General features: G+C 42.1%; 1 protein-coding gene across 1 annotated transcript; it reads left to right on the plus strand.

Annotated features, from left to right (window-relative positions):
- Positions 1-17,726: 17,726 nt before the first annotated feature.
- Positions 17,727-20,359, plus strand: LOC147431162 (uncharacterized). Its single transcript, XM_086493814.1, has 4 exons — positions 17,727-18,371; positions 18,960-19,061; positions 19,204-19,380; positions 20,137-20,359. The coding sequence occupies exons 1-4, from the start codon at positions 18,057-18,059 to the stop codon at positions 20,218-20,220; spliced, it is 678 nt and encodes a 225-aa protein (XP_086349940.1). The 5' UTR covers positions 17,727-18,056; the 3' UTR covers positions 20,221-20,359.
- The last annotated feature ends 51,730 nt before the right edge of the window (positions 20,360-72,089 follow it).

Below are 72,089 nucleotides of genomic sequence, written 5' to 3' on the forward strand. Positions count from 1 at the left end.
AGAATCATGAGGGTTCTTGTGGTGGTCACTTTGCTTCAAAGATCACTTTGCATAAAGTCTTGCAGGAGGGTTATGTGTGGCCAAGTGTTCAACGTGATGTTCATCATTGGTGCAAGTCTTGTAAAGAGTGTCAAAGCATGGAAAATAGGGTTCTCAAATCAAAAATTAGAAGCACCATTGTGGCTTATGATGTGTTTGAGAAGTGGGGTATTGATGAAATAGGTCCTCTACCTATGACAGCTAGAGGAAAATGTTACATACTTACTGTTGTTGACTATCTGTCCAGGTGGGCCGAAGCCAAAGCTGTTAAGCACATCACGAGTAAAGATGTTTCCTTATTTATATATGAAGATATTTGCTGCAAATTTGGCATGCCATTGGAGTTACTTTCTGACAAGGGTCCAAGTTTCAGGGGAGAGTTGGTGGATTATCTATGTCAAAAGCTTCATGTGCATCGCAGGTTTACTACTCCATATTATCCCCAATGCAATGGCATGAATGAAAGGTTTAATGGAGAGCTCATAAGAATGCTTACAAAGATGACAAGAAACAATGTGAAGACTTGGGATTTAGAGCTACCTTGTGCTCTATGGGCTTATAGGACTGCCATCAAATCAGGTAGTACTGGTTTTTCTCCCTTCCATCTAGTTTTTGGCAAAGAGGCTTTACTTCTTATTGAGGTGGAGATACCAGCCTTGAAGATGATGCTAAAGCTTGAAGAAGAGCCCAAGGATGCATTCAAGGAAAGACTTTTATATTTGCAATGTGTACAATTGGATAGGGTGTTAGCTTTTGAGCATTATGAGCAGGTCTTGAAGAAGAATCAAGCAAAGGCAAATGAGAAGGTAAAGAACAAGGACATCAAGAAGGGTGACATGGTGCTTCGTTACAATAGTAAGCTTGATAGCACTTTTCAAAATAAATTTCAAATCAAGTGTCAAGGTCCTTTCTTGGTCTTAAACAGGTTTCCAAATGGCACATATCAGCTTGCTGACTTGGATGGTACCCCGCATAAAGCACGTGTGAATGGCTACAGGTTGAAGAAATATATTGCAAGGTTGATGACTGTGATTGAGGATGAGCCTTCTTTTGAAGAATTTTTTGATCATGTTTCTAATGATGAAGATGAAGTGAAGACTCCCTCATGTGGTTTACAGGATCTCTTTTGTGCTGCTGATCATGAATGATCTAGCAGCCTGGGGTGTGGCAAACTATGTTGGGCGCATTTCTGACACCCTGTTTTTTGTAAATTTGTACATATGGACATGACGCCCGATGTCAAAATGGCGTGTGGGCTTTCTTTTTGTGGGTTTTTTAGCTTGCTTTAGCAAGCACATGTACATGCACTGCAAGTCGCTAGTCTAGTGACAACTGTCGGGCTAATGTAAGTGCCCATGAGTGAGTTTTTTGAAGTGATCCTTGTATATAACTTAAACTCATGTACAAACTTAGAAAAGTTCATCCAAACATAAAAAATTTGCAGGTTTTAGCTCGTTGTGTCTCCTTGGTGCTTTTGGATGCAGTTTTTTGCCCCGACTAGCCTTCTCTACATGTAGTCGTGCTGGAACAGCTTTCTATTCGTGTCAATTTTGCTCATGGCGGCGTATGGAATCGATTTTGGTCATCTTCATATTTCTCGCCAGTCATTTTTCAAGCTTTATCTCAAGCTTTAAAGTGCCCCAATTGGAGTTGTGCTCTTCAGGTTGCGACTAGTTCTCTGCAGGGTTATGGCTATGGCAGTCTAGTGGCAAATTATGTGTAGACAGATTCAGAGGGCATGTATCTATGAATTGTGGAATTGATGTTGAAGTTATGGGTTTGTGATGTTTGATTGTGAAAGGAGAGGCTCTTTCCTTCATCTGCATTGGTCGGCGTGTGCTATAAATCCATGCTTTGACAGAGTTTTGCTCCTATGTGACATAGTCTCTTGGGTAGGCGACGGCTAATAAATTCCCAAGGGTCTACTCCTATTGGAGTTGTGGTGTTTCAAAAGGATTTGGAAAAGATTTTTGTGTCTTGTAGTTCTCTTTCAACGCTCTTGGGTGACATCACTATAGAGGTGTTCCAGTTTGCTTGTTTCCCAACAACGTCAAATACACAAGCCGTAAGTCAAATCCGGTTGCATTTTTTTACGAAAAAACGCAAACGGACTTCGGAAATGGCTTCTATGCCTACTGAAACCATCCGTAGATGATTAGGTAGTCTTTAGGAAATTTCAAGAGCGCATATGGAAAGCCGTAGATCAAACGGATAGAAGAAACGCCAAATACACAAGCCGTAGGTCAAATCCGGTTGCGTTTTTCTACAGAAACGCAAACAGACTTCTGAAATGGCTTCTATGTCTTCTGAAACCATCCGTAGATGATTAGGTAGTCTTTAGGAAATTTCAAGAGCGCATATGGCAATCCGTAGGTCAAACGGATAGAAGAAACGCCAAATACACAAGCTGTAGGTCAAATCCGGTTGCGTTTTTCTACGGAAAAACGCAAACGGACTTCGAAAATGGCTTCTATGCCTACTGAAACCATCCGAAGACGATTAGGTAATGGTCTTTAGGCAATGTCAAGAGCGCGTATGGCATGCCGTAGATCAAACGGATAGAAGAAACACCAAATACACAAGCCGTAGGTCAAATTCGGTTGCGTTTTTCTACGGAAAAACGCAAACGGACTTCGGCAATGGCTTCTATGCCTTCTGAAACCATCCTTAGATGATTAGGTAGTCTTTAGGCAATGTCAAGAGCGCGTATGGCAAGCCGTAGGTCAAACGGATGGAAGAAACGCCAAATACACAAGCCGTAGGTCAAATCCGGTTGCATTTTTACGCAAATGTACTTCAGAAATGGCTTCTATGCCTACTGAAACCATCCGTAGACGATTAAGTAGTCTTTAGGTAATGTAAAGAGCGCATATGGCAACCCGTAGGTCAAACGGATAGAAGAAACGCCAAATACATAAGCCGTAGGTCAAATCCGGTTGCGTTTTTCTACGGAAAAACGCAAACGGACTTCGGAAATGGCTTCTATGCCTTCTGAAACCATCCGTAGACAATTAGTTAGTCTTTAGGCAATGTCAAGAGCGTGTTTGGCAAGCCATAGGTCAAACGGATAGAAGAAACGCCAAATACACAAGCCGTAGGTCAAATCCGGTTGCGTTTTTCTACGAAAAAACGCAAACGGACTTCGAAAATGGCTTCTATGCCTACTGAAACCATCCGTAGACGATTAGGTAGTCTTTAGGCAATTTCAAGAGCGCGTATGGCAAGCCGTAGGTCAAACGGATAGAAGAAACGCCAAATACACAAGCCGTAGGTCAAATCCAGTTGCGTTTTTCTATGAAAAAACGCAAACGGACTTCGGAAATGGCTTCTATGCCTACTGAAACCATCCGTAGACGATTATGTAGTCTTTAGGCAATTTCAAGAGCGCGTATGGCAAGCCGTAGGTCAAACGGATAGAAGAAACACCAAATACACAAGCCATAGGTCAAATCCGGTTGCGTTTCGCAAACGGACTTCGAAAATGGATTCTATGCCTTCTAACCATCCGTAGATGATTAGATAGTCTTTAGGCAATGTCAAGAGTGCGTATGGCAAGCCGTAGGTCAAACGGATAGAAGAAACGCCAAATACACAAGCCGTAGGTCAAATCCGATTGCGTTTTTCTACGAAAAAACGCAAACGGACTTCGAAAATGGCTTCTATGCCTACTGAAACCATCCGTAGATGATTAGGTAGTCTTTAGGCAATGTCAAGAGCGCGTATGGCAATCCGTAGGTCAAATGGATAGAAGAAACGCCAAATACACAAGCCGTAGGTCAAATCCGGTTGCGTTTTTCTACGGAAAAACGCAAACGGACTTCTGAAATTGCTTCTATGTCTTCTGAAACCATCCGTAGAGCATTAGGTAGTCTTTAGGCAATGTCAAGAGCGCGTATGGCAAGCCGTAGGTCAAACGGATGGAAGAAACGCCAAATACACAAGCCGTAGGTCAAATCCGGTTGCATTTTTACGCAAATGTACTTCAGAAATGGCTTCTATGCCTACTGAAACCATCCGTAGAAGATTAGGTAGTATTTAAGCAATGTCAAGAGTGCGTATGGCAAGCCGTAGGTCAAACGGATAGAAGAAATTCCATATACACAAGCCGTAGGTCAAATCCGGTTGCGTTTTTCTATGAAAAAATGCAAACGGACTTCGAAAATGGCTTCTATGCCTACTAAAACCATCCGTAGACAATTAGGTAGTCTTTAGGCAATGTCAAGAGCGTGTATGGAAAGCCGTAGGTCAAACGGATAGAAGAAACGCCAAATACACAAGCCGTAGATCAGATCCGGTTGCGTTTTTCTACGAAAAAACGCAAACGGACTTCGGAAATGGCTTCTATCCATACCGAAACCATTCGTAGTTCATTATGTACGAGAGCGTGTATGGCAAGCCGTAGGTCAATGGGTTTGAATTAACGTCAACTACACAAGCCGTAGGATGTTGAAGAAACTATGGAACTAAAAGAGGCAAAGGGGTTTTGCTCACTACATGCATTGCCATGTACACCTGGGAGTGCACGTATGTGTCTACCCATATAGGATTTGACCAATAAAGACGAGATTTTGACCTGGTGGTTCTGATCTCCGTACACCTCTGGACCGAGGTGTACAGAGAATTGGCAAGACTAGAGAATGAGAGGTAGTTTAGATTGTGAGGAGTATATATATTAAAACAACATTCATAATCATTGTAGATGGCAACGTCATCAACTAACATGCAGAAAAATATTGCATGCTCGTGCACGCTCTGCAAGTATCAAATCCTGCGCAAGCGTAGGATATGTAATGAGCATGTGCACAAGTACGGAGAGTTTGCTAAAGAAACTGTACAGAATCTACGATACGACTCTTACGGAACGGGCGTTGATTTTCGTGACATAGCACCTACATCTGAGAGAGAGAGAGAAAAAGGATTATGCGTGAAGGTCCAACCAATATAGAGCCAAGGATGGAAGCAGAAAAGGACTTATAGACAGAAGACGACGGCATGGAGGAGATGCTGGATGCCTTCTTCCAGACAAGCGAGGAGAACGCTAATGAAGCAGCACCAGAAGCCGTGCGCCTATCTCCTGAAGATATGTTGAGGAGGTTGGCACGTCAACCAATTTATGAAGGTGCCAAAATATCGACGCTTCTATGAGTGCAGATGCATTCATGGGCTTCGTTACACGGATAACGCCTGCTCAGATGGCAGAGGCTTCTCAGTACTGGGTAGCCAGAGGCACGGGTACTACGCCTCCGGGCTTCACACCCGAGGGTTCGACGCCTAGGGGGGGGACACCTATGGGTACGACGCCTGCTTCTCCCATCAAGGCTGCTTTGACACCTAGGGGTGGGGCAGAGGCGGGTACGTCCTCATCTTTGCAGCACAGGCGCACTCGCCGATCTCGGCGATCGTCAAGTGGAGGTGGTGGTTGCTGTGGAGGAGGGTCCACAGATGCTTCAACCCCTCCTCGCTCACGACCCCCGTCCTGTAAAGAATGAGGATGCAAGAGAGATACACAAGACAAGCACAAAGCACACAGAGATGGAAAGCTTCTTCTTCTTCTTTACAGAAAAGAGAGTACAAAATGACTAAGTGCTAAAGCTGAAAAGTAGCACATATGTACATGCGGTCACTAAGTGTGAACTCGCTAGAAGCGTACTAGACTGGCACTATAAGTGTAGTCCAATTGTAGAATCACTGGCAGAGATCCTCCGTGTAGGTCACCTAACGCGCCAGTGAGTAAATGCCGTAAGCGGCCAAGACCCGTAGTGGATGCCAGCTCAAGGTGTAGATCTCGACATCTCAACACTCCCCCTCGAGCTCTGCATGTTGCAGAGTCCAAGCATAGTCCGGAAACGTCGAAGCTTCTTAGCTCTGAGGGCCTTGGTATAGATATCCGCTATCTGCTCCTATGTGCTGACGTAGACCAAGTCGATGTCGCCCGCCAACACTCGCTCTCGAACGTAGTGGTAATGGACCTCTATGTGTTTGGTCCTAGCATGGAACACTGGGTTCCTAGCCAACTGCATGCTGCTGAGGTTGTCACAATGAATGACAATCTGCTGGTCCACCTGCACTCCCAAGTCCTCAAGTAATGTGCGTAACCAAGCTACCTCGCACGCCGCAACTGCTGCACCTCTGTACTCGGCCTCTGTGCTCGATAAATCAACCGTAGGCTGCTTTTTGCTGCTCCAAGTAACAGTAGCACTCCCAAAAGAGAACATGAAGCCACTCGTAGATCTCCTATCAATAATGCTACCTGCCCAATCTGCATCTGTATACCCATACAATGCTAATGGTGCATCTGCTGCATAGAACAATGCGTAGTCAAGAGTCCCTTGCACATACCTAAGTGTGCGTCGTACTCCATCCAAATGTGGCTTCCTCGGAAACTGCATGAACTGACTCTCCAAGCCTACTGTGTAGCTCAAGTATGGCCTCGTGATAGTCAAGTAGATTAGACTACCCACCATCTTCCTGTACATGTTGACATCCTCAACAACATCACCCTTCTCTGCACTCAGCTTTGCATTCACATACAAGGGAATAGAAATTGGCTTACAATCATCCATACCATACTTTGAAAACATGTCCAAAGCATACTGTCTCTGTGACAGCCATACACCCTCTGGAGTCCTGATCACCTCAATGCCAAAAAAGTAGCGCAACTCGCCCAAATCTTTCATTTCAAACTCCTGTTTGAGAAGACCCTTCACATGGTCAATCTCCATAGCATTGTCACCCACAATAATAAGGTCATCTACATATATGGTAATGACCACAATCCCCACATCACTCTCACGTACATAGAGTGAATGATCTGCATGAGCTCTCCTAAACCCAATACTGACAAGATACTTGGCAATCCTGTCATACCATGCTCTATAGCCCTGCTTCAAACCATACAAAGCTTTGAGAAGCGTGCATACATAATCTGGGTAACCTGGATCGACATAACCAGGTGGCTGATCCATATACACTTCCTCTTGCAACTCACCATTCAAGAAGGCATTCTTTACATCCATTTGATGCATAATCCATCCTCTAAATGCAGCCACTGCTATGACAGCTCTCACAGTCGTCATCTTTGCCACTGGAGCAAAGGTCTCCTCATAGTCTATGCCATACGTCTGTGCATAACCCTTTGCGACCAGCCTTGCCTTGTGACGCTCAATGTTACCATCAGCCTTATGCTTGGTTTTATACACCCATTTACAGCCAATAGCTTTCTTGCCACTTGGCAATGGCACCAACTCCCATGTGTCGTTTGCTTCCAATGCAGCCATCTCTTCATTCATTGCATCATCCCAATGCACATTCCCAACTGCATCCTCAAAACATGTGGGCTCCACATCCTGTATCACCTTAGCCATGTAGGCTTGGTGATGCGCTAGATACCCATCATAAGTCAATTTCTGAACTGGATTTTTGACTCTGTTAAATCAGCGCGGTCTTGGGTCACTCCTTTGCCCTCTAGCATCTTCTTGTACTTTCCTTACACCAGGTGTCCTGACAGCCGGAATTCCGAATTCCTCATCAAGACTTTGTTCAGAACCATCTGAATCCATGTTTACATGTGAAAAACCTGATGATGCATCAACCATAAGGGGAGGTTCATCAACCTTTTCCTTTCCTTTTCGTGATACATTCCCTGTACCTGCTGGTGGAGTAACCTGTGTACGTAGTCTACCATTCCATGGCTTCTCAATAGAGCCACGAGAAGAGGACTCTTGTGGTCCACTCAAAACCTGTGACTGTGGCCTCACATTTTATACAACCACATCATCTTTTACATCAGCCCCAATAGTGCCATGTGCATTACTGTACCAGCTGTTCATCTCATCAAAGACTACATCTCTGCTCACTCGTAATTCTCGTGTAGTAGGATTGTAGCACCTGTACCCCTTTTGTTCAAGGGAATATCCCACAAGAATACATTTCTCTGCTTTAGGATCCAATTTCCTACGCAACTCATCTGGTACATGCACGTAAGCTATGCAGCCAAACACTTTCAAGTGTGCCAAATCAGGCTTTGTACCTGTAAACTTTTCCTCAAGTGTTACATCATGCACCGCAGCTGTAGGTGTCCTCTTCATAATGTACACAGCTGTATTTACAGCTTCAGCCCAGAAATGATGAGGCATGTTCTTCTCATTCATTAATGCACGTGCAACCTCTGCAATGTGCCTGTTTTTCCTTTCTGCGACCCCATTCTGCTGTGGAGTATATCTGCATGTAAACTGCCTGCGTATACCATGCATTCGCAGAAAATCTGAAAAATCATTGGAGAGGTACTCTCCCCCTCCATCTCACCTCAATGTCTTGATTTGCATATTTGTCTCCTTCTCAATCATGACTTTGAAGTCCTGAAAGTGACCAAACACTTCACTTTTGTTACGCATGAAGTAGACCCATACTTTTCCTTGTATGGTCATCCATGAAAGAGACATAATACCTGCAGCCATGTATACTTCCAGTATCGGTTGGACCCCAAACATCTGTGTGCACCACCTCAAGTGGCTTTTTACATACATTGCGCTCATGTGGAAATGAGCCCTTTGACTGTTTTCCAAACTGGCATGCTGCACACACTTTATGCATACCATCCACCTTGAATTTGGGCAAACCTTTTATAATCTGTTTTGATTGCATGCTGCGCAATCTCTGCTCATTGACATGGCCAATGCGTTTGTGCCAAATGTCAACATCAGCCACAACACCTGTGCCCTGTGCAAATAATGCAGCTTTTACCTCAGGCATGTCTACATTCATCATAAACATTCTACCCACACATTTTCCCTCTGTGATCAGCTTACAGCCATTCTGGAAATCTTCTACATAACAGCCATTCGGATTGAAGCAAACCTACAAACCCTGCTCAACCATTTGTCCAATAGAAACAAGATTCTTTGTAATGTTTGGGACATGAAGTACATCTGCTAAGTACTTTGATTTTCCACTCTTTGTATTTAGAGGTATGTCCCCTGCATGAGCAATGGGGTGAGCTGTGTCATCTCCTGTCTGCACATAGCCTGACACATCTGGTTTGCGCATATCTCTAAACCACACGAGAGGTCATGTGATTAGAGGCACCTGAATCCACATACCAAACATCATCTTGGGTGGAATTCTCTGCAGTCATTGAATTCATTACATGCTGCATAACAAACATGCGCTTGTTTTTTCTGTCATCTGCATCTCTGCTAGTAGATGCATAGTTGCCCTGTTCTCTCTTTCCACTTGCTTTTCCCTTTGGACAGTCACGTGACATGTGACCTCTTTCACCACAAGTCCAACATTCTCTGCTATCTGGAGTATGTTGCTGCCTGCTTGATCCTGTACCACGACCTCTTTGACTCCCCCTGCCTTGAGACTGGTTTCCCCTGCCACCTGTATTGTTTTGATTTGATTGACCTTCCAAAAATTGGCCCTTGCAACCCCTTGGGCCTCCACCACGACCTCTACCTCTACCTCTATTGGAGTTAGAATAGAAGTCCTGTTCAGAATTATTTTTGCCATGAGAAGAAGATGTGTCAAGGTTCTTCTCCTCCAGAATAAGCATAGAAATCAAATCTTGGAACATGGGGATGTCGTCTCTTGTATTCATGGAAGACCTGAAATGTACATACTCATCTCCTAGACCATCCAAGCATGCACGGACAATGTCATCATCTTCCACTGAGACTTTAATAGATCCAAGAGCCTCAATGATACTCTTGATCTTCAAAGCATAATCATTGATGGAGAGGTTGTTCCTCTTAACCTGATTTAGCTCCGAATTTAGTTGAAGCTTCCTGGCCTTGGTGTTCACCTCGAACACTCTGCCTAAGTTTTTCCATGCAATGGAGGGGGTTTCAGCATCCTGTAGATAGCCCATCATGCCATCTGTGATGCTCATAGAAAGCCAATACATCACTTTGCTCTGGCCTTGTTGCCAGTCCCTCAAAGCTTTCCTTTGTTCTGTTGTAGCATTTGCCTCGGGAATCTCTGGTTCCTTTTCATTGTCTCCTTCTACATAGTCCCAATAACCTTTTCCTTTTAGGAAATTTGTTATTCTGAACTTCCATGCAGGGTAGTTATTTTTCTCAAGCTTCTCAGTAACAATCTGACTGAAACCGTCACACATCTTGAAGCACTAAGACAAAATAGCTGCAATCTGCAAAAACCTGCAAATCTGCTGAACCTGCTATCGTGGTACCTGTAACGCTTCCTACACTCAACGAGTGTCCACAATCAAACGTACATACAATCACTGTACTGGTACAGTAAATCTCTGTGTACTTCACTTTGGAGACCTGTTCAGAAACTTGGACGAAAAACCCCTAAAAAAAATTTCGCTGCGCAAGGCGCCTTCGGCATCTGCTCGTGGATTGCGAACGAAGGGATTGTGATGCTCTTGCTCTCTTAGCCTCTCTTGCCTGCACCAAGCTCTGATACCATGTAAAGAATGAGGATGCAAGAGAGATACACAAGACAAGCACAAAGCACACAGAGATGGAAATCTTCTTCTTCTTCTTTACAGAAAAGAGAGTACAAAATGACTAAGTGCTAAAGCTGAAAAGTAGCACATATGTACATGCGGTCACTAAGTGTGAACTTGCTAGAAGCGTACTAGGCTGGCACTATAAGTGTAGTCCAGCTGTAGAATCACTGGCAGAGATCCTCCGTGTCGGTCACCTAACGTGCCAGTGAGTAAATGCCGTAAGCGGCCAAGACCCGTAGTGGATGCCAGCTCAAGGTGTAGAGCTCGATATCTCAACACGTCCTACCCAGACACACCTCTCGACACACCTCAGACACCTTGGGGGGCACACGATCTTAGTGCCTCCAAGCTCTATATTGTATGGCCAGATGGTTCTGTTGACATGGATAGAGTCGAGACTGAGATGAGATAGCGGATTGCCAGCTCGCGGAGCTACAGTTTTCGACCAGCATTCTGACGTCTTGGGATCAGCAAGAAAAGGACAAAGTCACTTACAACCATCTTGAGAGAGTACCAGCCTGCTCCGGGTTCTGACGTTGTTCCGAGGAGCTGTATCAAGGGTGTTGCACGGGACACCGTGAAACATCGACGAGATGCAGCTCGGAAGGCTTTCAAGAACGGTTCGCCAAAGCCTTTGGGCATCCCACACAAGACGTGGCTTCAGATCAGGGAGGATGAGCGGACAGCGGCCACGCGGTTCAGATAGCAGCGTGAGGCTGCGCAGATACGACAGATGACCAGGGGGACATCTCATCTTGGCAGCGGAGGCTTCGACACCTTTCGCTATGAGTTTGAGAGTTTCTAATCCAATATTAACTATGACGTTTTTTAAAACGCGATGAATCATGTATTCTTATTACTCTGATTTTTGTATAAACACAGAATCTTGCGATGCATGGAGCCCCGACACGTCAAGAGGAGTCAGATGGATATCACAAAGGTATCTATGAAGTATTGAATGATCTTGATGCTTCAGGAGAGGCTGTAGACTGGGCGGCCTTATAGTCTCGCTGATCGCTTGAGGTGAGACGTTAATATGTGTGAGTTGATTTAATTAAGTAAGTATATGTGAATACTAATTTTGTGAGTTGTCCTATGTGCAGGTTGTGACGCCTAGTCATCAGTGGTCCGGATTTCATATATATGCTTTGTGAGACACAGACACGCTTCTGTGTCTCCTTTTGTATAGACATATATATATGGTTATGATTATTGTTCAGACAATTATTGTTTTCCTTATGGTTATGGTTATGGTTATGGTTATTGTCATTGTCATTGTATAGACATGGTTATTTCTCCTATTCTTGTATAGACATAGTTATGGTTCAGGTTTTGTTTATGGTTATGTTTAACTTTCTGGTTATGCTTATGGTTATTGTTAATTTTGTTTCTGGTTATGATCAAAGTGGTTATATTGGTCGGTTATGGTTTTAAGTTATGGTTATGGTTTTAAGTTATGGTTATGCTTTTAAGTTATGGTTATGCTTTTAAGTTATGGTTATGGTTCGTTATGGTTATGCTTTTAAGTTATGCTTATGGTTTGTTATGGTCATTGGCTTTAAATCTCATGTGAGATCCTACATGGATAGCATGTAGGAGGCGTATACATGATATATTTTTTTTGAAAAGTTTATGTAAAAACGAAGGGAACTCTGCCGAAATTTCTGCGAGAGTACGGTTGATTTTGGTGCTGCTCGCTTTCTTGGGCAGAGGGCAGGAAGTCTGGCTGTGGTGCTTGTGTCCATCTTTTCATTGGGCACAAGCCAGGCTACCTGCCCTCTGCCCAAGAATTTTTTTTACTGTTATGGTCGTCGATATACGCGTCGCTATACCCGTCTATACCAGCGTCGATATACGCGTCGCTATCGGCGTCGCTAATAAAGCCTTTCCACGCGTATATCGACGCTCTTTGCGACAGTTTCACAGGGACGCATATATCGACGCGTATAGCGACGTTCAGAGTCGCTATATACGTCGATAACCCTCTTTTTTGTTGTAGTGATTGTTTTTTATAGAACTTGCAAGACAAGGAGTATTGATCGAATATACAGATTCCAAACCAAATTTTTGAATAGTATCTGTAATAAACTTTTGACTATCAAAGTAACAAATTTTTTTTTGTGCAGTTTCTTTGAATTTGAATACCAAGATATGAAGAAGCTCTCCAAGATCTGTCATATCAAATGCTGAAGGCAACAACTTGTTGACTTGCTGAAGAAATCCCAAATCATTGGAAAATAAGGGTGGTATCATCCACATAAAGAGCAAGTACCACGTTCGTATTTTATATACAAGTTGGGGTCTTAAGAGCAAGAGATAAATATTTTGAAGGTGAGAAAAAGATCAAACTTTATATACCATGCCCGTAAAGCTTATTTGAGATCATATAATGCCTTATAAAGCTAAGCAATACAATCTTTCTTACCTGGAATAACAAACCCTTCGCGATGCTCCATATAAATTTCCTCATGCAAATCATCATTCAAAAAATCAGTTCGCACGTCCATTTTGTGAGTCTTTAAATCAAATTGAACAACAAATAAGACTTGGCTACTTGTAATACGAACAATTGGTGAAAAGGTCTCTTGATAATCAACAGCAACAACTTGAGAATAATCTTTGGCAATTAAACGTGCCTTGAATGTGTCAAAAGGTCCATCTACTTTTACCTTTTTCTTATGCACCCACTTATACTTGATAGTTGTACAACCAAGAGACAGTTCAATCAGTACCCATGTACCTTTAGAGATAAGAGAATCATACTCTACTTCCATATTCTCTTGCCATTGATCCTTTTGTGGAGAAGAGATAACAAGTCACTATATACCACATGATCTTCATAATTAGAGAAAACATTATCAATAATATTATCATCATAAATATGATACGAATCATGTCCAAAACAATAGACGGATCAACAAAAATATCAACATCATCATTAGTAACATTCAAAATTGATGGATGTGAAGAGGAAGCTGCTCTTTAGGAAGAGTTTCATCATCATAAAGAAATGAAAAAGCCTGAAGCAAAGATTTGGTTTCATCAACATCATCCAATATGGACCATGAGCCTCCCATAAGCTATTCATTGAAAGTAGCATCACGATTCATGATTACTTTCTTGGAGGAGGGGTCAAAGAATTTATAGCCTTTAAAAGTGTCAAAATATCCAATGAAGGTAACTTTAAAACCAGGAGCATCAAGCTTTGTTCGTGTCTCTTTGGAAACATGAATATAAGCAATACATCCAAAAGTTGAAAAATGAGATACAAAAGGAATTTCACCTATCCATATTGTGGTGGGTATCTTACGAGAAGGAGTAGTAGCAGGAAGATGATTCTAAACATATATTGCTATCAAAGTAGATTCAATCCAAAAAACACATGATAACCCAGAATGAGTCATCACATATCTTACAACATTGAGAATAATGTGATTCTTTTGTTCAACAATACCATTCTGTTGAGGTGAATATGAAATAGTGTATTCATGATTAATGCCACTGTCAACACAGTAACTTGCAAGCTCTCAAAAAACATATTTGCCTCCATTATCACTATGAAGTTTCTTGAGGGGATGACTAGTTTGAAGTTCTGTAACCTTGTGAAATTGTTTGAAAGCAGATAAGGCTTCATATTTTTGTATAAGTAGAAAAACAGTGGTATATATACCATGTGTAATCATTAATAAACGTAATGAAGCAACGATGCTGTGATCTTGATAAAGGTATAGGTCCACATATATCAGTATAAACATGCTCCAATATATCATGAGAATGAGCTGTATTTGAGAGAGGAAAGGGTTTGTGATTGTGTTTTCCAAGAGCACAAAACTCACAGATTCCCATCTAAGGAAGCGCTTTAAGATCCATGCCATGAACAAGATTGCAACTATGAAGACCAAGGAGTTTTGCGAAATCAATATGAACAAAGACATGGTGCCATACCTTGCAATTATGATCACCTGGAGCAATGCAATATTTGCTACAACATCATTGAGAGAAAGTTCAAATAGATTACCGTTTCAAAAAGCACTCGCAATAGTGTGTCCATATTTTTCAATATGGCATTTGGTATGATCAAATTTAATAAACAAACCAAGGTCAATAAGTCTGGCAACTGAAAGAAGATTACGTTGAAGATCTGAAACATCCCTTGCAAAACTCGAATGAAAGAAGATAAGGTTCCAAGATATAAATCTCGAATACCCTTTACTTGACAATTTGTATGAGCAGCAAGGTAAACAACACTGTGGTGGATGATAGTTATGTAACCACTTTGATTGATATATCATGTTTCTTGTAGCACTAGAGTTGACAATAAAAAGTGAACCATCACGTACATGAAGTATTATGTCTGGAGAAACCAAACATAAAACACAATATGTTTCTAGTACAATATTATTACGATGTTCAACAATATATACTCTATTATGATTTATGTCGAAAGGCACTAAAAGCACATGTAGGTGGGATGATCAGATCATCCACAATAATCACAACAAGAAGAATAATCTCTAGATAAACGTGGTTGTTTAGTTGTAGTATTGTTTTCTTCATGATATTGACATACCCCACAATCATCTTTAGTATGGTCATTTGTGTTATAGTAAGAAAAATACTTGCTAGAAAATTTGAGACGAGAGAAACTAAAATGGACGCCTTTGAACATAAAAAGCACGTTCCAATTGTTGTGACTTAGTCTCCTTTTGTGAAGTCATAGCTGCATCATGACCAGTATTATATCTTTCTTTATGTTGAGAGTATTCAATTAAGATATATAAGTTTGATCGAAATCCATACCGCCCTTGTTAGAAAGAATGCTAACAATATTATCATAGAAAGAGTCCTTCACCATATCAAGGAGAAGTGCAATCAATTGTTTTTGTGGAACAGGATCACCAACAACAACATGTTGACTAATAATAGATTTATAAGACTCAATATGTTCTGTCATAGCAGTACCAACTTCATATTGTAACTTGGAAAGCAAACCCCTCAAATAAAGTATTTCTGTAATAGATTTCTTCTAAAAGTTTGGAATAAGGTACTTCCATATGTAGTATGAAGTAGGAAGTTTATATACATAAAAAAAAGTGAATCAGTAAGAGCAGAAAGAATGAAAGAGCTGCTTTATCACGATATTTCCAATCTGTATATGCAAGATGCCAGTCTTCAAATACAGGTCCTTCAACGATAAGAACGTTGTCATGATTCCGATCAATAGGTTGAGATAAACATACATGATTTCCAAGAACAACGTCAGAGGGTTTATCACCTTCAAGAATTAATAGCATCTTTGCTTTGCAACCAAGAAATCCTGGTCTTTGAAAAGAAGGAACATAATGTTAGTCAAAAGGAAAAGAAGGAACATAATGTTAGTCAAAAGGAAAACCATTGATGAGAATAGTCATAGACATATTTGGTTGCAAGAAGACGTATAAGACAAGATCGCAAAATTTGCATACCATATATTATGAAGATCGCAATTGAGGACGAGAAATAAATATCGCCATCAGACTTTTTCAATAATAAACGGAAAAGGGATTCTCAACGAATGTTCAAAGTTGATGAGAGATGGCACCCAAAAAAGGAGGTAAAATGAGATGCCAATAATAAGAGAGTCCTCAAAATACATGATGTGAGACTCAAGATCGACGACCACAATATGAATAGTAAAAAGATAAATTTTGATCGAAAAAGTTGACGCTAAAAACAACAAACAATCGTGGACGCTTCACGAAGACGAAACTTGCGTCAAGCTCGATTGTACTAAAAACAACATAGCTTTCTGCTACAAACTCCATTTTCTGCAACCCTATACTCAAAACGAAGAGAGCAAGCAGACAAACAAGTTTCGTCCAAAAGCACCATGGAGCATATTGCTCCATGGTATTTTTCGTTTGTCCAAATTTTGAGCAGAAGACTCTCAAAAATTGTTTTGAAGTTGAGGGTGGTAAAATGCAAATCAACAAGTAAATGTAATCAACGATTTACTACATCAATTAGCAATAAATGCTACACAAATTACTAATTATATTCTTCTTATCACAAAACAATCACGAGGAACAAGAAACGATTCACAGAAATAAAATTTATAGTAATTATGAATCTTATAAGCGAACCGCATACATATACTTTGTTTCTTCACCATGAATTGAATCGTTACGTGATCGTTTCCGGTCTAATACCATATTGAGATGCAGAGAGAAAGGGAGAGAGGGGGGGGGGGGAAGAGACAAGACAAGATGCACACCATGTACGCTCCCAAAGATTGATTCATATTGAGGACAAGATACATATATATAGGTGATTTTTTACAGTATATAGTTTTGCGAAGTGCCACAAACAAACTCGCTGATCACTAGGCTTATTTAATGCAAGCTAGAAGTACCGTAGTTGATATTAACAAAACTGTTTTTGCAACATGTAAACCAATTTACATTAGAAAACATTCCCATCTTTGTGTGTCTATGTGTAGCTTGAGGATGAGACCCTATTTTGGTAAAATCTTGCAGCATTGTTGTCTTCGTGCATAGTGCAAAGAATGAAGGTGGTTATATAGGAAAAAAAAAGCCCGGGAAGTGGAACAACCAATGGTTTCGGTGTTGGGGTATGTGTGTTGCCATATGCTTTTTTGCAAGTATTCATGGAAAATTGCTTGTTGTTTTCTCTTGTTGCAAGGGCTGCATGTCGCCATGTTTTGTTGCCGATATTCACAAGAAATTGCTTGTTGTTGTTGAGGGATGCGTGTCACCATGCTTTTTTGTCAGTATTCACAAAAAGTTGCTTATTGTTGTTGAGGGCTGCATGTCGCCATGCTTTTTTTGCTAGTATTTACAAAAAATTGCTTGTTGTTTTCTTTGGTTGCAAGGGCGCTCCACCCCCAGCCTTGGAGCGAGGGTCGCAACTAGTGCACAATATATTCCTAAAATTTGCCATGGGAACTCCATAAATTCACAACATGTTGCCAACCAAAGCAGCGTGTGAACTAGCTTTTAGGAAGCAGGAATGATGATACTAGAGCGTTCTGGATAATGGGGCAGCCCCGACAGAGAGACACGGACGCAGCCGGACGCCAGACACGTGGTCCACTCGTCTGAGCGGTAAAAGTTATCATCAGCTCGCGACGCTATTTAAGTCTGCTTTTTACTGATTTTATACCCTCATCACGGCACTCATCCTCCCGAGATCCACGTTGAACTATCAACGCATTGTTCTCATTTCACACACGCACACACGCAACTCTCTCTCTCTCTCTCTCTCGTGAGTTGTCGACTGTCGTGATTCGTGAGCTTGTAACTTCAGTCTTCGATCCTCGAGGAATCCAGGATGATCACACACGCACAGACGCCGGAGGGACCCCGCACGCTGTCTCCCTCTACCCACAAGGATATCTAATCCATGGGCCATATGTACAGTCAACTCTGTTAAATAGCACCTCAGCCATGTGCAACTTCGTATAGTGGTGGTAGCACACTCCCGCGCACAATCTCTCTCTCTCTCTCTCTCTCTCTCTCTCTCACACACACACACACACACAGCCATGGCAATAAGCCAGAAGCTACCACCGCCCGAGCCCGCTACCATTGAGACGGAATGCGGCAGCGGCAGCAGCGAAAGCATCCCGTCTGCTTCAATTTCTGACGATCAAGACAATGCCTTTGAAATCAGCGAGAACGGGGCTGCCACGATGACAAGCAAATCAAGAACCCGAGTTCGCGTTCCTCCCAAATGCTGCAAAAGGGGTAGATCAATAACACGGCACAAGGGTTACGCCGCCTGCACGCGGCCGGATTCGATCGCGTGCCTTCGTCAGCATCTAGCCTCTCTAAGGTCCCTTCTGCCACACTCCGCAAGGGTAAGGGTTTGAATCCATCTTCCTGCATATTCCTCTGTATGCTTTCCATGGTAACTCTAAGGAGAGCAGGCTATACTGGTGTGCAAGCAATATTCAAGTACCCTCTAGTAGTATGCCTACCTGCTCGCCAGTGAGGTCCAAGGGGTCGGATCGAACCATTTCAACGCACATCCTGAAAGGATTCATCCGTCTCAGTCCGTCGCAAAGTATACTTTTGAAAAGGCAGGAAAAGGGTTTTGATGCAGACCTATTGTTTGCACATCCATCACCACATCAGCAAGTACTGCTGATCATCATCATATTGTTGGCATTCTGGGTGCCCTTTGATGTGCGAGATTGCAGAGTTCAATTAGTGACCTACCCATCTGCAAGAAAAGCTTGTTATGGGTGTGAAAATAAGCGCAGGCATCAAAGCTATTACCTCTGAGTTTCTTGTGGTATGGCGCGATCATAAGTGTTTCCATGTGATATCTTCCACATAGGATCACACACACACACACACACACACACACACACACACACACACACACACTCACACGTGCTATTAATGTATGCCCTTGTCTTAGCTTTCTTCTTTGCTTGTTTTAGTCCTCGAAGGCTAGAAATCTGGTCGCAGATGCATTGCGATACAAGAACATGCTCAGAAAACAAATCGAGACGCTGCAGAAAGCATTACCATATGCTCAACAGGTAGCCAAGAGTTTCTCATCTTTTCTTCAGCCTGCAGGTCACTCCTAGAGTTGTAATGTTGCTCTATCAATGTGTGTATCAGCGATTGTAATACATGATTTTTGACACTAAGTGCTGTGAGTGTATGTTGTTTTCAAAATAGGTGAATGTGAGGAGGTTAGGGCCGAGTGGAGGCTTAAAAATCGATGTTTCTTGCGACAAGGAACCTGGGTTGTTGGTAGCGCTAATGGAGGCTATAGAAAGCTTCGGCTTAGCTTTCACTAATATGAATGTGTCATGTCTAAACGAAAAAATCAGACTTGATGCCGTTGGAGACATGGTGAGCATCTTTGTTCTTGCATATTATGCTTCTGTTTATAGCATGTGTATGTATATATGGCTGCATATGAAAAGGAGAGGAATGCTATGCACTGGTTGCTTGCTTCATCATCCATGTAATGTTTGGTATGCATTCATGACCTTTCAATGGAGTTCTTGCCATATGATGGATTCTTATGCATGCCGGATGCTCTTGTGCTTGGTATAACCATGTAGCGGAGAATGCCAGCCGGCTAGAATTGCAAATTAATGGCTAAATTCTAAGATTTCCTTGAAAGAAACTGACAAGATTCTTTAGTGTAAATACCAGCAAATGCTTCAAATTTTGACCTAAAAACCGGAAGAGTTTTAGATCTGCCCTTGTTTTCTTTGGTAAGAACGCATGTTTTCGACAAGCATTGGGAGGCACCACATACCTAGCTAGACATAGTTGAGGGCAGGGGACCATCGTCGCCCAAACAAGCCGGCGATCTCCTACCCCAACCGTGCCTTCTAGGTATGGGGTGCCTCCCAATGCTTGTCGAAAACATGATGAAGCTCATGATGTGGCGGTAAGCTACAATATTGGGATTACTGTGGGAATTTGTCTAAACCTTCCTGTGATATATGCCAAGCTATTGACTTTAACCTAGGCATATTTTCGGTATCCTTGTTGGATAGATCTTTGAGGTCTCCTGAGATTGTTCCTACTTCATTAGAACTTCTCTGCTTCTTTTGCTCATACTCACACATTCATTATGTGTTGTGAATTTTGCAGGAAATTAGCGAGAGGATAGGCTCGTTGAAAGTTGCTCTCATGGCCACCATCATGCGCTTCAGTCAACCACCAATTAGCAGCTGAACTGGCACCAACATTGCATTCTCATCATTTGATGAATTTTATGTATAGGTCTATCATCACTTCATAATCCTTTAGTTTGTAAAGTTGTAGGCCTACCATATTGGTCATTTTTTTGAATGAAATATTGAATTAAACAGCTTGTGCAAGTACCCATCAATTTCTTTGAGATTCGGTTTTGTGGCCACATTGCTATTTTTATGCATTTTCTTGTAGGTGCTCACGGCATCTTATAATGGGGGTTTGAACCTCTCTCCTGTATATCATATACTCCTACAATCAACTAGCCTACCACAATTTGGTGTAGTTTGCCTAATTGGGCAGCAATGTCAACAAGAGAGGAGATATCAAGTTGTAGTGAATAAGGTACATGACTTCATTGTTGGTGGGTTTAGATGAGGCGAATTCCTTGTTTATTTTGTGGCATTTTGGTTTCCAAAACTCTTTCTGTAGCCTACTTTGTCTCCACATCTCTGCTTATATTTCTGACTAGCTCTTATTTGTCCTTTCTTTTTGGCTTTCTAGAAGAGCTTTGAGGAGAAGAGAATTTGGCATACGTTTGAAATTATATTATTCCCTACATTTTTTGTTCTTTGCAAACTGCCTTCAACTTTGAAATTACAGTAGAGACACACACCCAATCCGTGCAAGTGAAATTCTTGGTCGGATAAGGTTGGTCAACCCATCATATGAACTAGGGGAGCAAGACATACACCCAATCTCCGTAGGTGAAATTCTTGGTCGGATAAAGTTGGTCAACCGACCCATCATATGAACTAGGGGAACAAGACACACCCAATCCCCGCAGGTGAAATTTCTAGGTGGGTAAGGTTGGTCAACTTATCATATGAACTAGGGGAATAACCTCCCAAGGGATACATGTTACATGAGCTATCAAAGGGGTTGAACGCAAGACTTTAGACTCAAGGGGCTCTTGCTCTACCAACTGATTGGACCTACCTTTTCATGTGAACAATTGGAATCTTCTTCAGTATTTATGCTTGTTAATGGGGCCTTTGTATTCACAGCCTTGCACGGCTTGATGTCTCTTTCATTTCATTCTAAACTAACATAATATGGTGGAAGGGGGAGCCCTTTACCCATGTCTAAATCTCCGACATGAAGGCTAAACTCCAAAACTTAGAGAAGCCCTTGTGCACGCGATAAAGAGGGAGAAAGAAAGAGAGAGAGAGAGAGAGAGAGGCTCTCGAAGGCCATACTAGTGTTAAGAACGGTCGTGGCCATGTTTTAAGGGTACCGTTTTTGCAACAAGCTCTAACGTGAATAATGGTACATGATTTAAATTGCGCAACTTGAAAATCGAAAAAAGTACAAGTGTGCTTTTTCGTTTTTTTCTATTTAGATAAAACATCTCATATTGGATATGAAAGATGTTAGTACAAGAATAACAGTCATTAACAACATACGAATAGTCGTGTAAGGTTATTGTTGGCTGGTCATATCCCAATATGTTTTTGGCGTTCCTTTACACCTAGTGATTGTCCATTGCTAGCTATCTGCTACAATGCATGTAAATTGCATGGCCATAGACTTTTAGGTAGCTAGCCCTATAATGTGGTTATTTTGGGCCCCAAGTGCTACATGGTAGATGGTTGAAGCACGATTGGGTTAAATTTCGAGCGTTAATGCTTACATGGTACCAGCGGAAGTCGTTGATTTCAAGGATCTTGAAATTTTTGATGGTGATGGCTTTTGCCCACATAATGGAAGTGCTTGAAATTTATCAACACTTGACATAGTTAGTGGAGGAGGCACATCTATAGAGGCATGATAACAAACTTGCATGGGATTGAGTGTGCAAGGGCCCCATGTTGATGCACTCGTTGGAGATGACACATTTCCTTACCATGAGCCTCACATTGAAAAATTGGAGCCTTTGTAGATAGAAGAATATGCAGCTTATGCAAATTAGTTGGCAAGGGACTACATGTTATAGTCTGTGTTAATATTGTCCACCCACCCATCCCTTTCATGATCCTTGAATCTTGTCGGCCAAGCCAAGAGCAATGACGGATATAGAGTGGTGCATAATGTTACAAATTTGGGGTATTTTTGACGATTCGGAGGTAATACTGTAGTTTTGGGGTGTAGGTAAAAAAGACATTCTACGATGGGATGGTTATTTTTTTCAAAAGTAATTCTCTCTCTCTCTCTCTCTCTCTCTCTCTCTCTCTCTCTCTCTCTCTGGCTTCAAGGAATGAGAAGCAAACAACGTTAGCTTGCACTAGAATGTTAGCATCCACGTACATGAGGTAGAGCCGATGACCTCTCTCTCTCTCTCTCTCTCTCTCTCTCTCTCTTTGATAAATGTGAGATCGAACTTGGTCAATGAGATTGCTTACATCACTCGATGAGTTATGTGGATAAGAAATGTTACATGGACACCATGCATAGACGACCTTTCAACTCGAAACATGCAAGTGTGTCAAGGTATGTTGTCAAGGTGCTATGGCATCTGCATCATGTACACAATTACTTGTAGTGTAACTCGACGAGTTCTAGCATGGACTACAATAGTATCTCATTGAGTTCCGTGGCAAGTCCATCTTGATCACTCACGGTGACCATGTTGGAAACTCGACAAGTTTCATGGTGGACAACTAGGTAAATCATGGAGTTATTATGGCATGTCCACGTTGTCGTGCAGCTCCGCTCCCATGCTAAGAAAGATACCAAAAAGACGTACGTCGAGCTTAATTGAAGCTTACCTGATTAATGATCAATGTTCAAGGCTTGGTAACAAGCTATTTATACGATTAATGTATGCGAGATGTGGCTTTAAAGGACTAACATACGTCTTAATGATGCTAAACATGAGTATGCTTGAAGGGAACACAGATGGAAGTTTATGATCTAGAAGTGTAGTGCTTGAAGTGTCCTACGGGCTTGTCTTTACGGCTCGTCGATTGGAGCTACGATGAAAAAGTTATAGGAGTTTGAAGTCTGAGTCAATTGCAGATCTATATACCGGATTGGGCAACTGTAGATGTGGGATCATGAAAGAAGTGAATTCATGGGCCGGAAGTGCTCACTTTAAGGAGCGCGTCGATCTTCTTAGGTCAATGATCGAAGTTACGGTTACCAATATATCCCATATTAATTTTCCCCAAGGGTCAGTTCTGTGCCAAGTCGGTCATCTCGATCGGTGTGTCATCTGGTGCTTTTTGGAGCTTCACACGATTCGAGAGGGTAGTACCCAGTGTATGGGGTTAGCAGCAAGTGATTGTGCATCAATCGAAACCCAGGTAAAAAAGATGTAACAAGTTAGAGTGTGTGCCAGTTGTCGACTGCGTGCAAGCAGATGGTTTTATGCCAATCTGTTGCTCGTTGTTCCAAACCATGATAGTGTCCTTAACCGAACGCGAAGGCACTACAAGAGGTTATGTGCACTTGAGACGCTTTTAGCGACCCAAATACATTGGGTTTTTATACTCTTAGAGGTCGCTAGACTGTCTAAGAGCGTCGCTACGGGAATGTCGCTATAATCGTCGTTATATGCGTCGCTATATAGCGACGTATATAGCGACGATTATAGCTATGATTACAATCCTTCTGTAGCGACGTTCGAAATTAAATTTTTTTGGGTGGCAGGGCATTCACCCATCAATCATATTGAATGTTTCTAGAATAGAGTAAACCCAACTGAATCCAAGATAAGCCCAGATTCACCTTTGAAAGAAAGTGAAAGGTACAGAATCAAAGTAGTCACCCACAAGACAATATAACCATTAACTCCATCATGCATATAGTATTGTTTACAGAATAAAGATACAAAACTGACAAAAGTAATTGGACGAAAGTAAATTGACGAAAGTAAATCAATGACAATTCTACACATCATAGGCAAAATCACTTGATTGTTAAGCTTTGCAAATGTAATAGTTACAACACAATTGTCATTATTGAGAAAACACATGCTTTTTCAATAGTTACAAAAAGACGTATACACGTCATCTCATTATACATGCTATGATAAAAGGAAACTAATGCTATCCAGCTACGGCTAGATTGACGTCGTCTAATTAGACGTCTCATCGCGTCGAAGCGGCGTATCTGTTGGATTCTACAGAAAAAAACAATAAGACTTTCTATTAGGTATAAACATATAATTACAAAACAATTTATTTTCTTAGCTTATCATTAAAATACAACGAATGTAAAAGAGTAAAGTGAAATACCAACCGTGCTGCCACGAGAACTCAGAATGTCCATCAGGGTGTTTAAACCCTTTCTGCCTGCATACTCGCGCTCGTACGGTGTGGAGTCACGTCCTGTCATCAACCACTGTTCAAAACAAACAAAGAATCCATTATGTTAGAATTTAAAAGTATGACATAACTACTAAACCTGAAAAGCAATGCAAAAACACTTACAAAATCGGTCTCAAATGATTCGCTCGTCACTCCCCTAGTGGTGCGAGCTGCCTGCCTCTACTCGCACTTTGTCTGCCTCCTTTTGCTGCTTCCACTTGTCAGGATTCTCGCGCGCTGCTCGCTTTGCATTCTTTCAATCTTCTTTGGCCAGCCAATCTGGTCTGTTTCACCCATGGTTTATTGTTTTTTGTACTTCAAAACGCTTGTGCTTGCAGTATTCGTGCATTCAAATCTTCATCAGGTCTTCATTGAGGTGCTCATCCTAACTTGACGCGGGAAACTCATCATGCAGTATGCTGATGACTCTATCTTTTAACTCATTTGGTACTTCACTCCAGGTGTTTATATGTAGTGTCTAAACACCTGAGAGCAAAGACCACGCATGCGTGACATCACCTTCTTGCCTTCGTCATCCAAGATGATGCTGCCATTGATGTCGATCGAGTACGGTAAGCCCTCCCGCATGTGACGCGTGGACTTGGGTGTTTTGGCAGGGGTCTCTAGCAGCGTCTCAATGGGAATACGAATGTCAGGTGTTTCCAATGGAGTCTGGGTCCCAAAGCGAGGAGTGTCGATTGGGGTGACTCTCGAAGGAGTAGCTAGTGGTGTGTAGCTAGGAACGATTGATAATTGTGCAAAACCTGGCGTAGATGGCGATGCCGTGGCTGGTGTGGGGACATGCATCCACATGTGACACATGCTCTGTATCCGCTTGTTTGAAGCCCTGCATGTATACACATGACAATAGCTAAGCTTGAGAAAAACCAAGATTTATAGTGTTTGAGTGTAAATCAATTGATCATTCTGTTAGTCCGGGATCGTCATGCATGGTCCACATTAGAATGCCTCTGATCAAAAGTATTCTATCCTGTGTGTCGGCTCATATCCACCACTTCTATGCCAATCCACAATTGTTGTAGCTCTTCCAATAGTGGACGAAGATACACATCCATATTCTTCACTTTATACCGTCTCGGCATAATCAAGATTAGAAACAGACGCACCGGACCTTCTTGGTAGTCAACCATGGGGGAATGTTGTAGTTGATGATGACAACAATGGGCCATACACTGTAAGATGTTGATCTCTCACCGAATGGATTTACGTCATTCATAGCCAGGCCTATGCGCAAATTTCGAGCTTCCCTCGCAAAATCCGGCCGTATATTTTCAGGCTACACAATCTCGAGAAATCCGTAGTACACCATCCGAAGATCTATTCTCCTCGTGCCATGATGCTAGGGCGGCCATGGACTTACATTCAAAGAAATTCTTGATGCGAGAAAGCAGAGGAAAATGTCGCAAAACCTTTTGTGGAATTTTTTGTCCATGGAGATCTACTCGATATCTCTCGGAATCACATTTCGGACACTTCTCCATGTTTGTGTATTCCCCTCTAAAAAGAATGCAGTCGTTAGGACAAGCGTGAATCGAATTTTAATCCATCCCCAAGTTTCGTAAGATATTTCTTGCTTCCTCTCTGGAATCTAGTATCACATTATTAGATGGCACTATGTGCTCTTTGAGCAATCTACAAAGCGAAAAAAATGTGGTACACTTGTGTAAGGAATCTATTAGATCATTATACATCTAGAGTTTTTTATTGAAGTAGACCCATTATAATAGATCACCTGAAAAACGCTGTGACGCTAGTGTCACTCCATCCAAACTTTGCCTGCATGTTGAGAAGAACTAGGAGCGCCTTCAATCTAAACACACGTGCTCCATCATACAATGGCGTATCAGCTTCACTTTTCATATCATCATAGATAAGCCTTTCTGAATTCATGATCGTCTCGATCATTTCATCGATTTCGGACTCAAACATTGCCTCGTTGGGAATGTGGTCTGCATGATCATCCTCCGAGCTGTCAGAGGCTACATCTTGTGGCCTCACGTATGCTGCTTGACCAAAGCGTCTACGAACACGTCTATTGGATTGCAAGATTGCTGCCTGTTGGTCAACGTCAGAGTCCGACGAGTTATAATTGGTAACAAATCGATCTATAATAGATGGATCAAACTCTTCAAATTCGCGAACGTGTTACAAAGAAACACGTCTTGTCTGTCGCACAGCATGCTTGCATTGATTACAAAGACATAAGATCCTTGTTGAGAGATAGGTGTTTCGGTTGGACGGCGCCACATCCTCGTCACTACTCATAATGAATGTAAAAACCTTATAACCTGGACATAAATTTAATCTTCTATTGGCATCCTCTCCCTCTCTCTCTCTCTCTCTCTCTCTCTCTCTCTCTTTGTTCACACTGTAAACTATCTCACATTCTCTAGTCATGTCCGATCCCCGCACACCTCGGTCTAGAGGTGCATGGAGATCAAAACCACTGGGTTATAATCTCGTCTTTATTGGTGAATGGCTATATTTATGGGTACAAAAAATCTACACACCCACGTCTACATGATAGTGCATGTAGTGGACAAAACCCCTTTGTCTCTTCTCTAGCTATAGCAATTCACAGCATCTTAACATCTGTTCACAATGGATCCTTGTTCGAGGGATTACTTAACACATTAATATTGGCCTCCAATCTGAGTATCATGCCGATGAAAGATTTGCAACTTAAGGTCCCATCCGTAGAGAGGAAGAGAGGGATCACTGTTTGTCTAACTCTAATTTTTTTTCGTAATCTCGAGGGATTTCATTAACGTAATGACGATCGTGTGATTACCTCAATAACTTTAGTATCTACATAAGAAAATCACGTGATCACGTTAATTGTTAACGTGACTTTGATTTTGACCTGCAAAAACCTATAGAGCTGGTTAGCCCTTCGGGCTTTTTCATTTTTCCGACGGGCCCGTCGGGTATATGCAGTAGCCCGGTGGACCCGTCGAGAAAATGAAAAAGCCCGGCAGGTGTAATTATATATAGAAAATAGTGTGCTAACTCCGGTATTTTAGTTAGGAAAATCCTTGGGGAGTGTATCCGAGTGCCGACACTACAACAAAATAAGGTGTCATTGACGCTGATATCGACGCGGCGCGTCCCTATCCGCGTCGCTATGAAACCAGTTGCTATTTGCGACGCGTATAGCGACGCAGATTGCCACGCACATAGCGACGACCATAACATAAATTTTTTTTCTTGGGCAGAGGGCAGGTAGCTTGGCCCGTGCCCAGTTAAAAGATGGACACAGCCATAGCCAGACTTCCTACCCTCTGCCCAAGAAAGCGAGCAACACCAAAATATCAACCATGCTCCTGCGCGCAGAAATTTCGGCAGAGTTCCCTTTGTTTTTACATAAACTTTTTAAAAAAAACCATATCATGTATACGCCTCCTACGTGCTATCCATGTAGGATCTCACATGAGATTTAAGGCCAATGAAAGATAACCGTACCAACTGAAAAACATAACCATAACTTAAAAGCATAACCATAACGAATAATAACCATAACTTAAAAGCATAACCATAACGAACCATAACCATAACTTAAAAGCATAACCATAACTTAAAACCATAACTTAAAACCATAACCGGCTATAACCACTTTGATCAAAACCATAATGCAGATAACCATAACCATAAACAAAATTAACAATAACCATAAGCATAACCAGAAAGAGAAACAATAACTGTCTATACAATGACAATGACAATAATCATAACCATAAGGGAAACAATAACTGTCTGAACACTAACGGTTTGTACAAAAAAGAGACACAGAAGCGTGTCTGTGTCTCACAAAGCATATATATGAAATCTGGTCCACTAATGACTAGGCGTCGCAACCTGCACATAGGACAACTCACAAAATTAGTATTGATATTACTTCACATATATTGACTTAATTAAATCAACTTACACATATTAACGTCTCACCTCAAGCGATTAGCGAGACTGTAAGGCCTCCCAGTCTACAGGATCTCCTGAAGCTTCAAGATCATTCAGTACTTCATAGATACCTCTGCGATATCCATCTGACTCCTCCTCGCATGTCGGAGCTCGATGCATCGCAAGATTCTGCGTTTATACAAAAATCAAAGTAACAAGAATACATGATTCATTGCGTTTAAAAAAACGCCATAGTTAAGATTGGATTAGAAACTCACAAACTCATAGCAAAAGGTGTCGAAGCCTCCGCTGCCAAGATGAGATGTCCCCCTAGTCATCTATCGTACCTGCGCGGCCTCACGCTGCTGTCTGAACCGCGTGGCCGCTGTCCGCTCATCCTCCCTGATCTGCAGCCACGTCTCGTGTGGGATGCCCGAAGGCTTCGGCGAGCCGGTCCTGAAAGCCTTCCGAGCTGCATCTCGTCGATGTTTCAAGGTGTCCCGTGCAACACCCTTGATCCACCGCACCGGAACAACGGAAGAACCTGGAGCAGGTTGGTACTCTCTAAGGATGGTCTCCACTATGTAAGTGACTTATTCCTTTTCTTGCTGATCCCAAGACGTCAGAATGCTGGTCGAAAAATGCAGCTCCACGAGCTGGCGAATCCGCTGTTGCATCTCAGTCCCGACTCTATCCATGTCAACAGAACCATCTCCCCGTACAGTATAGAGCTTGGAGGCACTAGGATCGTGTGCCCCCCAAGGTGTCCGAGGTGTGCCAAGAGGTGTGTCGAGAGGTGTGCCTGGGTAGGACGGGGGTCGTGAGCGAGGAGGGGTCGAAGCATCTGTGGACCCTCCTCCACAGCAACCACCACCTCCACCTGACGATCGCCGAGATCGGCGAGTGCGCCTGTGCTGCGGAGATGAGGACGTACCCGCCTCTGCCACACCCCTAGGTGTCGAAGCGGCCGTGATGGGAGAAGAAGGCGTCGTACCCATAGGAGTTCTGAACCCCGTAGGCATCCCCCCACAGGCGTCGGACCCTCGGGTGTGAAGCCCAGAGGCGTAGTACCCGTGCCTCTGGCTACCCAGTACTGAGAAGCCTCTGCCATCTAAGCAGGCGTCATCCGTGTAACAAAGCCCATGAATGCATCTGCACTGATGGAAGCAGGATCTGGAATCTCGTCTGCCATACTAAAGTCCTGCACAAAGAAAGTAAAATAAAGCGTCAGAACACAGTTGTTTAAATTAACTTTAAGCTTAACTTTAAATCAAAGTCTTCACACAAACACTTACAGGCCTAGGCCTCGACGAGTGAGGCATCATCGATAAGATCTTGCACCGGATCATCGTCTATCTCTAATTGCAAATATAACTCTGCCCCAACTCGTTCTGGCAGATTGTCTTCATCCATTACATCTTCATCTACAAGTGTCAATTCTGACTCGTCTGCGTCATCCCTCGTATATCTGTCAGCTTCCTCTGCCATACCTTCATCCATCTCATCTAATGTCACAGTAGTATGGATGTCGTCTGACTGACTTTCCTCCAGGAGATCTTGCCCTTCAAATACTTGTTTATTTCTTGGAGCAACCTGAACCACAAACCACCATTGTCGCTCTCGAGGGTCCGGTACAAAGACCACTTGCTTGCAATGTTCGGGGAGAGCAAATTTGTCGCTCGCATCTGTCCAAATCTTTGTAGAATCTATTTGCACAAGTTTGTTTCCATCTCTGCGTACCGTTGCATTGCGACTAGAAGTAATCACCTTGAACCACTTCACATCCAACAAAAACATCTCAAACCGCGTGAAGCTTACTTTCAGGATATCTGACACCAGACCACAGTAATCCAGGTTGCTAGTGCTCTCATTCGTGTCTCTAGCACTGGCTCTACTCTTTTGCATGAAACTAACCATTACCCCAGTGTCAAACGTGTTTCTTCTGCTGTCAATTTGTTGTGTTCTGAAATGCATTCCATGCGACCATAGTGCCATGTATGTATGATACTTTTAGTCACATCCAATAGCCAGCTCTTCCTCTTCTAGAGATATGGGTTCTCCGATCTGTCGAGCTGCTCTCACTATCTTGTCCAACCATGCCATTGTAGGGAATTCAGGTGGAGGAGCGAGATAGTCTGGCAAGGGTAAGCCTCTAGTCGTTCGACTTCGCCTGAAATCCTGTCGCTCTAGATTGCGTCTCTCTGCCTCTTCTTCGTACCTTTCAAGCCATTTTTTGCATCGGCGCTGAATTTAGTATACAAAACTTCATGATCTTTTCTCGCATGGCCAGGTTCATTTTCTTCGGCACCCCTTGCCCTTGCGGCTCCTCTCCCACCAGTCTTGCATCCTCCTCATCACTCCACAATCGAGGCATTTTTGGGTCAGAAACGGATAGAAATTTGGTCGTCAATACAAGAGACTCTTGCACCAACCATCCTTCTGCCATGCTCCCCTCTGGACGCGCTTTTTGGCGAACAAAACCCTGAAGTGTTTTCATGAACCGCTCTAGAAAGAACATCCAACGGTTGTGGACTGTACCTACCACTGCAACCTCATCTACTACATGGACGAGCAAGTGCATTTGGATAGTTAGGCAGCTCGTGGGTAGATACTTCTCAATCATGCAAACTGTCTCAATGGAGTTAGCCCTTGTAACTGCAATGGATTCCTCCCGTATCTCCTTGGAAGAGATCCACCACACTAGCTGTGAAATCTTGTATATGCAGGTCCGCACTTCCTCCGTTAAACACCCCTTGGTGAACGGCCACAGCTCTGGCATCTTTCCAACCGACTGCAAATCATCTCGTGAAGCTCGATTGTCTTTCATTCCCATGATTGTCTTCCAGAAGAGCTCTCCCACATTCTTGAAGATTAAAAAACACCAGACAAGTACGAAGCACATATATTTTGGTGCCTTCATAGATTGGTTGACGTGCCAACTTCCTCAACATGTCTTCAGAAGATAGGCGCACGGCTTCTGGTGCCGCTTCGTTCGCGTTCTCCTCGCTTGTATGGAAGAAGGCATCCAACATCTCCTCCATGCCGTCGTCTTCTGTCTGTAAGCCCTTTTCTGCTTCCATCCGTGGCTCTATATTGGTCGGACCTTCACGCATAATCTTTTTTCTCTCTCTCTCTCTCAGATGTAGGTGCTATGTCACAGAAATCAATGCCCGTTTCGTAGGAGTCGTATCGCAGATTCTGTATGGTTTCTCTAGCAAACTCTCCTTACTTGTGCACATGCTCATTACATATCCTACGCTTGCGTAGGATTTGATACTTGCAGAGCGTGCACGAGCATGCAATCTTTTCCTCCATCTTAGTTGATGACGTTGCCATCTACAATGATTATGAATGTTGTTTTAATATATATATATATATATATATATATATATATATATATATACTCCTCACAATGTAAACTACCTCGCATTCTCTAGTCTTGCCCAATCTCCGTACACCTCGGTCTAGAGGTGAACGGAGATCAGGACCATCGGGTCAAAATCTCGTCTTTATTGGTCAAATCCTATATGGGTAGACACATACGTGCACTCCCAGGTGTACATGGCAATGCATGTAGCAGGCAAAACCCCTTTGCCTCTTTTAGTTCCATAGTTTCTTCTCTGTCTACGTACCCTATCTCTCGTTCTTTCTCTCTCGATCTCGCTCTCGCTCTCGCTATCTCTCTTTCTCTCTCTCTCTCTCTCTCTCTCTCTCTCTCTCTCTCTCTCTCTCTCTCTCTCGCTCTCGCTATCTCTCTTTCTCTCTCTATTTCCCTATTTTCCTATCTCTCTCTATTTCTCTATTTTCCTATTTCTCTGCCATAACTCCTGGAGCCCCACTTCTCTCTCTCTCTCTCTCTCTCTCTCTCTCTATATATATATATATATATAACTCTCTTTCTCTATCTCTCTATTTCCTATCTCTCTCTCTCTCTCTCTCTCTCTCTCTCTCTCTCTCTCTCTCTCTCTCTCTCGCTCTCTACTTCCCTATCTCTCTAATGATCGAACGAGCGACTGATCTAGGGAGATCTAGATACCCACGACTGCGGAGGACTACACAACATCGACAAAGGCTGCATCAGAGGATCTATCTAGGTCACTTTGGCTCGACATGCACAATGCCCGGTCAGAGTACTGACCATGGAGGAGATCTACCTATCCCAACTAGCTCATTTAGCCCACACCCAACAGTTTAGGATTCCATAATATTTTATTTTACTTTGTATCAGATCCATCACATTGTAACTTTCTTGTCTCATGTCTCATAGGTCACTTTGGCCTTTCGAAGACGTTAATATAACATTTCATTTCATTTCTCTCTTTAATTTTTTTTTCTTTAATTTTAATTTCCTAAGCATACATTAATTCTCTCTCTCTCTCTCTCTCTCTCTCTCTCTCTCTCTTTGATTACCTACACACACACACACACACACATTTCTCTCTCTCTCTCTCTCTCTCTCTCTCTCTCTCTCTCTCTCTTTCCTACACACACACACACCGCTCTCTCTCTCTCTCTCTATTTCCTACACACACACACACACATACACACCTCTCTCTCTCTCTCTCTCCTCTACACACACACACACACACCGCTCTCTCTCTCTCTCTCTCTCTCTCTCTCTCTCTCTCTCTCTCTCTCTCTCTCTCTCTCTCTCTCTCCTACACACACACACACACGATGTAGAGAGAGAGAGAGAGAGAGAGAGAGAGAGGGGTTGGGGAGGGTGGAGATGGACATAATACCTACGCAGCAGGTTTCGGCCAAGACCCGAGCAGGCGAAAATGGCCCCTGCGCGCGGGTTTCGCTTTTTTCTCCGAATTTTTTTTGCGTCGCTATACGCGTCGATATACGCGTGGCAAATAAAGGCCTTTCCACGCATATATCGACGCACATTGCGACGTGTATAGCGACGCCCGCTAATGTCGTCGATATATGCGTGGAAAAGCATGGCCGTCGATATATACGCGTCGATATCTTCATTTAGTGTTGTAGTGCGGGTATAGTCATCTCCTTGTGAATTGACCTAAGGTTACAGAGTCACAGGTCCTTTTTTTGGGCCGAACGTGATTCTTAATTCGGTAACCACTTCTAAAAAATTTTAATTCGTTTACCGACATAAAGGTACGAAACCAAAACAACTGAAAACTTGGAGAATCATGATCATTGCGAAGAAGCCATTGGTCCAAATGAGGGCTGTAATTGGTTTTAGAAGATGAGCATATGTAAATGACGAGTCAATAGTCAAGGGTCGGATGTCCTCTATTAGTATACCGGGCATATAAAGATCCTTGAAGTGTTGATTTACACTTGTCACTCCACAATATAAGAGCTATAATCCTTGATTGGGTTAAAATAGCTTTTATATATTGAATTGGTTGCATGGGTGGGCTACAATCCTTCACTGGGTACAAGTAGTCTTCAATTGAGTGATTATATTGAAGATTTATTTGTGTTAGTTCATGCATTGGTTTATACAGAGAGTGCATTATGTATTACGATAGATTATTAGTACATGAAATGACCAATCATATATTTTATTGATTTTGTTTGTTTTTTTGTAGCAAATGAAATTAGATGTGTCTTATTGTTTGCAAATCAAAGTGGACATATAAAATAATCATTATAATAATAATTGCATAGAAAGATTCATAGCATTGTTATAGTTATTATGCCATGCATAGACTACATTGCAATGTGTATGGTTGCTCACAATATGGGTGATCGATATGTGGATTGACTACTAGCGTGCATTGAAAATCTTATATTGTGCATCATGGTTACTTTCATATTGAATGGTTTTTAAATTATAATATATATTGAAAATAAGAAAAATGTTTTAAAAACTGAACATCTTGTTCTTTTGTCTTCAGTTTTAATTTAAAAGCAATGGAGCAAAATGGGCACAAGTGGTACAAAGAAGCCAAAGAATAAAAAAGCTCTTGGCAAAGAGTGGGATTATGGTCACAACATATGCGGCCGATATATGGAGTGGCAATGTAAATTTTGTCACACAACAAAATAAGACGATGCACCACGTATTAGGGATCATTTTCTGGGTAGCGCTAAAAACAATTGTAAGAAATGTGAACATTCTCAGGCACCTGCAGCAGTTGCAAAGCGTTTGAGAGAAGAGCTCGCCAAAAAGGGTGGCAAGAGACAACAAATATATAGCTCTGTGCCTTTGAGTCAAGAGTTCCCAGAGCCAAATATTAACTCTACAGATCCTGTAGTGACGCCAACTAACCTTGGAGAACAACCTGCCTAAGGAGAAGAAATTCCAGGCAATGTTCCTTTTAAACGTCACAATGAAGGTGGACTTTGTCAAATGCGTCAAAAATCATTACATCAAAGCTTTCGAGTGCAGTCTCTAAAAGAAGCACAAACTGCACTCGCCAAAGCAATATTCTTTACTGGAAGTGCTTTGGTCATGGTAGACAACAATCATTGGAAGGCTGCTTGGAAGAAAATAGGTGAGTTTGGTTTAGGATTTTCAACTCCTTCTTATCACACGATAAGAAATGTTTTCTTGGACAAATGTTACATCGAAGTTAGAGAGCGTGTTGGAAAAATAATACTTGGGAATATTTCGCTTTAAGGATGTACGATTGTGAGTGATGGTTGGTCAAATGTTCAGAGAAGATCGCTGATCAATAATACTGGTTTGTCCAAGGGGAGAAACGTTTATAAAGACGATTGATAGTTCTGGTGCAATTAAAAGTGACAAATACATTTCTGAGGTCTTGATTAATGTAATTAAAGAAATTGGTGATGAACATGTCGTTCAAGTAGTCATGGACAACGCAAAGAATTGTAAAAATGCCAGTAAGTTAATAAAGAAGTGCTTTCTACACATTGTTGTCAATGGTTGTAATACACACAAATTGAACTTATTGCTGAAAGATTGGTACACTAGTGAAGAAACCACATGGTTCGCCAAAATAATTGATATACCACGTCAGGTTGTGAAATTTATCTTGAAATGACAAAGAGTGCTTGATTTGTATAGGATGCGTATGTAAGTGATGCTGAAACTTCCTACTCAAACTCGGTTCTACACACACTTTTATACCTTGGAATCACTTCTCCGTAATAAATGTACTATGATTGATACATTCAATTGCGCTGCCTTTGATAAATGGCAGCTTGAGAAGAAAGAAAAAGTGAAAGATAAAATTACATGTCTACGTGGCAATGTAAACAAAGTTGCTTGGTGGAGGAGTGTAATGGATGCATACCATGTAATGATGCCCGTTATGTTCGCGATTCGCAATCTTGATGAAAGGGTGCCAAAATTGGACAAAGTGTGGATGACATGGTGGTCAGTCCAACAGAGTCTTAAAAATCTTGAAGAGCTAAAAGAGTCTGTAGTAGAGAAGGAGTGGCGATTACCATTCTCTGGCAAACAACGAAAAATTTTGGCTAAGTATTTTCATGCAAGGTGGAAGAGCGATCATAGTCCACTCCATAACGTGGCTTACATGCTCGATCCAGAGTATTGGAATTTAGATCTGATATCCAATACAGAGGTGGTAGGCGATTTCTATCACGTGGTCAACACGTTCTACTCCAACGTTCAGTACCAGATTGATTGCATCAAAGAAATGAGTATATTTGGATTAAAAGAAGGTCCTTTTGCGAATGATTTTGTACAGGTAATGGCAAAAGAGAAACCTGCATGGAAGTGGTGGATGATGAATGGTGGAGAGCATTACTCTACCTTACGTCCCCTTGCAATGAAATTACTCGCTTAATGTGCAGCAAACTCAAGTTTAGAGAGAAACTGGAGTATGTACAAGTATGTTCGCACTGTCAAGAATGAGGATGCAAGAGAGATACACAAGACAAGCACAAAGCACACAGAGATGGAAAGCTTCTTCTTCTTCTTCACAGAAAAGAGAGTACAAAATGACTAAGTGCTAAAGCTGAAAAGTAGCACATATGTACATGCGGTCACTAAGTGTGAACTTGCTAGAAGCGTACTAGGCTGGCACTATAAGTGTAGTCCAGCTGTAGAATCACTGGCAGAGATCCTCCGTGTCGGTCACCTAACGCGCCAGTGAGTAAATGCCGTAAGCGGCCAAGACCCGTAGCGGATCCCAGCTCAAGGTGTAGAGCTCGACATCTCAACACTCCCCCTCGAGCTCTGCATGTCGCAGAGTCCAAGCATAGTCCGGAAACGTCAAAGCTTCTCAGCTCCGAGGGCCTTGGTAAAGATATCCGCTATCTGCTCCTCTGTGCTGACGTAGACCAAGTCGATGTCGCCCGCCAACACTCGCTCTCGAACGTAGTGGTAATGGACCTCTATGTGTTTGGTCCTAGCATGGAACACTGGGTTCCTAGCCAACTGCATGCTGCTGAGGTTGTCACAATGAATGACAATCTGCTGGTCCACCTGCACTCCCAAGTCCTCAAGTAATGTGCGTAGCCAAGCTACCTCGCACGCCGCAACTGCTGCACCTCTGTACTCGGCCTCTGTGCTCGATAAAGCAACCGTAGGCTGCTTTTTGCTGCTCCAAGTAACAGCAGCACTCCCAAAAGAGAACATGAAGCCACTCGTAGATCTCCTATCAACAATGCTACCTGCCCAATCTGCATCTGTATACCCATACAATGCTAATGGTGCATCTGCTGCATAGAACAATGCGTAGTCAAGAGTACCTTGCACATACCTAAGTGTGCGTCGTGCTCCATCCAAATGTGGCTTCCTCGGAAGTTGCATGAACTGACTCTCCAAGCCTACTGTGTAGCTCAAGTCTGGCCTCGTGATTGTCAAGTAGATTAGACTACCCACAATCTTTCTGTACATGTTGACATCCTCAACAACATCACCCTTCTCTGCACTCAGCTTTGCATTCACATCCAAGGGAATAGAAATTGGCTTACAATCAGCCATACCATACTTTGACAACATGTCCAAAGCATACTGTCTCTGTGATAGCCATACACCCTCTGGAGTCCTGATCACTTCAATGCCAAGAAAGTAGCGCAACTCGCCTAAATCTTTCATTTCAAACTCCTGTTTGAGAAGACCCTTCACATGGTCAATCTCCATAGCATTGTCACCAACAATAATAAGGTCATCTACATATATGGTAATGACCACAATCCCCACATCACTCTCACGTACATAGAGTGAATGATCAGCATGAGCTCTCCTAAAACCAATACTGACACGATACTTGGCAATCCTGTCATACCATGCTCTAGAGCCCTGCTTCAAACCATACAAAGCTTTGAGAAGTCTGCATACATAATCTGGGTAACCTGGATCGACATAACCAGGTGGCTGATCCATTTACACTTCCTCTTGCAACTCACCATTCAAGAAGGCATTCTTTACATCCATTTGATGCATAATCCATCCTCTAGATGCAGCCACTGCTATGACAGCTCTCACTGTTGTCATCTTTGCCACTGGAGCAAAGGTCTCCTCATAGTCTATGCCATACGTCTGTGCATAACCCTTTGCGACCAGCCTTGCCTTGTGACGCTCAATGTTACCATCAGCCTTATGCTTGGTTTTATACACCCATTTATAGCCAATAGCTTTCTTGCCACTTGGCAATGGCACCAACTCCCATGTGTCATTTGCTTCCAATGCAGCCATCTCTTCATTCATTGCATCATCCCAATGCACATTTCCAACTGCATCCTCAAAACATGTGGGCTCCACATCCTGTATCACCTTAGCCATGTAGGCTTGGTGATGCGCTAGATACCCATCATAAGTCAATTTCTGAACTGGATTTCTGACTCTATTAGATCTGCGCGGTCCTGGGTCACTCCTTTGCCCTCTAGCATCTTCTTGTACTTTCCTTACACCAGGTGTCCTGACAGCCGGAATTCCAAATTCCTCATCAAGACTTTGTTCAGAACCATCCGAATCCATGTCTACATGTGAAAAACCTGATGATGAATCAACCATAAAGGGAGGTTCATCAACCTTTTCCTTTCCTTTTCGTGATACATTCCCTGTACCTGTTGGTGGAGTAACCTGCGTACGTAGTCTACCATTCCATGGTTTCTCAACAGAGCCACGAGAAGAGGACTCTTGTGGTCCACTCAAAACCTGTGACTGTGGCCTCACATTTTGTACAACCACATCATCTTTTACATCAGCCCCAATATTGCCATGTGCATTACTGTACCAGCTGCTCATCTCATCAAAGACTACATCTTTGCTCACTCGTAATTCTCGTGTAGTAGGATTGTAGCACCTGTACCCCTTTTGTTCAAGGGAATATCCCACAAGAATACATTTCTCTGCTTTAGGATCCAATTTCCTATGCAACTCATCTGGTACATGCACGTAAGCTATGCAGCCAAACACTTTCAAGTGTGCCAAATCAGGCTTTGTACCTGTAAACTTTTCCTCAGGTGTGACATCATGCACCGCAGCTGTAGGTGTCCTGTTCATAATGTACACAGCTGTATTTACAGCTTCAGCCTAGAAATGATGAGGCATGTTCTTCTCATTCATCAATGCACGTGCAACCTCTAATGTGCCTGTTTTTCCTTTCTGTGACCCCATTTTGCTGTGGAGTATATCTGCATGTAAACTGCCTGTGTATACCATGCATTCGCAGAAAATCTGAAAAATCATTGGAGAAGTACTCTCCCCCTCCATCTGACCTCAATGTCTTGATTTGCATATCTGTCTCCTTCTCAATCATGACTTTGAAGTCTTGAAAGTGACCAAACACTTCACTTTTGTTACGCATGAAGTAGACCCATACTTTCCTTGTATGGTCATCAATGAAAGAGACATAATACCTGCAACCATGTATACTTGCAGTATCGGTTGGACCCCAAACATCTGTGTGCACCACCTCAAGTGGCTTTTTACATACATTGCGCTCATGTGGAAATGAGCCCTTTGACTGTTTTCCAAACTGGCATGCTGCACACACTTTATGCATACCATCCACCTTGAATTTGGGCAAACCTTTTACAATCTGTTTTGATTGCATGCTGCGCAATCTCTGCTCATTGACATGGCCAATGCGTTTGTGCCAAATGTCAACATCAGCCACAACACCTGTGCCCTGTGCAAATAATGCAGCTTTTACCTCAGGCATGTCTACATTCAGCGTAAACATTCTGCCCACACATTTGCCCTCTGTGATCAGCTTACAGCCATTCTGGAAATCTTCTACATAACAGCCATTTGGATTGAAGCAAACCTGCAAACCCTGCTCAACCATTTGTCCAACAGAAACAAGATTCTTTGTAATGTTTGGGACATGAAGTACATCTGCTAAGTACTTTGATTTCCCACTCTTCGTATTTAGAGGTATGTCCCCTACATGAGCAATGGGGTGAGCTGTGTCATCTCCTGTCTGCACATAGCCTGACACATCTGGTTTGCGCATATCTCTAAACAACTCTCCACGAGACGTCATGTGATTAGAGGCACCTGAATCCACATACCAAACATCATCTTGGGTGGAATTCTCTGCAGTCATTGTATTCATTACATGCTGCATAACAAACATGCGCTCGTTTTTGCTGTCATCTGCATCTCTGCTAGTAGATGCATAGTTGCCCTGTTCTCTCTTTCTACTTGCTTTTCCCTTTGGACAGTCACGTGACATGTGACCTCTTTCACCACAAGTCCAACATTCTCTACTATCTGGAGTATGTTGGTGCCTACTTGATCCTGCACCAGGACCTCTTTGACTCCCCCTGCCTTGAGACTGGTTTCCCCTGCCACCTGTATTGTTTTGATTTGATTGACCTTCCAGAAATTGGCCCCTGCAACCCCTTGGGCCTCGACCACGACCTCTACCTCTACCTCTGTTGGAGTTAGAATAGAAGGCCTGTTCAGAATTATTTCTGCCATGAGAAGAAGATGTGTCAAGGTTCTTCTCCTCAAGAATAAGCATAGAAATCAAATCTTGGAACACGGGGATGTCGTCTCTTGTATTCATGGAAGACCTAAAATGTACATACTCATCTCCTAGACCATCCAAGCATGCACGGACAATGTCATCGTCTTCCACTGAGACTTTAATAGATCCAAGAGCCTCAATGATACGCTTGATCTTCAAAGCATAATCATTGATGGAGAGGTTGTTCCTCTTAACCTGATTTAGCTCCGACTTTAGTTGAAGCTTCCTAGCCTTGGTGTTCACCTCGAACACTCTGCCTAAGTTTCTCCATGCAATGGCGGGGGTTTCAGCATCCTGTAGATATCCCATCATGCCATCTGTGATGCTCATAGAAAGCCAATACATCACTTTGCTCTGGCCTTGTTGCCAGTCCCTCAAAGCTTTCCTTTGTTCTGCTGTAGCATTTGCCTCGGGAATCTCTGGTTCCTTTTCATTGTCTCCTTCTACATAGTCCCAATAACCTTTTCCTTTTAGGAAATTTGTTATTCTGAACTTCCATGCAGGGTAGTTATTTTTCTCAAGCTTCTCAGTAACAATCTGACTGAAACCGTCAGACATCTTGAAGCACTAAGACAAAATAGATGCAATCTGCAAAAACCTGCAAATCTGCTGAACCTGCTATCGTGGTTCCTATAACGCTTTCTACACTCAACGAGTGCCCACAATCAAGCGTTTCACAACCACTATACTTGTACAGTAAATCTCTGTATACTGCACTTTGGAGACCTGTTCAGAAACTTGTTCGGCATCTGGTCGTGGATTGCGAACGAAGGGATTGTGATGCTCTTGCTCTCTTAGCCTCTCTTGCCTGCACCAGGCTCTGATACCATGTAAAGAATGAGGATGCAAGAGAGCTACACAAGACAAGCACAAAGCACACAGAGATGGAAAGCTTCTTCTTCTTCTTCACAGAAAAGAGAGTACAAAATGACTAAGTGCTAAAGCTGAAAAGTAGCACATATGTACATGCGGTCACTAAGTGTGAACTCGCTAGAAGCGTACTAGGCTGGCACTATAAGTGTAGTCCAGCTGTAGAATCACTGGCAGAGATCCTCCGTGTCGGTCACCTAACGCGCCAGTGAGTAAATGCCGTAAGCGGCCAAGACCTGTAGTGGATGCCAGCTCAAGGTGTAGAGCTCGACATCTCAACACGCACCACTATTCACAACAGACTATTAGCAGACAGAGCATAAAAATTACTGTATATATATTACAACGAAAAGATACTGAATCACATCGAAAGTGCTGGCAAACGAGGAGGAAATCCCAACCTGGTTGTATGATTGTCAGAACAAAGATGAAGAAGATTTCAATGTTGGTGTATCTTAATGCATTGTAAATGAAATAGAAGAGAATTTGAAAATAGATGTGGAGGTTGAATTACAAGGAGAACCACAACACTCAGACTTAGAACGAGATAACAACTCAACGGATTTAATATAGCTTGAGAGTAGAATGAGTAAATGTCAAAAACCATTGTAAAAGACCTTGTATTCAAATGTGTTTTGAGTAATTACAATGCTTCATATTCGCGATAGTACATAGTTTGTCGATCACAATTGTGTTGCCCTGAAGCAACATCTTGCTCATCAAATAGATTTCTAATTGTGCTAGGGATATCTGGGCGTGCTTTCTTGAATTTATATTCGTTTGCCATGCCAAACATAATATATATTCCTTGTGGAATATCTTGTGAATAGATTGCACATCGACTACTGTTTGCATCAAACGAATAAGACAAACTAAATGATATTAATGACCACATGTCAATGTATAATATCCACTCCATCCATCAAAATTCTTGTAGCAAACTGGACATTGGAAAGAGGAGGATGCATCTGAAGTAGACGAGGGGACCAACTCCGGATGCAAGGCAAGGTGGCTGATGTGTGTTCCTTGTACAGGTGCTAGATTCACTCGCTGTGTCAGATTTTGAACGTCCTGACTTAAGCGGTGAATGCTTTTCTCCATCCGGACTTGTGAGGGTTGCGGTGTCTGGGTGGCTAGAGGAAGCCATGTTATTTCTGCATCTTTCTCTGCCATGAACTGTGTCGTGTAAATATCCTTCTCTTTTTTTAACTGTAGGTCGACACCTTCCACTATCAATGCCAACTCATCTCCAGTGAAAGTGACACAACTCTCCCTTAAATCATGAGTGGCAACAGTTGTCTCCTTTGACGAAAAGTCTACTGGTCGCTATTGCACAAAGTGAACATATAACATTTTTGCAAAATATAGTGCACAATCTGCATTGTGTAGGGGATGGCCATAAACCTCCAAATAAATCCTCTCAGCGTTATCTTTGATCGCATCATGGTTGCACTTCGAAACCTTCCACCTTCCTTTCTTGATCTTTGCGTCCTCACATGGCCATATTGTCTTGATCATGTCCTTTGTCACTTCTTTATTGATCTCTTTCCATTGCATATGGTTTGGATTTTCCCACTTTGAGAGTCGGCGAGCAGTACGCGTCGCTTGTTGTGCCGACATGCCGTGTGCCAGAGACTTCATGCACTGAAATGCATTAACAGCCGCTTGTTGTTGATCATTAGGCAGTGATTGGGTACCAATATCTTGTTCTTGATCGGTTATTTTCTCTTAGAGATATAGTGAATAGATAGAGAAATATTCAATATCATTGGCAAACATATATTCTCACTCATTGGGACACTACGTAAAATCCACTAAATCAAACCACAACAAATTCGACTAATTGAACCACAAGACAAATTTGAAATACTGACAGGTAAATGACAAATTTGAAATGACCAAAGATAATTGACTCAATTAGGTGAACCACTTCAAACCAGATAATACACTTCAATAAAAAAAAGAATACACTGGACAAGACATATGTATATCATAGAAATGTTTAAATCGGATAAAATGATGGTGCAAGTTCAATAAGTGGACGTTAGACAGGGTTAGGGTCTGTCTTTAAATGTTCTTTGAAAAATATCAACACGTCAAAAACATTTCTCCTTTGGTCCCGCTCTTTTAACTTCATCCAACAATCTACTTCAATTCGAATAGCCCTCATAACATCTTCGTTCGGGTGGTAAAAAACTTCTTTTGGAAAATAAACTTTTCTGGCTGCACTCCAAAAATCTGCCAGCATGTCGAATAGGTAGCCCAATGCATAAATGTCGCTCGCTTTTGTGTATGTGTTTTTGCACCATGGATCATATAGTTCGGGAGCAATCCACGGTCGCTTAGCCATCTCGACAGTCCCTGCTCTCTGTGCATTCAAAACTGCTTCGTCCGACTGTGCGCTTCGATGCAGATAATTATTTGCTACATGCTTAGCTGGTATTCTCAGCATCATACCCCAATCAATGATGCTGATGCAGGGTTTATTGGTGTGAGCAAAGTCCAACATTACGTTGAACAGGTGCAGGTCACTGTGCACTATATCGGCCGAGTGGGCAGCCGCAACGTTGTCGATTAAGGCATGACAAATTGCTGGCATCTACTCGATCATTGCTTTGATCTGTATCGTGTCTATCTCGCTTACAGGAAGATTTGCTACATGCAATGACCTCCAGTCGTGTTGTAGCCTGTGCATGTGTCATCTAAACAATCCGTGAGCGAACGGTAAGCGACACATCATGGCGCCTGCGGTACCCCCATTGTAGTATGGGAATATCGTGATTCAAAGAGCTTCTGTAGTAAACCCAATGCACTTTACAATGGAGGGGTGAAGCGTTTGCATTCCTTGCTCTGTCTGAAAGCTGTCAAATTTCACCTCACTCCCTCCCTTGTAACAATTTACCACATATGTAATGTGGTCTAGAAAAAATGAAATGCCTTTGATGGTGTACAATGTGCACACACCGAAGGAGCCTGCTCCAACCTCATACCCTCTACCAAGGCTTCGTGAGGGATGCCGACAAGATGAGTGCACTTTGCATTCAAAGCAGTGTGCATGATTGTGCCGGTGCCACTGGCATCCGATCGGCCTCCCAAAGCTGCTTGCATATCTTGGGCCATCTTCAATCTCTTGGGGAAGGCTCCTTGGTCCTGCGCTTTCATACGCTTCATCTTTACCTTCTGTTCTTTCCACAATTTATCCTAGAGCTCTAATTTTGACATGTCGTAGGTAGGTGGGATATCTTCTTTTAAGTCTCTGCAACATACTTTCATATTGCCCAACACTATACTGACCTTGTGGTGGGGGTCAAATTCTCGTATCCCAGCTGGAAGCAACAACTCGTATTGGCGTTCAAGTCGCAATCTGCACTCTGTGTTCTTCCATATAGCACTAGTGATGTCTTTGATGTAGACATCGCTTTCACTAATCTGCTATATGCGATCAGCTGCACATGATGAGATTGCCAAAATATATTATTTACAAATGGCACGCATGATACATTTCTTTTGATTTGGTGTCATATTTGCATTGGACAATAAAAAAACAACATATCAAATACAAATTCATGGTTGCGAATGACACTAGGGTGGATGCATGAATAGGTGGACCAAAAACCTTGTCCCGGACAGAGGTTTTATAACCGGTACATAAAACCATCTCTATTAGTTCAATTCGATATATTCTTTTGAACAGATTTTTAATTAAATATAGAATTTCCACAGCTTTTTGTTAAATATAGAAGACGGCTCTGTACCTCTTAACTATGCACGTCAGCCAGCTCTTTACACCATTACTATTTCCACGTCTCTTTTTCAAATATAGAAGAAGGCTCTGTAGCTCTTAACTATGCACGTCAGCCAGCTCTTTGTCTTCCCGCTCTCTCGTTTTCCTATCTCTCTCTAACTCTCTGTGTAGGAGCACAGATTGCTGTTTTACTTTGTAGGCCTATCACACATCTATTGCTGTCATATACTGCTCTTGCTCTCTATACGCCTATCACCTCGCTCAATCTCTCCCTCTCTAGCATGGATCAAGAATCTCACACTGTATGTGACTGGTCTCAGCCTCACTGTGAACTGTGTGCTAGGTATGCTGTTGATGCGGTCAAGGAATATCATGCTAGGAGAAAGAGGGAGCAGCGTGCTAAGAACAAGCTTGAGCAGGTAGCACGCGAGGAAGATAATGATCAAAATGGTGCTGATGATGCAAAGAGTCAAAGACTTTGCAATGACCTTGTTATGCTCTTCAATCGGCGTACAAAGGCCCTCGATGTTGCATCACGCTCATATATTTTGTGCAAGTTTGTCAATCATCCTTCTCTTGGAGACCTTGAAATGCATAGGGCACAAATAACCTTCGTTGAAGCCATACGCAACACAATAGATGCAATCAAATTACCCAAGAGCGGACAGGAGCTCTTTCTTAAAAGGTTCATCACCACAATGCTTATGAATTTTGAGTGTACATCTACCTCAAAAGTGAATGTTTCAGCTGCATCTAAGTTGCTAAATTTGCACAAGAGGAACTTCATAGCTGCAAAGAATCGGTTGAGGGCAGCAGGGGATGGCAATTTGCCAATCTCTTTGTGTGCTTGACAGCCCATGGATCGTGGCTTCATAACACCTGATGAGAAAGAGTTGATATTCTCTTTTTGGATGTCTAACACTCGTGTTTCACCCAATAAGAAGGATGTGTGCAGAAAGCGTATTGGAAGAAATTCATATGTCAAACATCCTGTGCATCTTCTTGAACAATCTTAGGTAATAACTTGCTTCACTATATCCATTTTTGTTTTCTAATATTTGCATTCATGACCTATATTCTCTATAAATGGGTTGATAAGAGTAGATATGAAATCGGATATGAAGGAAGTTATAAATGGAAATAAGGGGAATCTGTATTTGGTCCTAGACTAAGAGTAGATAAATATTGGATGTGAAGGAGAATATAAATGGAAACATAGTTTTTATAATACGCGTATGTTTGTTGAAACATACGTTTGTAGACGCATACTTTCACATGTGTATGATATGTATAAACTGGTTAGGTAAAAAACTGGTTTACATAACCATTAAAAATCTTTTAACACCTATTTCTCACTGGTATACCTAGTGGTTAAGTGTTCACATGTACTCGTCAAGTGTTCACATGTACTGTTTGTCATGTCAGATAGGTAAAATACATATCTGTTTGAAAGGAAAATAGTGGTTTACATATCCATTAAATTTTTTTGTACACTTATTTCTCACTGGTATACATCGTGATTAAGTCCTCACATGTACTGGTTAGGTAAATAACATACCGGTTTTAAATGAAAAGACTGGTTTACATTAGCAGTCAGAACATTTGAACTGGTTGACACTTATATACCACTGGAACGTACCAAGGACATGTGTTCATTTTTTTTAACACATTTTTCTCACTGGTATACATCGTGGTTAAGTGCTTACATGTACTGGTTAGTAAATAACATAGCGATTTTAAATGAAAAGACTGGTTTACATCAGCAGTAAGAATATTTGAACAAGTTGACACTTATATACCACTGGTATGTACCAAGGACATGTGTTAATTTCTTTTAACACTAATTTCTCACTGGTATACATCGTGGTTAAGTGCTCACTTGTACTGGTTAGGTAAATAACATACCGGTTTTAAATGAAAAGACTGGTTTACATCAGCAGTAAGAACATTTTCACTGGTTGACACTTATATACCACTGGAACGTACCAAGGACATGTGTTCATTTTTTTAACCCTTATTTTTCACTGGTACACATCATGGGTAAGTGCTCACATGTACTGGTTAGGTAAATAACATACCGGTTTTAAATGAAAAGACTGGGTTACATCAGCAGTAAGAACATTTGCACTGGTTGACACTTATATACCACTGGTACGTACCAATGACATGTGTTCATTTTCTTTAACACTTATTTCTCACTGGTATACATCGTGGTTAAGTGCTCACATGTACTGGTTAGGTAAATAACATACCAGTTTTAAATGAAAAGACTGGTTTACATCAGCAGTCAGAACATTTGAACTGGTTGACACTTATATACCACTGGTACGTACCAAGGACATGCGTTCATTTTTTTAATCCTTATTTTTCACTGGTACACATCATGGGTAAGTGCTCACATGTACTGGTTAGGTAAATAACATACCGGTTTTAAATGAAAAAACTAGTTTACATCAGCAGTAAGAACATTTGAACTGGTTGACACTTATATACCACTGGTACCTACCAAGGGCATGTGTTCATTCTTTTTAACACTTATTTATCACTGGTATACATCGTGGTTAAGTGCTCACTTGTACTGGTTAGGTAAATAACATATCGGTTATAAATGAAAAGACTGGTTTACATCAGCAGTAAGAACATTTGCACTGGTTGACACTTATATACCACTGGTACGTACCAAGGACATATGTTCATATATACTGGTTTACCTAACCAATTAAGTGAAAAAAAATAGTGCTTTGAAATAAAAATACTGGTTTATAGTAATGTAACAGTTTTCCTCAAAACCTGCAGTTTTCTTCAATGTTCTTTAACCATATATGTCTTTCATTGTAGGTGGAGCTCTTTCTCAACTTCAAAGAACAATACCTTGAAATTGTAATAAGGCAGCGGGCGTTTGAGTACATGAAGCCATATTTTGTGCGGAAATTGAGAGACCGATATACTTGCTGCTGCATTTCACATGTTCAAATATCCTTCCTAAAGGATGCCATAAATCACATGCGAAGTTCTGTATTCGGTCTGCATGGAAAAGCTTGCCATTGTCAATGCAACATATGCAAAGACAATGGTGGATGCAAGGCACCAAAAAACCCTATCAAGAGTGTAACAGCCTTATTGGACTCTATAGTGTGTCCTAAATCAGATACGTCCACCTTCCATGCCCTTGCCTGCTTGAGTGGTCAATGTAAAAGGTGTGGCCTGGATAAGTTAGACTTTTGTGCTGCAGAGGCTGCATTTATTGCTAAAAATATTGTGGTGAATATTTTTGAGGACCTAGAAGTAGGAACTGCGCGTGACGGTCTGAAGAAGAAAAGGAAAGTCTTGTCGCATAAGGAAATATCATGCCAGGATCTCTCAGTCATGTTCAAAGACCATCTTAAGAAATACATAATGCATAATTTTGTGTATAGATGGCAAGAAGAACAATATAAGGAATGTATACAAAGCTTTCCAGAAGATGTTGTTGTGTCAGTTGTTGACTTTGCTGAAAATTATAGTTTCAAAGAACAAAATGAGATTCAGTCCATGCACTGGTATTCAAATCAAGTAACTATTTTTGTTCACATAACATATTTCCGAATTGCAGGTAACGACATCACCCTAGATCAGTATTATTTCTTTTGTATTAAGCCTTCAATAATTTTTTTCTTTTATATTATGCAGGTGACATCCACAAGACAATTCACTTCTTCATTTCAGATGACAAGCAACATGACACACATTTTGTTCAACACAGTTTTCTGAAACATGCGGAATGGCTAAAGCAATTTGGTCTAAATATAAAACGTCATTGGGTATGGTCTGATGGAGCAGCTTCACAATTCAAAGCAAGAAGACCATTCTATTTCCTTGCCAGGTATACCATGTTCTAACAAACATTATCTGAAGGTGGTTTTAATATAGAGACCTATCATAGTGGCATTAAAGTTGTAATAAAATGCTTGTCTAACATCAGTAATATTATAATACGTGTTTTTTTGGTAATTTTATCGTGCCAAGAGTATATTAATCTTCTTCTATCCATTGAATAAATTGCAGATACAGTGTTTTTACGGGATGGAAAATGTCTTGGAACTTTTTTGGATCTGGACATGGTAAGGGAGAACATGACGGTGCTGGAGAACTGATAAAAAGGTCTTTAACTCAATACCAATTGCAGCCAAACTGCCCAAAGATAGACTGTGCTACAGATGTTGTGGCATTATTGAGACGGACCTTGTCAAATGGTGCTACAGCCACCTATGCATCCCAGGCCTGTTATGTAAGCATGATTTTTTGGGTGATTGAATTGGGAGATGTCGAAAGGGGAAAAAATTGGGATGTGAAGGCTGTAAAAAATACCCGCTTTATGCACTCTGTTTCTGCATATTCAGAGCATGATACAACTGCTTTGAGAACACGTTCACTGTCTTGTTTCTGTAGTGCATGTAAATAGGAAAAGTGGAGGAGATGTGTGAGCAAGTCACACGTTCCTTTCTGGACATACCTTATTTTGGAGCCTACAAAAGAAGGGGAAGACGATGACGACGAAATAAATGAGGATGCAGCATATGAAGGACACTATGACACCCTCAGTCAAGCTCTTATTGTTGGTGATAATTTTGCTGTTCCCGCACCAAATGACAATGAAGAAAAAGTGGATTTCTATATAGTGAAATGCACTGCAGCTATTCAAGAGTTTCATTCAGACGCTGAAGATGACTGGGGCAATATCATTGGGCGAGGATCCTATGCTATCAAAGGGTTTTACTATCGGATGATAAATGAGCAGACCTACGAGCTTTTGGACAAAAAGCTAGAGGTGTTCATATATTCACATCTTGTTCGGGCAATCAAAATCCCCATGATACCCCATCCCAACAGCTCAAAACTATATAAAATATCACTTGATGTCAGTGAGTCTATCTACAATAGTATGCCTTTTGAGCTGTAACCATCTTACGAAATGCATAATGCATAATTTTGTGTATATCTGCCTATTACTGTAAACTGGACTGTCTCCCTCTCCCTCTCTCCCCTCTCTCTCTCTCTCTCTCTCTCTCTCTGTGTGTCACTTCTCAGTATCATTTCTGTATCATACCAGTCATTTCTCAGTATCATACCGGTATCATACCAGTCATTTCTCAGTATCATACCGGTATCATACCAGTCAATTCCCAGTATCATACCAGTCATTTCCCAGTATCATACCCATATCATACATTCCCTCTCTCTCTCTCTCTCTCTCTCTCTGTCATTTCTAAACAACATACCAGTCATTTCTCAGTATCATACCGGTATGATACTGAGGAGTGACTGGTATGATACCGGTATTATACAAGTTCCTTTGTCTTTCTCTCTCTGTGTGTGTGTGTGTGTGTGTAACGTCTCAGTATCATACCGGTCACTCCACAGTATCATACCGGTATCATACCAATCCCTCTCCCTCTCTCTGTCACTCCTGAGTATCATACCGGTCACTCCTCAGTATCATACCTGTATCATATTAGTCACTTCACAGTATCATACCGGTATCATACCAGTCACTTCTCAGTATAAGACTCTCTCTCTCTCTCTCTCTCTCTCTCTCTCTCTCTCTCTCTCTCTCTCTCTCTCTCTCTCTCTCTCTCTCTCTCTCTCTCTCGTGTCACTTCTCAATATCATACCGGTCACTTCTCAGTATCATACCTGTATCATACCAGTCACTTGAAAGAATCATACCGGTATCATACATGTCACTTCTTTGTATCCGAGTCTCTCTCTTTCTCTCTCTCTCTCTCTCACTTCTCAGTATCATACCAGTCATGCCCAGTATAATACCGTTATCAGACACTCTCTCTCACTGTCTCCTTTTATTTGCAATATACTTCAAATATAGAATACAACGTATTTCCGTGCAACTTGCTTGTAAATGTATTATACATGAATTTTGTTACATTGATTGAGCCTTTTGGCTGAGTAATTCTCCATTTACATCCATCAACAAAAAAATACATCGACAAAAGTCGCCCACTTCATAGACTTTATGAAGCTTTCTTTTTATATAAAAAATCTGTTCCTTTCTTCTTGAAAAAGTCAATCCGCCATTTCCAATAAAAACGACGCACATAGGTGTCGTCAGGTTGTCCGTCTGCACAAATTACAGTCCTCTTTGTATACTCAATTCTGTCCTTAGAGTACAACCAGTGTGCCAGCCAATTTATGACAGTGGTTGACAGAAAACAGGCGCGCACTTCTTTAGACTGCTTTTCTACCTTGGGAAAAACAGGAAATGACCCCAATGGATTAAACATTAGCTTATATCCAGAATCATCAAAGATAAGTGTGTCAGGTGGTAGGTCAGGAAATTTTTTTAGATTCTTGTGGAACACCAGTTTATCTGTTGCGCCCAATTTAAAAGGGGCCCTTGTGCACTGCGCCTGACTTACCACTCTATTGAATCTTTTGTGGTGGTCAGGGAACACTGTCGCTAGCGTGCGTTTGAGCTTCTCAAACTCCCACCAGCTCCATATCCACACTTCGAACCATTTGAAACAAAAATTCAGAAACACTTCTGCATTGGGCCTTACCCAAAACTGTGTATCCCCTTCAACAACATACCGCATTTCTGGCCAGTGGGGCAATTCTTCACCATATTTTCCATCAAATTTCTTGAGTAGTAATCCATTAAGGTCCAAAATGAGAACCCTACGTTGGACGCTCAACGGAGGTGGTGGCCTTGGCCATATCAGTGGGATTCTTTTAATTAGTCTATACCATAGAGGAAACACGAGCACTGCAGGAGACAACACACAATTCCATATTGCACGAATGTCAGCCTTGCCATTGTGCTTGTCAGCCCTGAACCTATATGCAAGGCGCCATTCTTCAACTGAAAACATATCTGCAAATGCAAAATTACACAAGACTCAAATTTAAATATGCAATTAGGACATATCTATAGATTGAAATCATACAATAAAAACACACAATGTTCAAAAATTAGGCACAAGATGAAAGAGACGTTGAATGGGAAAGAAAGTTATATTAATTTCAGAAGTGGTTACATAAAAAGAAACATGGGGGGGCAAACTATAAACTTTTGCAGGCTCTGGGTTTAGGGTCAGAACTTGTGCCGGTATTCTGCATCTCCTTAGTGTCTTCTATGTCCATCTCCTCTTCTGGCTGCCCCTGGGTCTCTTCCTCTTCCTTGCTTTTTTGCTCCATTTCAGGATTCTCATCTCCAGTCTTCTCGATTTTTTTTATTTTTTCCTTTCGTATATGCTGAGCAAGGGTCTCCTCGGAACTTCCCTCCAACCTGACATCTACACAACCATCAGCTTTAGAAAGTTGTGCAGCAAGAGATCACTTATTAGAGCCATAATCAATGAAAAAACTTACTCTTGCCATGTTGGACTCGTTTTCTCGGGGTCTTTGATCTTGTCACCCGCACGCTGTCTAGCAACACATCGTCTTCCTCATTCTGGGTTTTCTCTTCAGCACCAGTCGTACTCTGCTCCTTTACCTCAAAGTTTTGTTCTTCTTCTGTTGTTTCCGAAACAGGTTTCTCAGCATTACCAGGGACATTTTCATCAAGCAATACCTCCACAGGTGTCTTGTATGCAGGCGTCACTGCATCGTTCCCTGTGTCTTTATCGGCAGTAGTTCTGAAGCAGCTTGACGCTGAAAAAACATCAGAGAAGAAAAAAATCAACCACCTGAAAAAACATCAGAGAAGACAAAAATCAACCACCTGATTACCCATTGAAACAATTTTCTCACCTGTTTTTGGGCATGGTTCAACTGGCTTCTTCTTTAGAAGGGATTGGTCTTCTGCAGAAATAACTCCGAGGCAATCCTTAAGCATGCACTTTCCTTTCTCAGCCAAGTGAGCATAGCAGAATGCATGGTATGCATGTGAACAAGGCAATAGAACAACATGGCTTGAGCGATTGTGATCATGAATTCTTACACCACAAGCATTGCACACATCAATGAGAACAACACTATGTCCAGGAGCTGTTACTCGTGTAGGCAAGACTATGGTTTCAGGTAGCACTGGTTGACTAATCATGCCTGCCACAAACGTGACATAGAGACCAAAGGTTTCCTCACGGTCCAAGCATTTGGATAATTCTTCCTATAGGCAAGAGACCTCTGTTATCAGACAATGTCAAACAAGTATAAAATCGGTATGAATGCTTGAAAATCGGTATAATGATGTTATCATACCGGTATGATTACATCCTGCTGGTATGATGTTATCCCACCGGTATAATGTTATTATACTGGATAGTATAACATCATACCGGTAGGATAACATCCGGTAACATCATACCGGTAGGATAACATTATACCGAAAGCATAACATCAAACCGGTTGGATTTTATCATACCGGTTGGATCTAACCATACCGGTCGGATGTAACCATACCAGTAGGATGTTATCATATTGGTAGGATTATCTCCTAAATCCTACCTGTAAGATAACATCCTACCGGTAGGATATAATCATACCGGTAGGATGTAATCATACTAGTAGGGTATAATCCTACCGGTATGATAACATCCTACCGGTATTGTCATCTACCCTTACCGAATATGATATAATCCTACTGGTATGAAAAATCATACCGTATGGTACTTTGCATGTATTATACTACAATCAGATGGAGTTAAAAGCATACCTGTGCTTGCTGTAGGGTGGCTTTTGCTTGGTCAAATTTTTCTTGGAGGCTGTCAAGCAAGCCTGTTGGTACATTGGCATCATCAGGGAAGTGCATTCGGATGGTGTCAAGGGCACCCTCGCAACGGTGCATATCAGCAACAGATTTGACCACTGAATCCTTAGCCTTCTGACATTCGGCTGATACATTGTCATGAGATTTTCCAACCTCAACAAGAAGTTCTTGCAAGGAAGTGGATACTTCAACACTAAAGGCAGACTGAGTGGTCGCAAAAAGTACACTTCCGACTGGTGTACTTTCGGATGGGGTATTTACTAAGAAGATGGTAGAACCACTTGGGGTACCTGTGGATACTTGGGAAGTCTCTAACTTCCATTGTTCTCTTTTCCTGTCTAAGTGACCTTCATTGGTCACATTCTTCACCACCTCAGATGCAAACTCAGCCCACTTTACCGGACCTGTGCATACGAAATAAACATATCCGCGTGCAAACTTGACTCCCAGCAGATAGTTTGGTGGTTTGGATTGGTACACCTGCTTGTAGAGCTGGTAGAGTGCCTTGTAGTGATCCGGCCTTGCTTTTTTTATCGGCACTTTTTTCTCCTTCACTGGAAGACACGTGAAAACTTTCATCCAGACGGATATGGGCACATCTGCATCTGTCAACTTCCTAACATCTTTCCCCTCAAGACTTAACCCATATTCCCTGTGAAAATCCTCCTTTGTCGTGCAGAATGCCTTTAATGGCACCTCCACATCCTTGGGGTGAACAAAGCGACTGATTTTGGGAGGAGGCTGTAACTTCTGTCTCTGAAAGGAATAAATCCATACTCATTACTCAATGTATCCACACCTCAGTACTCTACTACACACAGGTCCGCTGTACACAACACAGAGAGAGACAGAGAGAGGTGACATACCTTCGTGGGAGAATGTCGGGTCTTTGTGGGGGAGACCTATCGGGCTGCATTCCTTGGGCTCTTTCGTAGGTTGCTATCCATAGCGAAGGATAAGCAGCGTGCACAGGGGGCTGTAGAGCGAGCTGAGAAAGGCGCAGAAGGAGAAAGGCACAAAGATACAGAGAAGTCACAGTCATGAAAACATTCGACTGAACATTCGTTCTGACGTGGGCTCCACACATGTTTTTGAATCCTCCACATGATTTTTAAGATTTTGTATCCTCCACACGAATATTTAATTCAAACAATTCTTACCCATAACACCAGTTTCATACCCCCTAAATTTTAAGCCTCCAAAAGAAACTTTCAACCGGTTAAAACCGGGCCACCTATTCATGCATCCACCCACTAACACTCTCACACTATCTCAGGTAAACTCTTAACCACCACTTGAAGACTTTAACAAATGTGCAAGGAAATATTGATAAAAATTGAAAATAATCTTCACTTAAAATTGCAATCTATTACACGTGTAAAAAGCAGTTCAAACAAGTGGTTTATAAGAACTTAATTCAGATCAAACAATACATGTTAATAGTCTGACACATTTTAGCATATATATTGAATTTTTAACTTATAATTTTCTTCGTGCGCACATACTAATTCAAACAAAACACACACCGACTTAAAAACTTCAAAAACATTTAAAACATTGGAAGTATACAAATTGGACTAGCAAATTGTGTTCACACACTTTTTTACATAGAATTTATGTAAATGTAGCAATCAAAAAGCGATGATAATTGATGCTCGTTAAAAAAGATACAAAAGAATATTTAATATGAAAATTGTGTGCATTTAGATTTTTTATAGAGAATTTATGTAAATGAAGCATTAAAAATAGCAATAATGCTTGAGAGTGCTTTAAAAAGATTAAAAAAGAATATTAAACATGCAATTTGTGTGCAAATACATTTTTACATGTAATTTACATTTAAAATAACGATGATTGATGAATAAAGTATTCTTTTGAATATGATTAGCTAGTATATAATATCAAATGGACAGTTAATAACAACAAAATCAAACAATTCATACATTTTGTATATGAAATACTCTTCACAGCAGTGTTACCGACCAAGTATTTCATATACTTAATTCTTAAAAAATTAACTGCACATGCACATACAAATTATATGACATTCATACGGCCGGGTTAACGACTTGAACGCCACATTTACGCAAAAAAAGATGCTTCTAACAAACGACACTCTATTAGTCGCGTTACCGATCGAGTGCCGCCTGAATCTAAGAAAAAACAATGGCCTGCATACGAACATCATATAGCCGCGTTACCGACCGATGCCCATATGTTTTTTGGGAAAGGGAAAGAGAAGTTGACTTACCATAAGGATACTAGATTCGTCGTGTTACTGACGTAGTACCCAGACAGTAAGCCAATACTTACCACAAGGACACCATCTTCCCCGCGTCACCGAGGTGATGCCCCCGTGATAAGCACTATTCCGTAGAAAAGCTTACACATACACTCCCATTGTGTGGTAAGGTACCTTATTATTGCCGCGCACTACGACAAAAGGCACGCTACCACACAACGCATACACACACACACAACACATACCCGGATCGTGTGGTCAGGTACTCTGTTGCTGTCGCGCACTGCGACGTAGAGCACGCTCCCACACGACCCCCTCTCTCCCTCTCCTCTCTCCTCTCGACGTACCAACAAAGGTGGTCGCAAGCTCTCTCTCTCTCTCTCTCTCTCTCTCTCTCTCTCTCTCTCTCTCTCTCTCTCTCTCTCTCTCTCTCTCTCTCTCTGTGAAGATAAACGCAAGACGAAAATACACCCAGCAGGCCCGATCGGGCCCACATATATATAACGCTGAGAGCCCGTCGGGCTTTTTTGTATCCCTGGCAGGCCCGTAGGGAAAATGGTGAATCCCGACGGGCCCCCCGGGGATAATGAAAAGCCCGGTGAGAATTTTGTGGGTTTGCAGGTCACCATTAACCTGGTTCTGTGTGATTATGTTTACTGTGATCATGTAAATGTGTCAATAAACCTTGTGATCACACAAAATTTGACGTAATTACGTAAATATTAAATCCCTAAGATTCTTGAAGGTAGACTTTAGTATGAAAACTAAATCCAAAATCTAATCGTTAATCTAACCTAATTGAACATATAGTGAATCTGAGCTTATTGAACATGGTTAGTGGGTGAGTTAATAGGTTTCAGATTCTGATGGGAATATACATATTTTTGTGTACCTACTGTTTGCTCTTTAAGCAAAGCCTTCATTGACATGCCCTAAAATCTAACCTAAATCTAATATAATTTTAAATCTGACATAACTCTAAATTTTATATAATCGTAAACTTAACATAAACCTAAATCTAACCTAATCTTAAATCTAACGGCCTAAACCTAAATATAATCTAACTTAAATTTAAATCTAATTTAACCTTAAATCTTGTTTTAATCTTAAATCTAAATCTAATGTAATCTTAAACTCAACATAAATCTAAATCTAATCAAATCTTAAATCCTAAACCTAAATGTAATTTAACTTAAATCTAGCCTAGCTAATCTTAAATCTTGTCATAATTTTAATCTAACATAATTTTAAACTCAACATAAACCTAAATCTAACCTAAACCTAAATGTAATCTAGCTTAATCTTAAATATAATTTAAATCTTAACCTAATCTTAAGTCTAACCTAATTTTAAATTTAGCATAAATTTTAAATATTTTAAATATGTTAAATATAATCTAACTTAATCTTAGATCTTACTCTAACCTAATTTTAAATGTAATTTTAAATCTAACCTAACCCTAAATCTTAATATAACATTTCATTTCATATTTTCTCTACTTTTTTTTATCTATCTCTCTCTCTCTCTCTCTCTCTCTCTTTGTTTTCTCCCCTTACCTCTCTCTTTTCGTCTTCTCCCCTTGTCTTTCTCTTTGGTTTTCTTTCTCTCTCTCTCTCCTCTCTCTCTCTCTCTCTCTTTGTTTTCTCCCTCCCTTTCTCTCTCTCTCTCTCTCTCTCTCTCTCTCTCTTTGCTTTATATATATATATATATATATCTCATTCTCTCTTTTTACTTTATCTCTCTCTCTCTCTCTCTCTCTCTCTCTCTTTCTCTCTCAATGTATGTGTATGCATTCTTTGTGTATGCATGTGTGTGTGTGTGTATGTGTTTCTTGTTTATGCATGTGTGTACTCTCTCTCTCTCTCTCTCTCTCTCTCTCTTTCAAAGACACAATGTGTGTGTGTGTGTGTGAGAGAGAGAGAGAGAGAGAGAGAGAGAGAGAGAGAGAGAGAGAGAGAGGAAGAGAGAGAGAAATAGGGGAAGGGAACATGAGAGAGAGGAAAGGGAAGGAACATACCTGGCTCTCCTTCCTCTCCTCATGTGTGTGTGTGTGTGTGTGTGTGTGGGGGGGGGGGGGGGGGGGGGGGAAGAAAGAGAGAAAGAGGGAGAGCGCGGGTTTACCTCTTTTGCTTGAGCGCCAAAACTCAGATATGAGATCTGAGTTTTTGATGCTCTCGGTTTATTTTTTACCCCTATCGCCATCGCTATGGGCGTCGCTATGCAACAAAGAAAATAGTGACGCCCATAGCGATGCCGTGGATTTTCAATTTTGAGCGTCGCACTGCGAGCGTCGCTAACATGAAGTACCTCTTGTAGTGAGGGAAGGCCATTCCTCGAAAGCAATCACTTATACTTGCATCTTGATGGTATGTGTCACTATTCAAGATCTTGGTATGGGCAGCAAAATTCACGATGATATTGTTAGTCAAGGACTATTGGAGGAGAATGTCATACTTTAACAATGCCTTGATTGTTATGTACCCCAAATTTGTGTTGGAATTAGGGTTGTAGAGAAACGCACACAGCTTGGAGAAGACGAAGGAAGCTCAAGGCACACAATAGAGAGTGTGTTACTTAGTATGCAATGAAAAGATAGATAGCCCTAGAGTGATGGGCGTATATACAATGCTTGGGAGAAAAAACCTCCTAAAGAGGGAAAAAATGCCCCGGCGGTCCTAGTGTGTTCACACACATCACTACCACATGTATATGGTAACAATCCTCCCCTAGAGTGATGCGGTGAACGAGAGCTGGCACATGAGTAAAGGAAAGTGCCATGCCCTAAGGACATGATCAATCCACAAAGGGGAGTAAGCCCAAAGCTTTTCGGAAAGCTTCAAGCTTCTCACGAGACAATGCCTTTGTGAAAAGATCTGCAAGGTTGTCCTGTGTTGGCACATAAGCCAAGCTGATTTCTCCTGCTAAGAGCCTCTCCCTGACATAGTGGTAATGCACCTCAATGTGCTTTGTACGAGCATAAAAAACTATGTTCCTCGCAACTGCCAATGCGCTCTGACTGTCAGTGTAGATAGTGTTGGCAGTGTCCCGTCCAACACCCAAATCAACCATAAGGCGTCTGAGCCATACCCACTCAACCGTAGCTGTGAAGACTGCCCTGTACACAGCTTCACAACTCGAAATGATCCCCCCTTGGGATAAAACAAGCCAAGATGTAAAGTGCCACTAAGGTAGCGGAAAATCCTCTTGATAGCCTGCCAATGCTTAGACCTGGGCTATGCATAAATTTGCTGACTTGTGAGACTGCAAACTGAATATCTGGCCTCGTGTTGCATACATAAATGAGGCAGCCAACAACAGTTTGGTAAAGAGTGACATCAGCAGGATCGCCAGCATCATGTAGACTCAACTTCAAACCTGTTTCCATGGGAGTGGCAATAGGTTTGCAATCCTCAAGTCCAAACTTACATAGCAATGTCTCTATGTAACTTTTCTGACATAAGGCAATACCACCGTCACATTGCTTAAACTGTATACCCAAGTAATGATGCAACAGCTCCAAATCTTTCATCTTGAAAGTAGCATTCAAATCAGCCTTAAATTCAGCAATATGTCTCTCATTTGGTCCAGTGATCAACAAATCATCGACATAAAGAACCACAATGAGAAGTACATCACCCTCACGCTTTACATACAATGTGCTTTTTGTTGGACTGTTACGAAAGCCTCGTTTAACCAAATGAGCATCAGCTTTCTCATACCAAGCACGAGGAGATCGCTTCAACCCATACAAAGCCTTCTTACATCTGCACACTTTGTCCTCTTGTCCTTTTATGACAAAACCGCAAGGCTGCGTTACATAAACTTCCTCAAATATGTCACCATTCAAGAAAGCAGTAACAATGTCTGATTGATGTACATCCCAACCAAAATGAGTTGCCAATGCACATCGAAAACGCACAGTAGTCATACGACAAGTGGGAGCAAAGGTCTTTTTATAATCTATGCCTTTTTGCTGTGCATAACCCTTTGCAACAAGTTGAGCCTTATGGCGATCGATCTCACCATCTGGCTTGCGGGCTTGCGTTTCAAATTGTAAACCCACTTTATACCAATGGCCTTTTTGCCAGGAGGAAAATCACATAAAGTCCATGTGTCATTTTCTATAAGTGCATCATATTCTGATTGCATGGCAGCCATCCAATTTTTTTGAATTCTTTGCTTCATCAAAAGACAGAGGCTCCTCAACATCATGTAATCTAGATACAACCAAAGCATAACAATCTGATACATAAGATGCATTGCGAGAGCCTGAACGCGTAGGACTAGACAAAGGTGCATCCAATTTACTGTCACGCAAATTGTGCACCAGCCATTTTGGCATACCTCTAGCCTGCATATTTTCAACCCTTTCCTCATCAAGTACATCATGTACATCTGCATCAGTAATAAGCTGATCTATAACATTTTCAGAAACCCCCATAGGCTGTACATTTGCCTCATTGTAACTTATATTCGTATTTCCACCACTGAAAAGAGGCAACAAGGTGTCATATAAATGTCTTGTGAGCTTACATTGTTGTCTCTAGTACATGATAGCAAGGGCTGAACAGAATCTTCCACAAACACTACATCCCGTGAAACTAGAATACGCTTTGTTTGCAGATGATATAACCCGTAACCTTTGCTTTCAGCACTATAACCAACAAAAATACATTTGACAACCTTATCATCCAATTTCTGCGCTGTGTTTGTGGCACCAAAGCATATGCCAAACAACCAAAAACACGCATGTGCTTAATAAAAGGCTTTCTATCATGCCATGCTTCATATGGAGTAATAGACTGCAAAGCTTTTGTAGGACACTTGTTAAGTACATAAGTGGCACACATGATGGCCTCAAGCCAAAAAGAATGCGGCAAAGCTTGACTTTTGACCATACATCGTGCCATTTCCGTCAGTGTCCTGTTTTTCCTCTCAGCAACACCATTTTGTTGAGGTGTATAAGGCACTGTACATTGGTGTTTTATCCTACGACTAGCCAAAAATGCATTAAATTCATGAGACATATACTCCCCCCCTCGATCGGAACGGAGGGTGCCCATAGTACATTTCGAGAAATTTTTAGCCATAGCCAGAAATTGTTTGAAGCACATAAAAACTTCAGACTTCGATTTAAGAGGAAATACCTATGCATGCTTAGAGTAATCATCAATGAAAGTCACAAAGTAAAGGTGGTTGCCCAAGGAAGGAGTTTGCATGGGCCCACAAGCATCACTATGCACAAGCTGCAATCAGCATGTGGCCTGAACTGAACCATCCTTTGGAAACTTAGAACGCTGCATCTTACCCAAAATACAGCCTTCACAAACATGTTTGACAGATGCTTCAAGAGGTGGCAAAGAAGAAACCATATCAGATTTCTGCAAATGCAACAAACTGGAAAAATTCAGATGACCAAAACGTGCATGCCAAAGTTTTGCATCTAAAATAGCCCTTGAATCTAGAACAGCATTTGCAAAATTTTGTCCACACTTGTCATACAAAGTGAGCTTATACAACCCACAGCACAAAAGGACAGATGCAACAATTTCATCACCAAAATTGAGATCATGAGTTGTATATCTGTCATCCACAAATTTGACTACAAGTCCAAGTCTAGCAAGTGCGGATACAGATAAGAGATTCTTCTTGATCCCAGGTACATAAAGTGCATCAACAAGTGCGAAGGAACTGCCATTTGAGCAATAAGCACAATCTTTCCAATTCCCTGAACCGGATAAGAGGCATTGTTGGCACAAGTGACTGAATTCCCATGAGGGACAGACTCGAGAGAGGTGAACAATTCACGATGTGAGGTAATGTGCTTTGTAGCACCACTATCGAAATACCACACATGTGAATCTGCAGCAATTGGCAGGCATGCATCATGGACAGGAGGATTGAAAGTGCACTCTGTGCTAAAAGCCCATTCTGCATCAACGTCAGCAACACAATCTCCTTTCACAGAAGACTCAACAATGGCTGCATTTGTAGTGGAACCAACATTTGTAGTGGAACCACCCTCATTCTTCTTAGCCTCTTTGGCCTGCAACTTAGGACACGACTTGATCAAGTGATCATTAGCTTTACAATAATGGAAACGCATATTCTTTTTGCCCTTATTACCAAAATTTCCAGATGAATTGACGCCAGCAGAAGCATTAGGAATAGAAGTTTTGCCACTCACAGCAGAACCATAAGAAGTGGCCACATTGCTATTACCACCCTTTCTTTGAGAAGCAATAAAAGCCTATTCAACTACACGTTGCCTAGTTATATTTGTTCTGGAAAGTGACTCTTGCAACAGCAATGTGCATAATGAATCAAACTTGACAACTTCTGGATTTCCTTGGGTCATCAGTCTCCAAGTACTAGCAAAAGTTTGGTAGGAATCTGGTAAGGCATCAAGAACACTCTTCACAAGGGAACTGTCTGAAATGACTTTACCTGCAAAAATAAGTTGCTCATTGATATCCTTGACACCGGCAAGGAAAGTGTCCATATCATCTTCCTCATGCATAATCTTCGACTCCAGCTCTTTATGCAACAAAGCAATTTTAGCCTCATTGCGGCTTGCATAAAGACCTGCTAGAATATTCCAAGCCTATTTTGTAGATTTTTCTTAATGAATGTGAGGAACAATGGTGCGCTTCACAGACAACGCAATCAATGCATGAGCCTGTGCATCCTTTACATCCCAACGAGCTTGTTGTGCCGTAGGCAAAACAACTCTAATAGCATCAATCCTTGCAGCAAGACCTGCAACATCCTCAACATCGCCTACATCCTCAAAACCAGGACTTACATCAATGCCCTGCACAATGTTCTAGACGCCCTTTGACACAAGAACATGTTGTATCATACAAACCCACATAGGGTAGTTTTCCCCATCCAGCCTGTCCTCAGCAGCAAACATCTTGAACACATCTGTGTTGTTGTCAGTCATGGTAAATGTTGCACCTGATGTGAAAACTGCTCGAAAATAGGATAAACAAAGCAGGAACAACACGTGATATATATCACAAACCGTAGAAGACTATGAGGCACCTGTTATACAAAAAATGGCACTGACAAAAATTTTGCACAAAATGACAAAATAGCATGTGCAGTACTACATGTAGTGGAAATAGAGGCCAAAATGAGCTCGAATCAGAAATCTGAGCAGACTGAGCTCTAAGAGCACTCCCGAAATTTTTGTCGACCTGCGAACGCTTACCAAAGCTCACTGAAATCAGAGAAAGTGAGCAGGCATGTGCTGGAGCAGCTGGCGACTAAGCCCGGGAGGACGCAACCTGCTCTGATACTAATTGTTGGAATTAGGGTTGCAGAGAAACGCACACAGCTTGGAGAAGACGAAGGAAGCTCAAGGCACACAATAGAGAGTGTGTTACTTAGTATGCAATGAAAAGATAGATAGCCCTAGATTGATGGGCATATATACAATGCTCGGGGGAAAAAACCTCCTAAAGAGGGAAAAAATGCCACGGCGGTCCTAGTGTGTTCACACACATCACTACCACATGTATATGGTAACAATTTGGTGCCTTTTCTATCATTGCCTTGATCGACATGTAACCAAATGTGGGCCACTACAAGGGCTATGTCCGCTCATAACCTCAAAAGGTGGCCACCCAATATAATCAAAGGCTGCCTATTAACTTAATTAAGGCCGCACATTGAAGAAAATAAAGCCTATTGTGTGCGAAGTGGGAGAAAAAAAAGGAGAGACAGCGTGCAGGCGTAGCGGTAGCGTGAAGAGAGCAAGGAGCAGTTGCGTAGAGCTGGAGAGCACTCGGATGAGCTTGCACAAGAAGGGAAATTTTTTCAGCACCTCATGGCACGACAATTTGACCTCGCTCTCCTTGGGTTTGAAGCAGCTCCGTCTGTCGACTGCCATGTCATCAAGTTGCTTCCCACTTAGCAACGACGGCACCATCTCATTGCTTAGGGGGAAGGGGCTTTGCATGAGAGGCATAAAAGGAAAGCGGGGAGAGCTTGAGGAGAGGAAGAAGGGGATCCCCATCTCTTGCTCTCAACCTCAAGGAGGAGGATCCCTCTCTCTTGCTCCCGACCTCGCTCTCGACATCTAGGAGGAATCGAAAAGAGGAGAAAGGGTATTCGACAAGGAGGTAGGAGGAAGAAGACTGGAATGTAATCTCTCTCTCTCTCTCTCTCTCTCTCTCTCTCTCTCTCTCTCTCTCTCTCTCTCTCTCTCTCTCTCTCTGAGTTAAGCATGAAAGCAAGGCTCTCGCACATAAGCTCGAGAAGAGGGGAGCGAGGAGACGAAAAGCAGGGAAGAGAAGAAAAAGGAGCCTCATATGGGAGGAAGAAGCTACCAAGGGCATAGTAGTAGGGAAGGGAGTGCTACACAGGAGGCTTGCAAGGGACGAGGTAAGAAGAAGGTTGAAGCACATAAAGGCTTGAAAAGAAAGTTCAAGGGGAGGAGGGATCTAGGAGATCTCTATCTCTCTATCTCTCAACTAAGAAAGACAAGGAAGCACCAAGGGCAATGAGAGCAAGACATTCAGATAAGAGTGGAGCTAATTGTTGGCAATTGTGGCAGAAGAAATTACAGATAGAGACGGAGAGAGTTTGAATTCTTTCCAACAAGGGGACACAAAATCAGAGGGAGTTTTGATAGCTTTTTGGAAAGCTCTTGTCAGCAATTGAAGAGGCGAATAATGACAATCACACGAGAGTTTTGAGACTCTTGACCACAACAGAGGAGAGAGTTTTCTTGAGGGAAATTGATGCAGATAAATCAACAGGCAAAAATTATCATCCCGTCACCAGCTAGAGATTGATTAATCATCCTGTTAAGCCTCGGTGTCATTAATGGCCTGGTTAACCCTGTAAAATGGGAGCTTACACTCCTAGTTAGTAGATGATCCAAGTGACGGTGCTGTTAACAGTCTGCCTTGGCTAAGGATTAAGTTGTATTCACAACATTATTCAATTAATTGATGATCATGGTGATTACCAGACCTTTCAATATCTGCTATTCTCTCTCTTTCACACCTCTCACAGCGAGAGGCCCGACGTCTACTCGACTCACATTTTGAACACATATTCCTCGACATCTTTGGTGAACCTGATGTGAAATGAGCCAGGGTATGAGGTAAAGATGAAGAATTTAGAGTAGATGATAAGGTAGTTTGAGAGTTAGGTACAAATGGTTTTGATGATGAGTCAACAGTTCTAGATTTTTTGAAGATGTTTTAGTTGGTTCAAGGATCTCTGCTTGAAATGGAGACCATGAAGAAGAAGAATCAAATGGATGAAGCTTTGGATGCAGCTTTAGATGCGGTATACGACAAGAGGCGAGTCTTCAATGGTTATGATCCAGAGGGCCAACTGGAGTGTTATGAGTTGGAAACCAAGTTCAGAGGGATACTAGAAGAGTTAATGATCAGATATTTTGAGCAGTTAGTGAGTTCATATTTGAAGAAGCAGATTCAAGAGGTTAGAAAAGCCTGTAATGACAACTAGGGATATTTCAAAGAAGCTATTGTACCAGTAAGTTATGAGCATTATGCAAGCTATCAAGAACAAAGTCCAAGTCTACCAAACTATGCAGATATTCGATGACAACTACAATCAAAATTAGGAGCTGTGATTGATGAGTGTATTGTCCAAGATGCTACCTTCTTACAAGCTAATGATGAAGACATAGTTAAAGATGTGTATGCAAAGTTGCATTTTGCAGATGCCTTGTATGAAGTAGAAGGCTTTGAGGGTGAAATCTACAGCCTCAAGACACACAGGGTGAATTTTGCAAAGAACCTATACATGCAATACAAGAGGAAATGAAATTAGGGGATCAAAACAACGAATTGTCTAAAGCTCAAGAAGAAATTATGCACGTGAATGAGTGCAACCATATTCAAGTAGACATGCTTGAAGATTCGGTTTCAACTGATACTCTTGTTATTGACTCAGATTAGAGAAAAAAAATTTTGGTACAGATTCTACCGTAGAGTTGATTGATGATATAGATGTTATAGGTCAAAGCAAGGCTGCTGTTGAGAGCAGGAGTACCATGGATTTGGGTGTACCCGATTTATCTAGTTTGGATATACCAGATTTTGAGGACTTGGTTAAGCAAGAGTATGTGCTTGAAATATTGATTCAGAGGGGGTGCATACTCCTTCATTGACAAGTTGTTGTGATGTCGAGCTACCAAAGTGAAGAACTCATCTTGAATGTGATGATGATGATTCAGAGGGGGTGCAGACTTCTCTTTGACAAGTTTCTGTGACTCAGGCTAAGTAATAAGAGTTTTTGGTTATGTGTTCAATAAGATTACATGGCTGGCTTCCAGTTGACTTCTTTGGACAATTGATGAAGTATCTTTACATATTATGAGTTGGTTCTGCTACCAGAACTTGAATTAAAGGACTTGACGCCCATTCTGTGTGCAGACAGAGTAAGGCATACTTGAGCTTGACAGGGTTCCCTAAAGTGATCTTGATGGTTAAGCCGTGTGCATCATTAACTGGAGCACTTGAGTCTAGCGGGTTTCACTAAACAAGTTATCCATAATTGAATGCTTTGGAGATATGGCAGATACGGTTCAAAGATTTTTGATGGGCAGCTACCTAATGATTAAGCTAGAACATTGATGATAGGGTATAATCTTTATATTATTTTTCATATGTTTACCAGTTACGTGAGTCTGATGATGGAAAAGAGCTTAGGGTACCTATAGCAGATGCAGATTGAAGTGCAGTTGGCACAGACCGGAGGCTGTGCAGGTTCAGAGGGAGTGGATGTCATGAAGCTCCAGTCCCATGCTAAGAAAGATACTAGAAAGATGCACGTCGAGCTTAATTGAAGCTTACCTGATTAATGATCAGTGTTCAGGGCCTGGTAACAAGCTATTTATACGATTAATGTATGCCAAATGCGGCTTTAAAGGGCCAACATATGCCTTAATGATGCTAAAAAGGAGTATTCTTGAAGGGAGCACAGATGGGAGTTTATGATCTAGAACTGTAGCGCTTGAAGTGCTCTATCGACTTATCTTTTACGGCTCATCAATTGGAACTACGGTAAAGAAGTTATGGCAGTTTGAAGTTTGAGTCAATTGCAGATCTGTACCGAATTGGGAAATTGAAAATGTGGGATCAAGGAAGAAATAAACAGATGGGCCAAAAGTGCTTACTTTGTGGAGCGCGTCGGTCTTTTCAGATTAGTGATCGGAGTTACGGTTACTAAGATATCGCCATAGTAAATTTCCCGGGGGGCCAGTTCTGTGCCAGGTTGGTCGCCTCGATTGGTGTACCATATGGTGGTTTTTGGAGCTTGACACGATTCGAGAGGGTAGTACTCAGTATATGGGCTTAGAAAAAAGTGACTATGCATCAATTGGAACTCGGGTGAAAAAGATGTAACAAGTCAAAGTGTGTGCCAGTTGTTGACTGCATGCTAGCAAATGGTTTTATGCCAATCTGTTGCTCGTTGTTCCAAGCGATGCTAGTGTGCTTAACCGAATGCGAAGGGAAGGCCATTCCTCAAAAGAAATCACTTATACTTGTATCTTGAGGCCATGTGGCACTATTCAAGACTTTGTTACACGCATCAAAATTCACGATGATATTGTTAGTCAAGGACTGTTGGAGGAGAATGTCGTGCTTAGCAATTCCTTGATTGTTATGTACACCAAATTTGGTTCCTTTTCTATCATTGCCTTGATCGACATGTAACCAAATGTGGGCCACTACAAGGGCTATGCCCGCCCATAACCTCAAAAGGTAGCCGCCCAATATAATCAAAGGCCGCCCATTAACTTAATTAAGGCCACCCATTGAAGAAAATAAAGCCTATTGTGTGTGAAGTGGGAGAAAAAAATGGAGAGACAACGTGCAGGCACAACGGCAGCATGATGAGAGCAAGGAGCACTCATGCAGAGCCGGAGAGCACTCAGATGAGCTGAGGAATCCCATACTCCGAGCAAACTTTTTTGAGGAATGATAAAATCGAGCGAGTTAATGAGATGCACTTTTTGTTAACTGCAAGCCGTCTTGTGCATCAGCGTTCGACCTTGCACACCCCCCCCCCCCCCCTCCTTACTTTTGCACTATATTGGAGTATTTTTCAACTCTTTGCTTAATTACAAAGTAGACCTTAGTATTTTTCAACTCTTTGCTCATGGGGCAAACTTATTAGTCGACTATCGTGAATATTTTAGGGTGCTACGAATTGAGACTGTCACCTATTTTTTTCTATTTGTTAACCAATATATCCTTGTTGAGTTTTATTTAGCTAGTATGAGGAATGCATGAAGATCTCAAAAGAAAAAATTGAAGATTGACTACAAGCAAGAAGTTTGTGTTGTGTCGACTACTGCATGCTTGTCTCCTTGCCTTTCTTGAAAGGTAGAATCTTAATAGAATACATTAAAATTTTTTTCCCCACTTTTTCTAATCCCCCCTCCCCCCCCCCCCTTCTCTCTCATTGTGCATGCAACCAACAAAGACTCCATGGTGACCTCTCTCTCTCTCTCTCTCTCTCTCTCTCTCTCTCTTATCAATCTTGTTCTTTGTATAACATGGTTGATAAGGGAACATGGTCGCATAAGGGGGGAGGCATAACCCTCCATCACCAGGCTGGGATATCGAAGCCGAACATCTACAAACAACAAGACGGACAAGACCTTCACCACATCAACAAACCCCAAAAGCACTAGAGGAACCGTAGCAGAGCCAAACGGATGAGAACCACTACAAGATTTTACAGGCCAGTCAAATGCCATCACAGAAGGCTGGAGCAACGGAGATCGGAGCCACCAAAGAAAGAGCCCTACTACAAAACTCCCCCTTGTCAGGACCGTCGCAAAATCGTCCAAAAGACAAGAAGTATTGGTCGCCATTTGCCCCCTAGAAAGGGGAGAAGAGGGCGGCCTGCTTCATATCCAAACAAACGTGAGAGGGCACGTACAAAGCACATCCTCAAGGCTGGAGATCCAAGATCCTCCATCCGAGGATAACCCACCTCCGCAAGGATGCCGTTACCACGAGAAAGAGAAATGCTAGTAATGCCCAAAGAACAAACCACCTTATCGCAGGCTAGCATGAGAACCGTAGCGTAGTGAGTGAATATGTAAAGTTGATATTGTGCATCTATTGGTCCAAACAATTTATAAGCTAGAATCTTGACCGGACTCCAAGCTCGTAATGCACCCACTAAGGTTTCCTAAGGTCACGGGCACACGGGCGGTATCGAGTGTCGAGCAGTAAGCGGTGATAAAGAGACCGAGTGGTAGAGGCCATGGCATAGCCATCACAAGGCAGGATTGCATGCAAGGCAGGGAGACCGAGAGAGACCGAGCTAGAAGGTCATGGGAGGATCCAGACCATCGCAACAAAATGAAGGCTCTTCGCCATCTACTGTAGCAACTCTACCCATTTGCTCTTCGCCATCCACTGTAGCGCCATCCCCATCTGCCTTGCGCACACGTATTCTACACCCCCCCCCCCCCCCCCCCCCCCCCCCCCCCCCCCACACACACACACACACACACACACACTCACACTGTCTGACATCCGTATCTTGGCTCGCGCCATGAGAGAGCACGATGCAGAAAAAAATCCCCCTTTGCACTCGTCGTGTCATTGCCCTGCTACTGACGTACTAGGTCTCTCTCTCTCTCTCTCTCTCTCTCTCTCTCTCTCTCTTTTGTCTGCATGTTGGTCGGCCCCTGAGGAGACAACTGCCATCTAATGCTCGTGACCCTATCGCCTTGCTCGTCCAGATTGTTGCCACCCGTGAATCGCCATGGCTTTATTCTTACCTGCTCCATCAGTGCTGAGGAAAAATCCCTTTTTGGGGTTTTACCCTAGTTTCCCCCTTGTCCTCAATCGGCTTTTTGAAATTCAAAATGGCTCGTGTATTATCAAGCCGAGACACAGTTTTCCTGAACATTGAGCTCCATTCTAAAACTTTTTCATTACTTCAGCCCCTCAACTTGGCTCCAAATAAGTTTATGCTCATGCTCAGACACAACTCCTTTCGCCCCTGACAAAGCTCTTCATAGCAATAGTGTCGATCACCCCTCCCATTGCAAACCAGAGAAGCACTATGCCATCCCATAGATCCAAGTGGCTATGATAACCTACTCCTAGCATCTTTGCAAGCTCAGCCCATGACACTGATACCCTCACGAGCTCAAGTTGTTACCCTCCTTTTGTGGCAACACAGCTTGCGACGGTGGCTAATGCTCTTCTACCCATCTCCTACTCCACTCTTCCTCAACCAATCAAGATGACGATAGAGAAAATTTCTCTCTCTCTCTCTCTCTCTCTCTCTCTCTCTCTCCCCCCCCCCCCCCCCCCCCCCCCCCCCCCGCGAAACACCCTCGTAGTGCATGCGTTAAAAAAAATCCATAAGTGTTGCTCTCGCATTGCCCTCTGTCTCCATTTGTCCCTATGCAAAAAATGTTGCGCTGATAGATGGTGAATGAGACCTCTCCCTTTTCTTTCGACTCTCCTCACCCTTCCGGTTTTTCATTTCTATTCATTTTTATCACCCTTCCCCTTTCCATTTCCATTCATTCATTTGTATGACATCCCCAACTTTATGGAAACGTCCAGGGGAAAAGTGGATCTCAACTTCTCAACCTTAGTTTCACTTAAGCCAAGCATTAGCATCTTCTCAACCTTAGCCTCACTTAAACCAAGCATGAGCATCTCCTGTGATTCCCATCAAAACAAATGAAGAAAACGTTTTGACCATCTGTTTTGGAACATTAGTTTTTGGCAAATCTTTTTAAGGTAAGGTGTTGTAGTTGAGTTTACTTTCTAAGGGTCTTCTTTTTAACTTTCTAAGGGTATTAAAGAGCTTAATGGAAGGGGGGTTTCTAGGTGTCGTGCGAGCCAAGGAAGGGACGCACAGATTAAAGGGTAGGTGACGGTTGAGGATTTGAGTAGCACTCATGTTATCGTACGACATGCTAGGTGCCTTGGAGAACCATGTAGCGCACAATGAGCCCAGAGGCAACATGGAGGCAAGGGGATAGGTGGCATTGAGTAGGGGAGTACGCATTTTGTTTTAGCATGAATTTGGTGGAGATCCTTGAAAATGTGCAAAAAGCCAATGGAGAGAGAGAGAGAGAGAGAGAGAGAGAGAGAGAGAGAGAGAGGGAGGCAGGCAAGGGAGGACTCACATGCGAATGGCCAAAGCCAAGGGAGGGAGAGAGTGCCAGCTACGCACGACCACCAGCTATCAAAGGGGGGGAGAGGGGGGTCTATCAAGTGGCGTGTGGAAGTTATGGCTGTTGAGACATCGTCTTTGGTTTTTCTAATGGGAATATCAAGAGATGCTCAATTTGTCAAAAGGAAAGTCTCTTTGAAGAGTTAAAGGAAAATGCAAAATAAAGAATGAAAGGGAAAAAGAGGGGGGGGGGGGGGGGGGGGGTAGGTGGTGGCGGGGGGATAAATATTTGCTTGGATTTTGGCTCGCTCGAAAAATGTCGCTCGGTGTATGGTAAGACTCCAATGAGCTCGCACCTAAACGGAAATTTTCTTAGCACCTCATGGCGCCACTATTTGACCTCGCTCTCGCCAATTTTGAAGCAGCTCTGTCCATCGACATCCACATCATCAAGTTGCTTCCCACCTAGTAACGGCGACACCGTCGTTGCTTAGGGGGAAGGGGCCTATTTTAAGAGTGTAGAGGGATATGTGCAAGGAGGAGGACGACCAGCTATAGTAGGGAGGGCCGCCAATCTTTGCATGAGAGGCATAAAAGGAAAGCGGGGAGAGCTTGAGGAGAGGACGAAGGGGCTCGCCATCTCTTGATCTCGACCTCGCTCTCGACCTCAAGGAGGAGGATCCCTCTCTCTCGCTCTCAACCTCAAGGAGGAGGAATCCCTCTCTCTCACTCTCGACCTCGCTCACGACATCAAGGAGGAATCGGAAAGAGGAGAAAGGGTATTCGACGAGAAGGTAGGAGGAAAAAGACTGGCATGTAATCTCCCTCTTTCTCGCTCTCGAGTTAAGCATGAAACCAAGGAGAGGCTCTCTCTCTCTCTTGCTCTCACACATAAGCTTGAGAAGAGAGGAGCGAGGAGTTGGAAAGCAGGGAAGAGAAGAAAAAGGAGTCTCATATGGGAGGAAGAAGCTACCAAGGGCATGAGTAGTAGGTGAGGGCTTCAGCTAAGCGCTGCACAAGAGTCTTCCAAGGCACGAGGCAAGAAGAAGGTTGAAGCACATAAAGGCTTGATAAGCAAGTT

This window comes from Adiantum capillus-veneris, chromosome 21 (genome assembly GCF_014529385.1).
Source record: "Adiantum capillus-veneris isolate H3 chromosome 21, ASM1452938v2, whole genome shotgun sequence".
In the NCBI taxonomy this organism is placed as follows: domain Eukaryota; kingdom Viridiplantae; phylum Streptophyta; class Polypodiopsida; order Polypodiales; family Pteridaceae; genus Adiantum; species Adiantum capillus-veneris.

Excerpts from the sequence above, each read along its gene's own strand:
- LOC147431162 (XM_086493814.1), top strand. The coding sequence starts at position 18,057 with ATGGCAATAAGCCAGAAGCTACCACCGCCCGAGCCCGCTACCATTGAG. Across the intron at positions 19,062-19,203 it reads CATTACCATATGCTCAACAG|GTGAATGTGAGGAGGTTAGG; the intron begins GTAGCCAAGAGT and ends TTTTCAAAATAG. Across the intron at positions 19,381-20,136 it reads TTGATGCCGTTGGAGACATG|GAAATTAGCGAGAGGATAGG; the intron begins GTGAGCATCTTT and ends TGAATTTTGCAG.